At 40.9% G+C, this 63,087-nt stretch overlaps 3 protein-coding genes, 1 long non-coding RNA gene, 2 other non-coding genes and 1 pseudogene across 6 annotated transcripts; 5 read left to right on the top strand and 2 right to left on the bottom strand.

Moving 5' to 3' along the window:
* Positions 1-20,969: 20,969 nt before the first annotated feature.
* On the top strand, positions 20,970-24,161 carry LOC140931733 (uncharacterized). Its single transcript, XM_073381488.1, has 2 exons — positions 20,970-21,149; positions 22,312-24,161. The coding sequence occupies exons 1-2, from the start codon at positions 21,116-21,118 to the stop codon at positions 24,159-24,161; spliced, it is 1,884 nt and encodes a 627-aa protein (XP_073237589.1). The 5' UTR covers positions 20,970-21,115.
* A 15-nt stretch (positions 24,162-24,176) lies between these two features.
* On the top strand, positions 24,177-26,535 carry LOC140931732 (uncharacterized). Its single transcript, XM_073381487.1, has 3 exons — positions 24,177-24,317; positions 24,675-25,540; positions 25,794-26,535. Exons 1-3 carry the CDS (start codon positions 24,177-24,179, stop codon positions 26,533-26,535), a joined length of 1,749 nt encoding a protein of 582 aa, XP_073237588.1.
* A 4,454-nt stretch (positions 26,536-30,989) lies between these two features.
* LOC140931731 (uncharacterized protein F54H12.2-like) lies at positions 30,990-32,366 on the bottom strand. Its single transcript, XM_073381485.1, has one exon. The coding sequence runs from the start codon at positions 32,364-32,366 to the stop codon at positions 30,990-30,992; it is 1,377 nt and encodes a 458-aa protein (XP_073237586.1).
* An 8,403-nt stretch (positions 32,367-40,769) lies between these two features.
* Positions 40,770-40,841, top strand: Trnad-guc (transfer RNA aspartic acid (anticodon GUC)). Its single transcript has one exon. It is a non-coding gene; the product is annotated as a tRNA-Asp (tRNA).
* Positions 40,842-40,888: 47 nt separating this feature from the next.
* On the top strand, positions 40,889-40,960 carry Trnah-gug (transfer RNA histidin (anticodon GUG)). The gene has a single exon. It is a non-coding gene; the product is annotated as a tRNA-His (tRNA).
* Positions 40,961-48,839: 7,879 nt separating this feature from the next.
* On the top strand, positions 48,840-50,943 carry LOC140929552 (uncharacterized). The gene is made up of 3 exons (XR_012164742.1): positions 48,840-48,904; positions 49,873-50,194; positions 50,689-50,943. It is a non-coding gene; the product is annotated as an uncharacterized lncRNA (long non-coding RNA).
* A 3,022-nt stretch (positions 50,944-53,965) lies between these two features.
* LOC140929448 (uncharacterized) lies at positions 53,966-55,327 on the bottom strand (annotated as a pseudogene).
* Positions 55,328-63,087: the final 7,760 nt, after the last annotated feature.

Here is a 63,087-nt window from a genome sequence, read left to right as displayed (position 1 = left end):
GCTTCGCATTGTGAAGGCGTATGGTGTCGGCGTGGGTAAACTTATTCCATGGTCGTACTTATCCGTCGCACGCAAGGTCGTACATCAATAAAGGAAGTTCATAATCATGAATTTACCCCTTGGCATCTAGGGCTATTAAGGCGACTCCCAGCGACGATGAAGGCGCTCGTGATAACTCTGTTTTCGTGTGTCCCGAGTCCTGCTGTTCCAGTGAGTTCTCTACAGCAGAGGAACTTCAAGACCATATTCATTTTGGTGAGCACGACATGAAAGTAAGTTCCGAGAGCATGTACGATAGTCTTAAGCGCGATTGGACAGCAAAGTTTCTATCTATAACACTTGAATCAAAATTGTCGTTCACCACTGAAGAAGCAAAAGGGAGCGAGCAATTATAGGAAGAACCTTGTGGTTTGGGTTGGGCGCTACAAAAACCAAGAGGAGGAGGTGCTAGATTTTCTCAAAATGTAAAAAGCTACCTCACAACAAAATTTGACTTTGGCGAGGACACAGGTAGAAAAGCCGATCCCACCAAGGTTGGTGCTGACATGCGGGTAGCAAGAACCACTGATGGAGAGGTTAAGTTTCAAAGGAGTGAATGGTTGTCGAAGAGCCAAATACAAGGGTTTTTTTCACGGCTTGCAGCCAGCAAAAGGCGGATGAACAAACAAGAATTGAAGGATGACGACGATCATGATAACAGCCTTGATGAAGATGAAGTGGCATACCTTGCCGAAAAGGAAAGACATATGGAAGTAGAGGAGGTTGTCAGCAAAATTGGACTTGTTCATCCTATAACACATGACGGCTATGACATCTGCGACCTCGCAAAATCGGATGCACTCTCTAACTTAACCCTACCTAAACTCAAGGCCATCTGTGTGAACCTAGACCTTCCCTTTAAGGCTAGGGACGTTACGACCACTTTAATTAACACATTAAAGGAAGCTGTCAAGGAGTGTGAATGCCACAAGTAGGAAATCGGCGACATGACTGAACACTGGAATTGTAGAAAGTCTTCGTAATGTGGTCGATTGCGCCTAAAAAATATTATGCTACCCGAGAATAGTCGTGCCGTGTTTGTAGCATTTAATTAAACTGCAAGTTGCAGTTACATTCCTGACCAAAAAATTAACATATTTGCCTAGGGAAATTTGTAGTGTTAGCCATACAGAACATTATTGTTAGAGCGAAATTTCATTCTATTTTTTTCAAGGTTGTCGTCTATATAGACTAGAGTTGAACTCACATGTTTCACAATTATGATTATTAACCTGGCTGGGTGGGGTAAAAGGTTGCATGGGTTTTTAATGGTCTTTTACATATCCCTAGAATATACCACTGAAAAGGTCACAGTGTTCACTGAGACAAACATGGGTAGGCCTAAAAGTGCAGCTACACAGATTGTTACAATTTATATGTAGAGTACTTCAACGTGCTATCTTTCGGCCTGCTGATATAAACGATACCATAGCGTCAAAAGTGGCTTAACCTACAACCTTCCAGGGGTTAAAACGAATTTTGTATATTTTAAAGAGGAAAAACGCATTGCGTTAGGCTCTATTTCCTGTGGAAGAAGAGTATATAATTAGTTGATCACAAAGATTTTGGTGTTTTCGGCCCAGGGGGAGAGGTACTTGGGTTAATTTTTGTTGGGTATACCTTATCAATCCTTTAAATGGGTCCGTACCCACTCCCCAACGGGGGTTTTCAGAAACACCACAAGTTACGAAGCGACGTGATCATAACATGACATGACAATGACGATATGATTTGATTGTGATAATAACGTATAACGTAAGGCTAGCTGGTAAGGCGTCAGCAAATTCAATTCAACTGCTGGCTGGCTGAATAAATTTCTTTCATCAAGAACCTAAAGTAAAGGTAAGCTTTTCATTTGCCGAAAAAAGATGAAGCAGTGTATACCGGCTTTGTTTCAAATAATAGTTGGCAGCCTGATTATTACAATTGTTTGCACCGCGGCGAGTTTCACATGAAATGTTTGCAGCGTGCCTCTCAAAATACACCAATTTTGGTCTTTCGATTATCCTTTGAGAGGCCGAGAAGGACTCAATTTGTTTTTGGCTTGTAGCAGCGGTAAGAAAAAAAGAATTTGAAAACAAAAATAGCGATTTTAGTATATACCTACCAAAACCTCTTCACCATCGAAAAATAAAGGAAAACTATTTTTGGTCGCGAAATCGAGTGGACCGCTTTTAGGGAGACTGCCTCTTAAGCTTCACACTAGGGGGAAATTAACCGCATGTTGAAAATCGCCTTCATTACAAACTGAGATAACGTTTACCCGAGCAAACATGTAACAAGTCAATAGTAACATTATTAATCCAAGTAGGGATGATTACCAAAAACGTACGCAATTAATTAAGAACATTAATTGACATAAGTGCAGCAATCACATAAAATAAGTTATGTTGTCTATATAAATGTTGATCAGGTCAAATATAAAACGTATGTACAAGAGCAAATTAATGATTCTTCCCTTGTCCTTAGTAGTATAGGAGGCATGAAATTAACCTCTTTTTTGAGCAGGAATCTCATTAGCGTGAGCAGGAATACATTAACGCCGATGACGTCATAGGCTATAGTCTTGATCTCATGAATAAAATACGCATGAATCTCATAAAGATAAGGTCATGTGCTATTTTTAGATGGATGATGTCATGGTTGGTATAACCGGTTTGACAGGTTTTAGTTATTTTCGGAAGATGATGTCATATGTATTCCGGGGTACTATGATGTCATAGTTGTTTTGAATACTTCAAAAGGAACAATAGGCTTGCCTAGACTTGCCCGGCTTCTTTTAACCCTGATAGTAAACAATCTATTATGTGTTCAACATAAAAGCGCGCTCTCCGTTCAGCATGTTACTCTTGCAATCGCTTTGCTAAGGAAACAATTTCGCTTGCCTAACTAAAAATCCGGTTATAAACAAAACTCAGACGCAAAAAAAATGGAGCTCAAACTCTTTATTTCAATCTATTGCAAACAGTGCTCTCTCTATAAAATTACTTTATCTTGATGTCTTGTTACACGCTCTGTTAACCAGTAGTAATTTGCATCTGACTCATGCCTCTTTTGTGTTCTCGCAAATTAACAATCATACTTAAGTCCTCTAACAAAAAGATAAGGTACCGTTTCATACACAATTGTTGGGTCTATTGAAAAATAAAATATTCCACTGCACAGTGCATCGACAACCGTTTAATTAATTTGTTATTGGTCTATCGAGCATTCGTTTGGTTCTTTTCTAGGAAAGATCTTACGCTGGGATCGTCCTTGTGTAAATAAATCCATTTCGATTTTCCATTGCAATAGTGTCTTATTTTCACAGGCCAGTAATTTCCATACGAGTACGATGGAAGATACGGATCATAAAGATGTCTGGCAATGCGGTACATTTCCGTGATCCCAAAGTCTTTTGGTAGGGTTTGGCATCGGGGCGCTCCTTGCATATAATTTTGTACAACGGGATAGGCTGCTTCAGACCAGACTGCATCAAAAGGAAATGGCCGTGACCTTTTTACAATTGGCGGGGAAGATTTGACTACAGGAGGCGATTTTACTGCTGATCTAGCTTCGCAGGCAATGTTCTCCTTTTAACTGGTCGTTTCGACGGTTTCGACCGATTTTGCGGAGCTGTTAATTGTCGGATATAGACGACAAGAGCCAAAGATGTCGCTCAACACCTGCTTATTTGCCGCCGTGTCCGGTTTATTATCTACAAAGATGTAACCGTAAGGCCTCTCTGTTTCATGATAATAAGCTGTCATGAATCGTTGGCGATTCTTATCAAACATACGCTCAGCAACAATTCCGATTTGTTTCCGATCGCTAGGACTTCGGAAAAGAGCCATGTACTGTGCATTCCGACTGATATCGGTGTTAAATTTTCCCTCGGGGAACATATTCTGAAGGAGCAGTATGACGCTGGCATTTCTATGGCGACCTTGGGTAAACAACCGAGAAACGATGGGGCTTTCGATCGCTTCTGCCATTAGATCATCAAAGATGATAACGTTGTTGTATGTTGGGTCAATTTCTCGCAGATCTTCTTGAAATGTGGGAAGGCCACGAAAAAATTTAATGTCCTTTCCGATCGCTGATTTCAAAGCTTCGTATCTATCTTGCCACTGACTGTAATACCATAAAATGCGACGGGGCTTGTTGGTTTCGTAGACAATACGACCTCTCGTTAGAATCTGTTCTACGAAAACTGTTTTCCCTGATTGACTTGGTCCAACCACAAGGAGTGAGAACTTATGGCGAAACATAAAATCTGGATAAGGCTCGGTTGCCAAGGAAACATCATGGAAAAGCTTTACCTTCTTCGCAGTAGAAGAAGTTTTGGGCGTTTCGTTTACTGGTCTTCTTCTTTTTCTTGGCTCACATATTTTTCTCGTGGAACTAGATGAACAACGAGGTAAGTCGACGCTTGTAGAAATATATTCTCTCTTTGATTCCCAAGAAACCTTAGCCTCTTTTAAGAGTCGTGTTCGTCTTAGCCCGGTTAAGTCATGGACAATTTCAAGATGAGAACTCAAGTTGGACACACCAGGTTTGCCACATAGCGGACAAATTCGAGAAAACGTTCGAGGCATGACTGCTTATGAAAAATGACTCACAGTTAACAGAATCATTTAATATATAGTTATTTTACAATGGTGGGGAGTACTTAAGAGAATTCAGGGGTACAGGAGGGGTACAGGAGGGGTACAGGAAGGGTACAGGAGGGGTACAGGAAGGGTACAGTAGGGGTACAGGAGGGGTACAGGAGGGGTACAATGAAAGTTCATAGAGTTCCGTTGTGATTTGCAGCCGCGCCTCCATCGATAGCTATAAAAGAAGTAAGCCGCTGTTTCTGATTCAGTCAGTTCTTAAACCTCGTGCAGTTCGGATCACAATGTTCAGCAATTATAATCATTTCATTCAAAAAGGATATGGAAATTTTGAAGATGATGACGACGATATTGAAAGCTCACAAGAAAGCGAACAATCATCTCAAAGTTCTCAGTCTAGCGAAGAAATGGACTCTTCCGGAGAGGAGGAGGAGCATGTAGATCCTTGGTCACGCATTCAAAATGAAGTTTGTAATCGCCACGAAGCCCAGCTCGAAGCTCTGATCAACGAGTATGAACAAAACGGAGACTCGCCTGAAGTGGCCCGCATTAAAGCTGAAAATGCTTTGTTTCCAGTATATAGAAAGGAATTGAGAAAAGTTTTCTTAGAGTTTTCACAGTGGATTCATGCAATGAGGAAAGATCCGACATTCCGAAAAGTGATGGAAACCCGCCAAGATCTCAAAGACACAGAAGGATATGACTGGCTGGAATCGACAGAACTTGCCATCGATAAGCGGAAATTCTTACTCAATCGATTGTTTGTCAAACAAACTGTTCCCGAAGACTAAGCTGGAACTCTGTCTATTCATCTATTGTTGTAACACTTGATGGTTTTGTTATCAATAAATGTATTTTTTAACCGAAACAAAGGTGTAGTCTGGTTGTAGCACGCGCGCATTAATCCCACCATTGTTTATATATAATTGAGTTGATTCCCGTGGATAATTTATGCCACAAGCGTTCATGTTGGCTCAGTGTATATTAAATTAGTTTGCGATGAATAATAAAATACAGTTCGCTTGCGTTCGTTTTGTTTCGTATGATACAGGTCTAAAAGGAAAAAGGCCAACCTGTTAATGGTTAACGCTCGATACCACAGTCTAGAAATGTTTGAAGGTTGAATTATATTGACAAAACAGAATCAATGGTTTTGTAGAATAAAAATATTTATCTTTGGTCACAGTGAATAGTTTTAAGTCGAGTACTGTTTTCGTACTGTTGACTAGTATGTTTGGAAGCTATCCGCTCAAAAATATTATTTACTGGAGTTTCTGACAATAATAAAATGCTGAACGGAGAGCGCGCTTTTATGTTGAACACATAATAGATTGTTTACTACCAGGGTTAAAAGAGTCCGGGCAAGTCTAGGCAAGCCTATTGTTCCTATTGAAGTATTCAAAACAACTATGAAATCATAGTACCCCGGAATACATATGACATCATCTTCGGAAAATAACTAAAACCTGTCAAACCGGTTATACCAACCATGACATCATCCATCTAAAAATAGCACATGACCTTATCTTTATGAGATTCCTGCGCATTTTATTCATGAGATCAAGACTATAGTCTATGACGTCATCGGCGTTAATGTATTCCTGCTCACGCTAATGAGATTCCTTCTCAAAAAAGAGGTTAATTTCATCCCTCCTATACTACTGTCCTTGTCGTCATAACAGTAAAGAACAGTTACCGATCCTGCGACTGAACGCTTTCGGGGAAACGATGAATCTCCATCAGTCGCGGCTGAAACCTGCTTCTTTGAAGAAGGGGGGATTGTCAGTTTCGCAGTTGGGGGTTAACTCGCTTCTGGAACCTGTGCTCAGGTGACCTGCAGAATTCCTAAAAAAGTTTCCACTAGGTCCTGTGTTTGGTTGACAAGCATTACTTGCTATGGTGGTTGCCGAGGAAATAAGACATGCTGTAGAATTATGTTTTTCCCTTGCAGCTCTAATCCTTTGTATCAGTTGTGTTTTTTTTCCAGCTTTTACTGTAGGGTTCGCCCATTTCTTCTAGCACTTCTCTCAAAAAATGAACAGTCATAAATTCTGGGTTGCATTCCTTCATCATTTTCCTTTCTTCTCTTTTCTCGATCTCTTCTTTCCTCTCTCTTTCTTTGTCCATCAGCTGCAAACGTGGCAAATTCTTTAAAACATCTCTCAGGTCCACATTGACTGGCCATACTGGTCAATTGTGTTACACTTACTCTTACGACCACTTTTAAAATTGAACGAACATGACACCAACGAAAGTTGTTAATGGCTTCTAACTTCCAAGCAAAAGAATCTTCCTTCAAAAAGTTAAGTATTCGAAAACAAATAGTAACTTTTTCCGATCTCTGTGAATCAGAACGCCACTCAAAAACAGGAAAGTTCGATTTCAAGGAAGGCGATCGAAAATTTGGATGACAAGGCCAATATGCAGTCTCTCTGACGGATAACCACAATGCAACAATATCCCTGAGGTAAGTCCCAGTTTCAACCCGTTGAGGCGCAAAAAGTTTTTCCACTTTTTCGTAAAAATCATTTCGGGCGGATTCCATCGAACGTGCTAATCGTGAAGTGGCTGGACGGTATACTTTGCCCTCCTGTAAGGACAGAAATTCTGTAATGTGGTACAATTGATCCTCATACTCCACGTAATTTGGACGGATACAACAATCAATTGTGCGTGGCATATTCCTAAAGCTTTTCCTTGACTAACTGGACATGATTGAGGTGTTGGTGCACTAGCTAATGCCGGTGTTGATGGAGAGGTACTTTTTCTCGCCTTAGAGAAAAATTCAGTCATTTGGCGACATCCTGAAAAACAAATAGAAACGATTTAGTTACAGGAATCAACTTCGTAAGACGTTGCAGCTGAATCCTGGTTAGCCCACGCAAATGCTTAGAACTAGCAGTTATCGCACATACCCAATTCTCAGTTAACTACTGTTTTTTCGGCCACATATCAGTTAACTACTATTTTTTTGGCCAATTCTCAGTTAACTACTAATTTTGGTTAGCTATTAACTTTCACTTTCCTACAGCGAATATTATTCTGTCGTAACCCGAATTTTCCTTCTTTCTGCAAGTCTATCACTTTTGGGGGTTGGCCTAATAAAATCAAGGTATAAATTTACATGAACTCTGCCACTAGTACAATTTATTAGTAACTGAAGATATAAGTCGTATAACCATCAATATAACACCAGCCTCATAGATCCCGACGCACCAGTCATAATCTCGTACTGATCTTCCCGACATGGTCATGCATAGTCACCTTCCTCGGCACTTTCACTCTCTGATCGGAATCGGTCTTGTAATAATCTGGTTGCTGTATGTCCTGTATCTTGTTGTTGGCCTAAGTTTCAATCCATTTTTAATCCCTGCAATCCACAGATTGCAACAGACGACGAGAAACATTATCAATGCCAAAATATAGTCTTAAACAACAAAACTGAACCATTATTTATGAAATTCAATTGGTGAATTCAATCACTGTTTACTTACGCTTTCTGTTTGTCAGATATTGCCCTGGTGTGCCTTTTGCACATAGTAATATAAGCTAATGTGCCACCTGGTCATAGGCAGGACAGAAAAATGTCAGAAAACAGCATTTCTGTTCGCAAAACTTTGTTGCTTCCATTAACATTAATATAATATCACTTAACTGTTAACTTTTCATTTGTCAGTTAAGTACTAATTTTTTGGCCAATTATCAGTTACCTGTTAACCCCATTTGCACCCTCTTTATTCGCCTTTACGTGTGTTTAGGTCAATTCCTCTACTTTTGTTCGCTGATTTCCTTATTTTCGTCTGAAAATTTCTGATCATCTGAAGGTGAGAAGTTTTTTTTTTTCAACTTTATATTGAATTACGCAAATTCACAGCTCAAATTCAAGATACAGGCGTTCAGATTTTGAAGAATAACATCTTTATTTTCTAGATTACAGTTGAAGTACCGGCCCAAATTTGATCAATTGACTCATTGTTATACACTGTTTACTGTTCTACATGTAGGCGACACTGGTAAAAACGAGGTAGAGCTAAAAGAAGTTGAAGTCTCCCCAGTGTCAATCGCACATGAAAATGACTGAGCGATAGCGCGGTTTCGGTTGCCGTTTTTGCAAAGGAAGTCATCAACCTATCTCAAGGTACTCTGTCTTCGCTTCTCAATGGGCCACCGGAGGCATTTCCCTCAGGCGCTGGACACGAGCCGTGGCAAAAAATGAAGACATTTCTGACGAGAACTGAAGAGCGGCAAAAGCTATCTGCTAAAAAATCATGAAAGATAATATAATTTTTTACTGAGTTTTCATTGAATTTAAAGTAGATCCTTTGCTTTTTTATTATTATCACTATTTTTGTCTTTTCGGGAAGACTATGACAAAACACTGGATAAAAGGGGCAATGTGGTCGCACTTTCCTCAGGATTTAGTGAGGAACTTTCTTTTTTCTTGTTTTACTTTCGTAGAGCAAAAGAAACCAAATGATGATGCCGGCACCAGCCACTCTGAAACTTCTAAAAAACGGAAGGTTTTCCAGAAAGTGGAAAATTCGTGCATGGATCCGGTTTTGAAGGACTCGAACGGCCTGCCGTCTGCCAGCATGACAGAAGGGCTCGCGGAGTCAATGGACTTGACAAAGAGCCAGGTAATAAAAATGATAAAGTTCTCACCTTTCGGTCTTGACATTTTTACGTTGTTTTCCTCGTCTAGTATCCATCCTGCTTTTATTTGGTGGTTCTTTTTCCCAGTGTGACGTTTTAGTAACGAAACGGCTTGAAAAGAATTCTGGAATTTTAACGTTGCTTGACAAGCCTCACAATTAGAGCTACTTTCAAAATTATTTTGCGATGAAATCGCCGAGTATCCCAAAGAATTTAGTTGTTCTTGAATGGCAGTGATACTTGTGTGAGGTGCGCAGTATGTGGGAGAAAAGCTAAACGATAAAGTGACCAGAAGGTGAAGTAAGACAGTGATCGACATCATTGAAAATGGATGAAATCGCCTAGCTTTCCATTAACTTGACTGAGTTGGCACACGGCCTGCACTGCACACGCTAGCAGCGGCTCTGTGTCAATGCCGATTTTTTGTTGTGCTCTCCCGTGTGGCTCGCGGTCATCTTTTTAAAAAAGAGGAGTGACATTTTGCAGGAAAGTGTAAAAAGGAGACAGTTCTTGACTAGTGCTACTACTACGGTTATTTACATTTTTATTTATTCCACAGGTTACCATTTGGTTTTAGAACCATCGCAGGCTGTCAAAAGAGGGAAAATATGTACCGAGACAGTACAGTCAGACAGCTGAGTCACAGTAAATAAACAAAATAAAGATAGCGAATGGTCATAAAATATTATTTCGTGTCATTGCTCTGTTCATATGAAAAAATCATAGCCCATTTTAATGCAGTTTCGGAAGTGCTTCATTTAAGTAGCAATAATATGCACTTTTTGACTGTGTGGGAGGGCCTGATGGGAGAATAAATGCGAAAAAAAAATATTTAAAATAAAGGCGAATGTCTCTAGCTATGATTCCTGGGAACGATAATCACTTCTGAGCTGCTTTGTCACTGTTTACTGTGCTTGTCACCTTTGCCGCCCGCCTGAAATAACTTTTTGCTACTCCATAAATCACTCTCGGGACTTCCACACGGAAGATCGAGGTGGACGTGAGCGTCTGCGCAGACATATAGGGAAAGACGAAGGAAAAGAAATAACAACAAGCTAAATCGTGTTTGAGCTACGACTGCGTCCCAGGTCAGCTGAATCTTTGCAATGAACTCGAAGCTAAATAAAAAAAAACGAGTAACCATGCAGAGCAGCATCATGATTTTCGCGCACTTCATTCCCTTCAAAACTTTGTCTGTTCTCTCCTTGCAGCTTTGTTTAGAACCTTTTTTAGTCATTGTTGACTGGAGCCTTGTTTTTAACCTACGAGCTGCCGAAAAGGACCTTTTCCTGCTGCGATAGTTACAGGGTGTACCATCAGAAGCTTGCAGATCAAAATCAAAATCATGCTCTGCTGAGGTAATTCCTAAAACTTCTTCATGCTATCTATACCATATTATCGAGTTTAATTTGGTTTAAGAAATCGTATCTCCGTGGAGATTTAAGAACCTCGATAAAGAAGACTCCATTGTCGGTGCATACACTACATGAACTGACTGGTGAAAACGCAGAAGTCTATTACCAAGCGCAGTTTTGTAGAGATAATCACCTTATGTTGTTGTTATTTGTATCATGTTGATACCTTTAACAGAGACGTAGCTAGTAATGGGCCGGTGACCCCCCTTTCCAAAACGAAAACAATAATAATAGAGGCAAACCTGTCATCGCGGTAAAAAGAGTCTTACTTTATAGATTTGTACCTCGGACGAGTGATTGAAACTGCACAGGGAGAAAATTCAATTGGCCGTGTTGGCATCAACCGCGCTACAAGATATTGGACAGGCGCCATTGTCATTTTAGAGCCACCATTCTCCATCAACAGAAGTGGCACAATTCGAAAAAGAAAAAGGTAAATTGACGCGAGCAATTTTGTCTCAGTTGTTGCAGTTTCAGTCGCCAATCTATTATGTTCTAACAAAGGAAGCTTGGTTGTGGCGTGGGTGAGGAGCTGGCGGAGGAACCCCTTACCCTCTCCGCGATGAAAAGTCCTGCCTTCACCACTGATTTGTTGCTTGAAAACTGTGATCAGATGGTGTTGTGCACTGAAAACCATACGCAAACTGGCTTTTCCATTTATCACCAAACTAAAAGATGCGTCGTGTTCCTGGATTTACCCCAGGCTATATTTATCGAAGAAAAAATGGGTATTCAGCTATAAGCGTGTGCGTGTTGTGAATGTTGCAAGATATGATAATTACATGCTAAGTAATTCCTATTTAGCTTTTTGCTTTTGGCTTTTTCCTATGACAACCTTATTGCAATTAGGTTTACGCAATATTGCCACACGAGTAAATGATCTCTGTAGAGCGTGCTGTATCAACGAAGTTTAGAAGTGTTGGATTAGCGAACTCGCGCGTGTTGTGAACATCGCTAGTGCACGCGTTACTTCCTAGGAAGACCTTATGGCTCTGCTTCGCACACTGACAATTTTGTGCCTATTGTGGCATACGTCCTTGGTTCTGCGACTGATGGATGTGCACCCCACTTTTCGCATATGCTAGTTAAGAGAAAGCTACTAAGAAAACACACGGAACTTACAAACCCGTGATTGCTTGCAGTTGTCTGATACCATCCTGCAAGCCTCTCTGGCGTTGGTGCTAATCTACCTATCAAACGATGTTCAATTGAATCCTGGGCCTCTGCCCAAGGAAATATGCTACTCGTGTTCAACATCAATAGCTGCAGAGCACCGTGCCATTCCTTGCAACATTTGTTCTCAGATGTCACGGCGAAGTACGCGGGATTGTCGGTGAAGGATTTTGTGAAGTGGAACTAGAGTGCCACCACAAGTGGTAATACGTGGGTCTGTTATAAGTCTCTGTGGCGTCACTTGAGTTACTGAAATGGAGTCTCGATAGGTAAGCTTCTGGTCCTGATGATTTATCCATATCACTGGACACAAACACCGATTAGCCTGGTGACGATACAGTAGAGAATCTGAGACCATCTACAGACAAAGCAACTATCGGTAGCTTGAATATCAACAGTTTGACCGGGAGATCTGATTGGCTGTCGGGAACGCCGGAAGTGAAAGCGCTAAAATCCTCGCGCGGCCTTCTCGATCACCTTCGCGAATGATCCGCCATTAGCAGAGGGGAGAGTAACTGTTTATGAATTTCCATGGACATTTTAAACGATCGCTTATGTCTAGTCCTTGGATTTGCTGGAACGTTGTTGAATGATGTGAATGGATTGCGGACAGAGTTGAAGGGTTTCAACTGGCTTCATAGATCGATCAATGACACCGAGCGAAAGCCGGAAAAGTTCGGTAGTGAAACCTCGATAAAGTGTATGCCTTGCTGCCCTGTTCGTGTGCAGAGTTCCTCGTTACTAACCCTTGATCGATGACTGAAAAATGGAACGAACCTGACTAGCAAAATAAAGAGGACAGCACTTTTCTTCTTGTTTACATATCTGGTTTATTCACGTCAAAAAACGTAAGCAACTTCGTAAGTACACCATTGTACTTTGGTTTTGAGTTTTATTCCTTGCCTTTTCGCTAGATTTTTGGTATACCTCAGCTACGGTTTAGCTTGATAATCTTATAAATAGTACTTCATATAATTTACATTCTCTGGGTCATTTCCTTCAAGGACATCATAAGGTTACATAATGTTTTGTTTTACTGTACGAGTACAACACATTAAGCTTACAGTAACCCCTGTATGTGTTTGGACCCCATAACTTTAGGATTCCACCCCAGATACGGTCCCCGCCTTTGTTCTTGGAATACTGAGATGCCACCATAAATCACCTTAAAATAACTTAAAACCATTTGTTCGTTTGTATTGTATTGCACATTTTACATCACCATAACCTGAAACCACACTCTACTTTCTTTCCACTTCATGAGTAAAATTCTGACAGGAAACGCAAAACAAAAAATATAATTTTTAGTGCGACTACATAAGAGCGGATGTATGAGAGCTAACAAAAATGAAAATTGAACCTGATGTCACGTTATCAACTCTATAGCTCCCTGCAGCTGCTTGGAATTACTCTGCAGGATAAAGTGGGGTCTGACTAGTGTAAACAGCTGAAGAGGACTCTACTCTTTATTTACCCGTTATTAAGCCATCATAGGTTGAATCACTCTCGGGGGGGGGGGGACTTTATGAATTTCTGGGTGGGAATGTGCCGCTGGAACCCTGGAACCCTTAACCTATACCAGAGCTAGTTCAGCTGAATTTTGCTACGCTATGCTAGAGTAAACTCCCCAAGTCCCCCCTATCCTAGAGTAGCTGTTTTCCAGAAACTACTGACGTCACTAGCACAGTCTAGCCAAAAAGACCTTATACCACAATCCCTAGTCTAGATAAAATCTTCAACCAACTGATCAGTTTCCTAAAAAATGGTACTCTATTCTAGACCCAAACACTCTGATTTATATATATATACCCTATCCTAGAGTAACTGCTTGAAAACCATACCCTTCACAGTGGCACATACAAAATAGCCCACATATGGCAGTACCCACCCCCCTGGGAATCACTCATAGTAACTTTCTTTAAAAGGCAGGAACAAGTCATTAGCAAAAATCACAACTTTGATTTCTATTGAGGATGTGTATATTATGAAACATTCAAAGTTCAAGAAGAAAATATGCAATTGTAACATTTCAAACAATCACTTCGTGAAATTTTTGTGAATATAAAACATTAAAGCATGACAAAACTTTAACAGTATTAATTTCATTTCAGCTGGTTTTTAAATCAACAGGGGTAAAGGAAAAAAGCCTTCAGAGAAGCATTTGGACGGCTCAACGAAATGCGCCCCTATCTGGGGAAGGTGCCAGTTTTGTGCATCACTGCAACGGCAGATAGAGGAACCCAACAAAGACAACATACGATTTTCAGTCACACAGACCGATAAAGAGCTATGTTGTCTAAATTGCGTTGTGACAATGTTAAGAAAAGAGGGGAAAGATTGTCCCTACACGATTGTTTTTTGTCAAACGGTGTTTGACATTGCACTGATCCTCAGCTACTTCCTGACAAACCTGGGTGAAGATGCATATGTTGAGGGAGAGGCACCCTTGGCTGAACGCTGCCTAGTTACTGTGTACTACTCAGTGACTCCAGAGAAAATGAAAGAGCGGGTTAAGTCATCATTTGAGAGTGGAGCTGACACAGCCAGAATAGTTATTGCTACGACTTCTTTAAGCGTGGAGTGGACCTTCAATGTGTCACTTATGTTGTTCACTTTGGTCGCTCAGGAGATCTGGTCAGCCATTTGCAGGAAGCAGGGCGTGCAGGCCGTGATGGCAAGTCTCAGGCTCACAATGTCATAGTGTATCTTGGGAAACATAAGGCACTGTGTGACAATGACATGAAAACTGTCCTTAAGTCCGAGGAGTGTGTAAGGAAGCTGCTTCTCTCCCCTTTGATGATGACTCTCATGTAAGCCCGAAGCACAGATGTTGCAATCGCTGCCACAGTGAATGTGATTGTGGCATAGACAGTGGTTGTGCAGAGCCTCTGCCTGTTTTTGACCAGCCGCCTGCAGTAAAAAATCACACTGGTCCAGTAAGAGTTGTCACAGATCAAGACAGGGAATGTCTTCGTCCTGCAATGTTTGAAATAAAAAACAATCTCAAAGTACAAACCAGAGTCTCACTGTTTGATAAAAGTGGGACAATATCACATGGATTCTCGAAAGAAGTTATTGAAACCATAGTTTCCAACTGGGAGAAGTTGTTCACCACTGTGGACATATTCCAGATGTGTTTTGTGCCATCTCCCCAAGTTTGTGCAATCATCTTGGATATCTTGAATGAGGTCTTTAGCGATATCGACCAAAATGACATTCAACATCAAGCATCTGAAGTAGCAGAATTCATGGTATCTCATTTGCTTAGATAAGATTTAGACATACCCTTTGAAGACATGTCAGACTGTGATGATGATGACTGGCTGTAAACAAACAGAATAATGCCTCACTTAAAAAAAGATTTTTTTTATGATGGTGAACACATGACAAGAAAAAGTGACATGCAAGTTATGTAGTTACTAGTTTGACAACCAGTTTTAAAACGATTTTAAAGGTCGGTTTTATTATGATGATGTACACACGACAAGAAAAAGTGACATGCAAGTTATGTAGTTACTAGATACAAGTGGCACAAATAAAACAAAAAACAAAAGAAAAACGGGTTACATGTATTTCAGTCTTCTTTGTCAGAGAAAAAGTACTGTTTTGAGGATTCTTACAATCTTGCTAGGACATTATATCCTTACAATTCAAAGCAGCTTGAAACTGAAACCGTCAATATTTAAGGAGCTGGGCATTCTGTTCGTTTATGCTAAGCCCAAGCTAAATTCTGATATAAGATAAAATAACGAGAAAGATCCAGGGAAGAAGAGTCTTCCAAAAAAGAAATGGCTTCGTCGAAAAAAACGTTCGATCGAGTAGAGTAACGCAAGTGGGAGATAAACCCTTAAGTTTCTCTAAAAGCTATCCAAACACTCACCCGCAATTCGCACCGGCGCCTTTCGTTAACTCCAAAAATATATCGTCTACTGGCATGGTTTGAACGCACAACACATGTATCTCCTTAAACACTTCAACTGGGAAACTTCTTTAAAATGAAAACTAAAATACTCTGAAAAAAGCACACAAGAACGAAGAAATGTGCAGTGAATCGCCGTAAATAAAATGGCGTCTTCCTGCTCTCTAACAGCCGTAAAACACGCGAGAGCTCGCGAGTATCGCGGAACGGAAGTAATTCTGATTGGCTGATTCGGCAAGTGTCAGTCAATCAAAAAAAGTGGGCGGCAGACATTTCGTTAAAGGTTTGTATCAGGCTCTCTTTTCGTTTCGCCTTGCCCGCCGGTATATAATTTTCAAAGCGAAACGAAAATGGAGCCTGATCTCAGGTTAACCTCCGTCCGCAGAGCCAACATCTTTGGAAGCGCCTCCGCGTCCTTCCTCTGTACCGCCTGTCGGTCAAGCAGCACCACCGTTTGCAGTGCCGCCACCATCTACTGCACTGGCACCAATCGTGAATCCTCCAGTAGTGGTTTCAACAACGTCAGAATTCCGAGTTCCATACCCATCATCACTGCCAGGGTAGTTAATTGTTTATCCTCTTAAGTTTAGACCACCTCAAGTGAGTGTGTGTTATGGCTGTTCCAATAGCCTTGAGCCAGGAGGGCAGATTCCACTCCATCCTCACGATATTGTCATAGTTGCTAACATGATGCTAAGCTTTCAACAGGGAAGGCAATTTAAGGGGAAGCAAAGTAATGGCTACCTTTTTTGTAGTCCAGCGTGTATTAGGGCTAAACAACCAGTTTTCACCTTTTGCAGCATACCCTGGTATTATCATACCATACTTACCGAGCAACAGCTTGAGCTTTTTAGGAATACGTTAGTTAACATGACTGTGCCGTATGTATATACTGAGTAAAATGAAAGCAAAACAGTAATCAATTCAAGTTCAACTTAATTCGCATGTAATATTTGTGATTGATACAGTTCTGTAAGAGACTATTTCATACACTATTATTTTTAAGTTCTAAAAATGCTTGCACTGCGTTAAAAAACGAGTCCGGATATTGATGGAACTAAATATTTCATAGTCCTTTCGCATTAACTCGAATGTTGATTCAAAGTCCCCACCTAGAATTTGAGACACGGGAGTGCACATAGGTTATAGCTACTTAACTAAATTAATAAATTAGTTAATTAATTAATAGAGCTAATTAACAAATAAAGGCAAAGTTACATATAACAGTCAGAGGTGAGTTTTTGTTTTAGACTTGACGATGCACGTTTCTAATCGTTGTATTTCAGTTTTATTTCAATCTTTAAACAGTGGAATTAATTTAGTTCCTCCCATTTTCTAATCATAAAACAAAGGAGTCAGAGGATTGTGCACGGTCAGAATACTACCAAAGTCTAGATCATTACCAGAGCCTTCACTGGTTTGAAAACAACTTTTAGTATCTCAGTAACCTTTTTTTTCAAGTCTATTTTATTCCGTAATTGACTTTGTATTATTAAGTGAACAAGTACAACACCATCAAAAGTTAACATTTCAGTCGCTGTTTTTGTCATTGTAGCGTGCGGGGGAATGAGGGTTGGTGATTTACGAGTTATTACAGTGTCAGGCTCTCTTTGTTAGCGCTCAGTTACTACTTATTCAATAAATATAAATTTGTTCTTCACAATTCACGCTAAAAACTGCCACGAGACGTCATGGTTTGTTGGGGCCGGACTGGGCCGTTACTTTCTTCTTTAGTCATCCCTTGGTAGAATGAAAGTAGTGTCGGTCGTCTATTCAGCAACCATTATGATGCAAATGAGGAATGACATCATCGGAAGTCGTCGGGAGTCGTTGGCAGTCGTTGGAAAGGGTCGTCGGAGAGGCTCGGTAGTCGGAAGTCGTCGGAGCAGAAAAGTAATTAAATATTCAAAGACCAGTCAATTGATGTAGTGTGTTTCCTTTCTTGCTGACAATTAGAAGTGAAAAAACAAAAAAAAGGAACAACAACAAAAACAACAACAAAAACAAACAACAAAAACATCCACTGTTGGAACAGTTGTTGTAAAATAAAAAACTATAATATGCTCTTCATTTATTTAAACTTGCATGCTGAAATTATTTGCGTGCAGGCAAAAAAAAAAGTTGTGTAATAGTCACTGACGTCAAACAAGATGGCCGACTAATCCCTTAGACACTGGAAGGATTAATAAGGGAAAAATCAAATTGGCAAAGGGTTTTCCAAGCGAAAAGAATAGTCAGCGCTGGCAAAACAGTCCTTGCTAAATGTGTTTTGTGGCTTAGAAAGAAGGACAACAGAAAAAAGGCAGGGAAATAAGAAAGCATGTATAAGAAAAAGGAAACGAAAATAAAAAAACAGAGTAGAAAAATAAATGTAGGAAGTTTCGCGACTAGGGTAAGATTGCAAAATGCTGTCAAACAAAGGAGAAGAATAATGAACCAGCGTGAGGCATTAAATATACAAAATCAGTCAATTGAAGGAGCCGTGACATCTGTCATGTCCTACCGAAAAGCAACGCAAAGAGAAAAAAAAGGCAGGGAAAGAAAAAATCAAATAGAAAAAAGAGGAAACGAAAATAAAACAAGTGTGTAGAAAGTAAAAACATGAATTTAGGAAGAAAACGTGCTTAGGCTAAGATTGCGAAATGGTCTAAAACAGAAGACTACATGTGCGATATGGAAATGGTAAGGGTGCGGTAGAGGCACATGGAACAAGGCGAACAAATCAGAAAGATGTTGAACCCAAGGGAAAGCGAAAGGAACCAATGATCGAGTAAAGGTGTGTTTTATGTATAGCAAGGTAGCTAAAACGAAGCGTCACTTCGCAGAAGACTTTGCTTGGAGTGAGTTTCAGTTGATCAAATAATTTGTATCTAAAGTTTTACCATGGCCTGCAGGTTCCCGCATCCATACCGAACAGAAAGAGAAAGTCAACCAAGAAGTCCAGACAGCCTAATGCAGTTGGCCCTCGAGGCAGTGCCGCAGCCTGGCGAGACGGCCCGAGCCTTCCTACCGCCCTGGCACACCGTCCGAATCGCGTTCGAGAAGCGCGAATTCGAGGAAAAAAGGGAAAGACACAGACGGGAACACGAAAGAAAATTCAGGTATGTCATGAACGAATTAAAGTATGTGGATGATTTGAATTGGACATGGAGATTGTTTCCCAGCCACGTGCTGCTGTTACAGTCGAACGTTTCTGTTGTTTTATAGAAAGGCGATAAAAGATTTTGAAGAAGATCTCTTAAAATTACTGAGAGTAAAACAGTAACACGGTAAATGTTTTTATTGTGTAGAAAAGCGTTCAGGAATGTAGAGCTACTAAAAGATCTGGACTGGTCTTTATTTCAGATAATGTATTGTGCAAAAAATTGTTGGATTTGCTTTGGAATGGAAATTGGTGGTTGGTGTTAGAACGTCGTTAAAAAGTAGTCGTTTTCAATACTGAAGTTATGTGTTTGTTTGCTCGTAGAACCACGCTTATGAATCTTAGATTGTTAAGAGATTTGGAGTTACCACTATGTATGAAAATATTTCTTGTCAATTATCCACTATAGAATTACGCTAAAATTAATAGAAGCTTACAGAGACACAGATAAAGAAAGATGGCCAGTCGATATTTTTTGTGGCTTTGTGAACAACGCCATGGAAACCTTTGCATCGTGGAAAAAAAAAAACTGAAAACTTTTTCCTTTAAATTCAGTTATATGTAAATTTTTGTAAACGAAGTGTAAGAAGTTGATTTCTTTGTTTTAGACATGTTCTCAGCCTCTTGAAACTGGTTCCTGATGCGTCTTGGTCACCGTCATTTACTGTGTGGTTCCTGAATTTCATTTCATAAAGATATAGACTTTCCTGCAAGGTTAATTGTTTTATGGTGGTCAATGTAGTGTTTCTTTTATTTGTATTGTAGACACGTTGGCCAGGAACTAAGACATTGAAAAAAAATAAATAAACAAATAAACAAATAATAATAAAAAAAAAAAATTGGGTCACAGGAAGTTTAGTGAAGGAACACAGCGAATGAAGGTGTCTTTGTCTTTCTCTTTTCTAGAAACTGTCTTCTCGACATACGAAGCCTCTCGGTCTGTCCATTTACCCAGTGGGTGTTCAATCATGAGCAGTGTCACTGTGACTACCGTTTAGGAATTTTTAAATTATTAATCGATGATTTCGTTAAATTTATGAATTATCGGGAGTTTGATCCCTTGTATGCGAATGAAAATTTTGAACGAGTGTATCGGAATATACCGGATGCGCATTTAATAGTGCCAAATGGCGATGAAGAACCGGAGGAACTCGCAGAAAGAGTATATAGGCGATTCCCTAATGTACACTAAAATTGTAAAACGCTGTTGCTTTTATATATTTCCAGAATTACCTTAGAAGAAATGAGACAAAGACAGTATTGTGAATTCACCTGTTGGATAAATACAACCCGCGATGAGTTATGCACACACTGCATGAGAATTTTAGGCATTAGATTGTGTATAGAAGACATGACTGATCGAAATTTCCGGAAATACATGAACGCAACACCGTTAGAGAGAATTCGTTTGCGTGAAAAATGTGTGGAAATGTATTTTGTATTATTTCAAGAATATACAGCAATGGGCGGGGTACTGTAGGTGCCCTATACGTCCCATATTGTAATTTAAGGTAAAGAATAAAGAAAGAAATGGCACTGAATAATAACAGTGAAAAGTTATTGACTAGGGAGAAAGCAAAAACAACATGAAATAAATGTTGTAGGGAAAAAGCGGGGAAATAGCTTGAAGCGGAAAAAACAGCTACAATGAATATTGAAAAACGTGCAGTTTATCACGAATAAAAAATCCAAGGGCAAACGCCTTGACCTTCTGTGCCCTAGGAAAACGTGCACACTAGCACGACTTCAAATCTAGGAAAAACAAAAGCAACATAGCGGATTAATGACCTGAATAGAAACGAAGATTGCGTTTTAATTGATTTAAACAAGATGGCAGAGTAATTACTTTAAAACAAAAGGAAGAAGAGGTTAAGTGCAAGATTGAAGGAAACGAAACGTGACTTAAAGTAAGAGATTATGTAGAAAAACGTGAGAAAATTGAACACGTGCAGGGTAGCACGTCCGCGAAATGACTAGGCAAGGTAAAAAACGTCATAGAACTTTCCTAGCTCAGCGAAATGAACATCGTTTGACGTCAATGGTATACGCTCGGGTGAGTTTTGTATGCAAATTCTGCTCAAAGATCGAAGCTCTTGTGGACATAAATTGCGCTCAGTGAGCGATAGCTGTTCATTCAGCGAAAAGCAGTTGCGGGTGATAGGTGATCAAATCGACAAGAATGAATCATCAAGCGTTTGACAGCGAGATTGACGGTAAGTAATTGGTTGTAACAAGAGTTATTTGAAAACAGTGATGCCTCATTGCTTTGAGTTAATGTAATTTAATTTATTCCACTTTCACTGCAAAAAGAAAACTTAGCTAAATTACATAAGAGAACAATTAACTACGTACTAGGAAAAACTATTGCAGTGGGGTAGGACTAGAAGGGAACATAAGAACCATTCGAGCTAGTCCACCCAAAAACTACAACAGACACTTAGATAAAGAAAAAGAAAAAGAAAAAGAAAACATTAAAATTATATCTTAAATGTAAAAAACTATAATTGATAATATGTCATATCCTAGATTAATCTAATCAGAAAATAATTGTCACATCGATTACTACATCCAAGTGGCATGCGGGTAGTCAGGGTCGAAGCTCTTCTTTGTTTTTCAAATAATGATAGGCTTAAATTAGAGGTCCTGAGTTTATCAGGCGGGTTGTTCCATAAATATGGTAATCTATTGAAAAAGTGCCTTTGAATAATTCGGTGCTGACGTTGTTGATCTTTAACTTATTACTAGAATATGACCTTAATCTTTTATCTGTGAAAAAGTCAAAATATCTTTCAACTGAATAGGTATAGTAACCACACTTCAGTTTATAAATGTTGTTATGTCTTTAACGTCTCTTTGGTACACCAATGGGAGAAGATTGAGCTGCTGAAGGCGTTCATTGAACTAGATAGGAGAAGACGCGTAGCACGTCGTTGGACACCCTCAATAAGCTTTAAAGAGATAACCACCTCGCCCATAGTAAGTGTTAAAGACTATGCGGAAAATTCAACGGTAGCGAACTGTCTTGAAGGGTGGTGAGCTAAAATAGACGAGACTGAAGGGATAACCACCTCGCCCCATTGGCTGTTACAAAGACTAGTGGGAATATGCAACGGGGGCGAACTGTCTTGAAGGGTGGTGAGCTAAAATAGACGAGACTGAAGGGATAACCACCTCGCCCCATTGGCTGTTACAAAGACTAGTGGGAATATGCAACGGGGCGAACTGTCTTGAAGAGTGGTGAGCTAAAATAAACGAGACTGAAGGAATAACCACTTCGCCCCATGGGCTGTTGTAAAACGAGTAGGAAACATAAGTTGGGGCGAACTGTCTTGAAGGGGTGGTGACATCAACTTTGCGTTAAATTTTGTTTTCTAGGTCTTTTGGAAGAAGACAATGATGTCCTGTTAGCCGCAGCCCGTAGACTCGACCAAAGGGGAGGGAATCCCATCTTCCGTGCCATATTTACAGCGGCGGGAAGAAATCGTTCGTTTCGTGGGGTGGTGCAACAAAATAAATACAGGCTCACCTTCCAACAGCTGAGACCCGCAGACGAACATGAACCCCTGGGAGAAGCCCTCACGGAAGCCATACGTCAGGGGTTAGAACAAGTCGTCCAAGCAGAAAACATAAACCCAGCTCAGTATTCTCTACTTTTGGCCATTCATTCGAATTCCTTTACAAACAGCTGGGCACAGTCCGCACGCCATGTTCCTTTAAATGAGTGGCTGCACAATCAAGAGTATGCACGCAGCTATTTAGAGCAGTTAGCCCGCAGATTAAATTCAGCCCAAGTTGTGGACCCCGAGAGGGATGGGTTCTTTGTGGAACTGACGTTCGTGAAAACGTTTGGACGTGGAGGAAAAAATGGAGGAAAAAAGGGAAATCCAGGAAAAATGGCATGGGAGAAAATGGCGAAAAAGAAAAAATGTGTGATACAAATCAAAAACAAAGACGACCTCTGTTTGGCAAGAGGTATTGTCACCATGAAAGAAAGAGCGGATGAGGTGTCCCATTACCATAATCTGAGACAAGGAAAACCCATTCAAGAACGGTGGGCGCGTCTCCTGCATCAAGAAGCAGGTGTTCCCGAAGGTCCCTGCGGTTTCGAGGAATTGCAAAAATTCCAAGATTTCCTCGGACCACAGGGATACCAGCTCATCGTGGTTGAACCCTCAAAATGTTTAGTAGTCTTTAAAGACCCCACCTATAATGAAGCACCCCATGTGATTGGTCTCGTCAAGTATAATGGGCACTATGATGGATTAACAACTATTCCTGCCCTCATGAACAGATCCTATTATTGCCGCCATTGTGACCGAGGCTATGACAGAGAACAGGCACGTCACCATAATTGCTTTGGCCAAAATTGCTCGGCCTGTTGCCGTCAAAATAAAACCTGTCCAAACTTTGCCACCTGGGTTAAGCCTACCGTTCATTGCCCTGACTGCAATTGTATGTTTTATGGGCAAGATTGTTTTCAAGCGCACAAAACCAAAGGAAATAAAAGAGGAGACGAAAGTATGTGTGACAGATGGAAGAAATGCCCACTCTGCTGCGCTGAATATCAAGTCAATCCCAAAAAAACACACAAATGCTACCATGTAACGTGCAGAAACTGTGGGGAATTTACGCATGTCGCTCACCGTTGCTACATTCAGCCCATTAAGGAAGCCCCTCCACAGCCACAGGATGACTTCTTTGATGACCCAATGAATTTTAATGATGACGACGATGACGAGAGAGGGCCCCCACCCCCTCCTGTCTTGAACTTTGCAGATATAGAATGTGCCTTAACAGAAGACCGAGTATTTGAACCCAACTTCATCTGCTGGTCAAGTGAAGAAGATGAGGACATTCACCACGCCACTACCCTCAATGAATTTTTAGACGCCTGTGACGCCATGACGGAAGTAGAAGATGATGAGAGGGCTCGAAAAGTCATTACCTTCTTTCATAATCTTCGTGGATTTGATGGTAACTTTGTTCTAGAAGCACTCTATGATCAAGGTCGTGCTGTGGAGAATCCGTTGACCCAGGGGGCAAAAATTTTATATTTTGAATGTGGAAACCTGATTTTTAAAGATAGCTTGAATTTCTTTGCCATGCCGTTGGAACGCTTTCCATCCACCTTCAATCTAACAGAGCTTCACAAGGGGTACTTCCCGCATGCCTTCAATCGCCAAGAAAATTTTAATTATTCAGGAAGTTACCCCCCAATGGCATAGTACGACCCAGATGGGATGAATGATAAGAAAAGAAAAGAGTTTATGACGTGGTACCAGCAGAAAGTAGAGAGTAACGCCACCTTCAATTTTCAAGAGGAGTTATTAGCCTACTGTGAAAGTGACGTGAAACTTCTCAAAGAAGGTTGCCTTAAATTCGTGAGAGAATTTAAAGATATCTCTAGCTTTAACCCCCTGATTCAATCCGTGACCATCGCCTCAGCGTGCAACTACTTCTGGCGCAAGGAAAAACTGGAAGAAGACCTCATCGCCCTCTAGCCTCTAGGTGGATGGCATGGAAACCACATTAACCAAAGTAACATCGCTCTGGAATGGCTATACTTCCAGGACCACCAGAGAGGAGGTATGGGGCGTGTCCGCCACGTGCGTAACGGAGGGGAAGTACAAGTCCTCACAGCAGCAGAAAGCTACTAAGTAGACGGTTTTGATGAAGAAACCAACACTGTATTTGAGTTTTATGGATGCTGGTACCGCGGTTGTCCCCATTGTTTCAAGCACTACAGAGATGTGAAAAGAAACTCCCACCAAGACCGCACTGTCAATGAAGTCTACGATGCTACCCTGAGAAAAGCTGCCCTGCTGCGCCAAGCAGGGTATACGGTCGTGGAAAAGTGGGAATGTGTCTTCAAGAAAGAAAAGAAAACCGACCCAGAGTTACAAGCTTTTCTCCAAGAGTTGGAAATGGTCCCTCCCCTCAATCCACGTGACGCCTTCTATGGAGGAAGAACAGGTGCAGTCGTATTGCATTGTAAAGCCGAAGACCCCGATCTCATTAAATATGCAGATGTGACGTCACTTTACCCATGGGTCAACAAGTATATGGAGTACCCCGTCAGGTTCCCCCTCATCTATACGAATCCTAGGGATCAAGATATTCACCACTATTTTGGCGTCGCCAAAGTGGACATCTTGGCCCCCGAGTTTCTGTTCCACCCTGTCCTCCCCTACAGAGCTGGTGGCAAGTTGACCTTCCCTCTCTGTGCTGCTTGTGTGAAAGAAGAACAAGAAAAACCGTGGCTAGAGCGAACCAACATCTGTTGTCACACGGATCAAGAGAGAACCCTGAGAGGAACCTGGGCTACAATAGAATTACAGAAAGCTGTCGAGTTAGGGTATCGTATCCTAAAGATTCACGAAGTGTTTCATTTCCGCGAAGAGGATAGAAAGGTGGGGCTCTTCGCGGATTACGTAAACACTTGGCTTAAGATCAAGCAAGAATCGGCGGGATGGCCTGACGAGTGCAGGAGCCGAGAAGAGAAGCAAGCCTACATTCGCGATTACTACGAGAAAGAGGGGATTCAGTTGGAGCATGTGGCGAAAAATCCAGGAAGGAAACAAGTCGCCAAGATTATGCTGAACAGGTAATAAATGGTTAAAAAACACTGCAAGTAATTAACTTAAAGTGCAGACAAAGGCTGCATTTAAGAAACACCCTTTGGAAGAAAACAGTAGACAACCGTTGGACACAAAATTAGAAGGAAATGTATGGATAAGTTGCAGACAAAGTCTGCATGTTAACCACGTAAAATGCAGACAAAGTCTGCAAGTTAAGAACCCCCATTGATTTGTTTTGTTGTTGTTGTTGTTTTTCTCTTTGTCTCTCTATTTTTCTAGCTTCTGGGGCAAATTCGGAGAAAGAAGCAACAAGCCACAGACTCATGTCATCAGAAGTGCCCACGCCCTCTATGCTCTGCTGAATGACCCCTCCTTCCATATCAGTAACATCCGAATCTGCTCGGAGGATGTTTTAGAGGTCGTCACCACAAGGGCAGAAGAAGAAGTGGAACAAAATGTGAAAACCAATATATTTATAGCAATTTACACCACCGCGCATGCGCGGCTTAAACTTTACTCAGCCTTAGAAACTCTTCAGGAACGTGTCCTTTATTATGACACGGATTCTGTTATTTACAAATGGCGCCCCGGGCAGGTAGAAATTCCCCTAGGTGTTTTTTTAGGAGATTTTACTGACGAAACTGACGGAGATCCCATCATAGAATTTAGGAGTGGAGGGGCGAAAAATTATGGGTATGAAACCAGGGGAGGGAAAGTTGAATGTAAAGTCAGAGGGTTTTCTCTGAACTACAGAAATAAGTTGCTTTTGAATTTTTATGCTTTACGTGATAACATTTTAAAAGAGTTGGATGACCCTCAAGAGGAAAGGAGAAATATCACGTTGGTCGATAAGAAGTTCTTTGACCGTGACCAAACCAACAAGAGAATTCGATTGATTGAAAGGGAGAAAAAGTACGGGTTAGTGTTCGATAAACGAGTTGTCGATAGGGCCACTCGTAAGTCCTATCCGTATGGATACGCTCGCATTCAAAGCGAGGTCGACATGCTATCAGAGCTATAAATAGAGGTTTTCTTTTTGAAGCATTGTACATAGGCTAAGTGTGTTTGGCTTTTGTTTTTTGGGCGCCATTGTTGATGTGTTGTGACATTAAATCGACAGGGAGGTTTAATGTAGAAATAAACTAAGTTCGAGATACAATCTCTGTGTGATGTTATTGTTGTTGTTGGGTCCGGGTATAAATAGAGGGTGGACACCCAAAATGGACCCCCCACTGAGAAGACATTGAAATCACCGTCAAAGAATTGGATGGCAGTCTGGTCAAGTTTCAATCGGAAAGTTAATGTGTGCTCATGTTACAGTTTAGACAATATTAACACGAGACAGAGACAATGTGTGCACACTCTTTGTTTATTGAAATAAAAAAATAATAATAATTATAATAATAAAAAAGAAAAATAATAATAAAAAAAAAAAAACAGACACACACAGATTACAATTTGAGTTTTTTCTTGGCTTGCATGATTTTCTTGACGACTTTCTCGGTCATGGTCTTTTTTCCGGGTAAACGATCAATGGCTTTGATCATGACGTCATCCGCTTTCCATTTATCTTGCAAATTCTTGGCTTTGCTATAGGCGATGTCATGATCCATGGCTATTCGGTCTAATCTGTTTTTTGGCTTGTCCCCGCGTTTCAAACGTTTGGCTAGTTTCGTGCCAGGGCCAGCATAATTATAGCCACCAGGAATGTGAAACTCCATGCCTGTTTTCTCAATGGCTTTTTGAAAATCAAATTTCCCCCCTCGCTGTCTCCTTCTACGGGGTCTTGAACGTTTCCATTTACCAGTCTTTGCCATCGAGTTTGCGTCTAGTTGGAGTACCAAAGGGTTTCCACCCAGGGGCTGGGGCTAACGTTTTCAAAGCTTTTTCGGCGGCCTTTTTCAGCACACTTTGTTTTAAACCTTCTTTTTTTCGTTCCTCACTCTGGGATTTGCGTGTACGTCTTCTTATGGCTCTGAGACTGTCTCTGGCTAATTCACCCGGCGTTTTCCAAGGCGATTCGCCTAACTGGTCTGAAAAGGGTAAGACTTTTCAGGAGTCTTGAAGGTAGACGAAACAGACTTTTTCCTTTTAGGTGTCTTCGGTAACAAACGCTTTCCTTTCGATCCAGTCTTAAAGGACAACTTGGGTTTTTTTCTGCTTTCCGGAGTCTTGGGCGACTGTTTAATAGCCGGTGTCACGGGTGTTTGTGGTACGTTAGGGGTCGTGGCTTTCCTTTTTATACCCTTTTGGATTTTAGCAATGTTACTCATAAATTGTTGCATGGGACCCACCGCTAAATTATTGGCATCGTCATCATACGTGTCGTCATCATCACGCCCTATAGCGCGTACACCCCCAGGCTGACGAATTTTCGTGGTCCATTGTCGTAACTGTCGGTTCACGGATTTCAAACGGGGTTCTTTCCAGGTATCAGGGGCAGGACTTTCTAGCAACAGTTCTTGTTGGGCCGCTAAACCCGCTGCTTTAGTCAGACGACTATCATCTAAGAGGTCTGACTTGTATTTATCCCTTAGCCGTAAAAAGTGAACAGAGTTTTCCACGGGCGTGCTACTAATACCATCCATGGTCAGCAATGAATGAACATCAAAGTCCCAGGGGCATACTTATACGTTTTTGGACCCCCACCTCTTGGGATATTTTTCTTTCATGCGTTGATGAAGGTTTTTCAACAGGGTGACCAACGTCATCAACCCTTCTAGCACACATAGCAGTCGCTGGAACAGGACTTGTTTCATCTTAATAGCGGTAGCGGGTCTTAGCACAATGATAGCAACGTTTTAACTCACTCCAAACACCTGCGCCTAATTGATGAATCATGAGGTGACGTCTTCTTTTTATACTCTGACGGGGACTGGCAATCAGGCAAAGCTGTTTGCTGTAGGGTTTTAATTTGGGCACAGTTTTTCTGCCAGGACGAATCACCCCACGCAAGGTATTCATGACTAATTCACTCACAGCATTAATTTGATCTGCATTGGCATAGCGAAGTTTTTGTTGACGTCTGTTTTGGTTGGCTTCCATTAAGACATCTTTTAAAAAGGCTCCTTGTCGTGTCATACGTCCCGTCATCGTGCTTTAGTCCTCCTTTGGGGTCTGCGTTTCCTTTTATACTTCTGTTTGGATAAGGCATGTAAAGCTTTCATGGTCCCATAATTGGCCGCAGCGCCGAGTCCACCCATGGCTGCCGCTTTCCCTCCAGCCACTAAAGCAAGAATAGCTGCTGCTAAGAAGGGAGCTATCCCTCCACGTTGTCTTCCCACTCCAGGTTTGCGCTTTTTTGCCAACCCTCTCCGTCGTTGTCGTCCTTTGGCCATGGTTAATGAATCTCTCGTGAATGAATCTCCTTTTATATCTTCGTCAAACGTATGAACCTGAGGTTTCCCCTCACGTTGGGTTAAATGACTCCATACGCGAAAACGATCGTCGGAGGCCGGATGTAAATCCAACATAAAATAACCAAAGGGGCGAGCCGTCAACCTCAAAAATAATTGAAGCACTCGTCGCCATTTGTCTGGATACACTTGCAGCAACAAGTTACGGATGCCCGTCTTGTCACGAGGACTTTTGAAGCAAATAGCATAATGCGCATTGCGGTTGATGGTTTTGGCAAATTTGCCGGGAGGAAAGAGATCTTGGGTTAGATACAAGGCGGTAATACCACGATGATGAGAATCTTTGGTAAATAAATCCAGCACGCGTTTATCATTGCCCGATTCCTCCATCAGATCATCGAGAATGAGAATCCCATGATGTTCAGGTTTAAACCATTTGACTAACGCTCCCTCAGGAGGAAGACCTTTGTAAAAGTGAACGTTGGAGTGTTTTTTCATGCGATCAAAACGTGGTTGCCATCGATCATAGCAGTAAACCATATTTTGGGGAGGGGGATAAAACAGTTTTTTCTCTTTCAAGAGGTTTTCGACCAATTCACTCTTGCCAGACCCAGACGGGCCGGCAATAATTACACTAGCAGGTTGACGAATCATGTTTCCCACGGTTTACGAAAGTGAGTGTAATGACCAGTCGCTCCCACTGCACCCATACGTTTATAGCCTTTGTCCTTGCCCAATTTATACCCAATTTTGGCGGCTGTGGATAAGACGGTGCCAAGTCCTTTGCCTCTCTGATAATGACGGACGTTGTCTTTTATACCCTTGAAAGCTTGCTTGGCTAAAAAAGCACCCATTTTAGCAAAACTGGGAGAGGGTCCCGATAAACCCATGGCTACGCCTTCGGTAATTTTATCCACTAAACGGGGTTTTCTTTTAAATCGGGCGCCCCCTTTTTGACGTTGGCGTCGTGTTCGCCTCACAGTTCGTCGTTTTCGCCCCATAGTGTATGATACAAACGCGGAGAAGCTAATTGAACAATCAGTTGCATGTGTTCTCTTAAATAGGTGTCGCCCATCCATTCAATATAGTGTTTCATGGCCTCCCAAGCTTGTTGTTGAGCCAACTGAACCGCCTGCTTCCAATGAGACTCATCCCATTGGTCTTGGTCAAAATTCTGCCAGGGATGTTGACTCATATACAGTACCTTGGCTTTGGCAAAGGCCTCATAGACTCGACGGGAATCCTGACGTGTAATCATGCTGAAAGTACACACGATACAGTCTGGGAGAGACTAAGGCTAGGGTAGTAAACACCACCTTTTTAAGGACTGGTTTGTCCAACAGAAAGGTGTTTAATGCAGACAATTGATGAGATCTGGCAAGGGTCATAATCTCCACCCAGTCTTGTAAAGTACCCAAGGGCCAATGACAATGACAGTACCATTGATACAACAAATAGATATGGGCTTGCGTAAAAGCCAATCCCTCTATGGCGTTTTGCTCATCCCCACGGGTTAACATGTTCAAGAATGAAAGAAACAGAGTTGGGTACACATATTTATTGTAAATCATAAAAATAGCAAAAGGCGCAACGGCTTACATTGGATTGTTGACAACTTAATTCTTTTCTCGACAGCTGTGTCTTAATTAGACGTTGAATCTTTTCACCCGCACGACGATCATTTAATACTAAATTTTGCGAGTTCCATTGCGCTAAAAAATCTTGAAAGGATTCATTCCTGGCTTTGGCTTTTAAAAACAAGAGCGCATAATGTCCACAGGTTTGACTGTCCATGGCTTGCAGGGTATGATCACTGGTAATGACTTCTTTCCATTGCTTGAACCAAGCTTGTAACTGTGGGTTCTTGTAAGTGGATAAGGGCAAACCATAACTATCAAAGACTTCACACACTCGGTTTCGCGTCCAAATAGCTAACCAATGTTCCCCAGGTTGACCTTCGGGGTCTGTGTTGACAATGTAAGCATCACTCAAGACTCTCGTTCTGGGAACGGTCGGTAACTTGTCCGCTGGAAACACCCCTCGAAACACTTTGTTCAAGTCAGGATCTTGTCTGGCTAAGTGGTTCAGGACCGTATCACTCAGAGCTACGAACTCCATCTTAGCTGTTGACAGAATAAAGAATTCCGCCCCACTGGTCTATTTCATAGATATTTTCATACTCACTCCAGATCACCACGGTAATGTTGTGACCCACCGCTGCCCGGAAGTCAATTTCATAGCGGACATTGCCTGTGAGTCTGGGATTTCTGTACTCAGGGTCATCGGCATCGCCTGCAACATTGTTGAACATGAACAGGGTGCAATTTTTGCCTTGTCCCCAATCCCCTGGCCGCATCATAGGTATTTTATGATGTTTGTAGGCCCCAGAGGCAGTAAGGAATCGGTTATACCCTACCAAATCTTCTGCTTTGGTATTGCCTGTGAGTTCCAGGGATCTGTACGGGTACTCTTCGCCGTCAATCGTCTGTCGGACTCGGGTCACCCCAAACTTTTGATAGGCAAAGGGGTAGTGTTGCAGACTTCCATGGTAATTGGTGGAATTCATTAATCCTATAATGACCTTCCCAGGAATTTTGTTCACGAAAACATTGTCTTGTTCCCAACGGGTGCTATTGCCATCAAACGAATAGGTTCTGATTTCACTGCGAACCACAGGATATTGTACTTTCTTGGTTTTACTAAGGCTACGTTCTTTCTGCAGTCTGGTATACACGGAGGCATTGAGAGTGACTTTTTTCATCCAGAGAGTGACAAAGATGTCATTGTCTTCTAGGGTGGGAATCTTTTTGCCTACGGAGGTGGTCGTGTCTGGCGTTCCAAAGAGAAACAGGTTACTGTCGTTCAAATAGAGTTCTAGATCAATTTGAACTCCTGGCACAAGACATTTGCCTGTTCTGAAGACAGCCACATGAGGTTTGATCATAAAGGTATGATACGTTTTGCCTAGCAAACGGCGGGTCAAGGCCTTGAGCCCTGTTTTTCCATCCCAGTCACTGGGATTGGGCTTATCATTAGTACCAGCATTGGTAGGGGTTAATGAAGCACGCACATTCAGTTCATTGACCCATCCTTGAGCAGCCAGGGTGGTTTTTCCTTCTTCACGACTGTAATTCAACATTGTTTCTACGTAGGCTTTGTGGTGATAGGCATTGCTTTGCTCCGTCATCAATACGCCGTTGAAGCTCACATTCATTTGATTAAAGAGGGTATGCCCAAAATTGTTGACACAATACACATATTTTGTGTCATTGCCATCTGAGGCAGCTGTTTCATCATCATCAAGACCTCCTGTGCCTGTCGTATTCATACGTACTTTTACTTCCAACTTGGTTTCATTTAAATCATAGTAATCTTCTGAGGAGGGGACCGTAAAGAGAATAGGTCGTCTCCCCGTATTGGCAGGTTTGAAAGGAATCCAACGATTGGCTTCATACCGATAGTCAATGTCTGGGACGTCGAACAGATTCAATGACATGTTGACAGAGTGATGGCTTAACGTCGTCTGCGACGCCTTTTATACTGTCGACCTTTGGTGGTCCATGGATAAGTGACTTTGTGCACACGTCCTCCTTTCTGTTTAGTGCTTCTATTCGCCTTTTTTCTTAACGGACGTAGCCTCAAAGGGTCTACCCCATAAGGTTTGTAGGAGGTCATGGCCCAGGGATTCATGGGGCTAAAAATAGTACCACCCCGTTGGTAGGGTGAATTGTAACGACCAACGGATCGTTGATGTTTCACACGGGATTGTGATTTTTGTCCATGTTGCATGATTACACGCCTAAAATGTCTTTGACGCGTTGTCGTTTCTTTTTATAGCTTTCTTTAACTTTGGTTTTGGCATAAAGACCTACGGCTGCGGGAATTTTACGTTTCAGACCTCGTTTTAACACTTGGCTTGAGCTTTTAACGGCCTCTGCAGCAGACACCCCTTTTTCATATGCGTCAAGGCCATGTCCAATGGATCGAAGCAATGTGGGTCCAGCTAATTTGACCAACTCTTGTGAAAACCCTTTTCCTTTCAGAGTGGGGGTATGATATCGTGTGAGTGACCCACCCAACATGATGAAAGACTGTGTCATCAGAGAGGAGAGGATTCTTTTATACTCGTCGAAACCCTAGGGTCACGAGTGTTTTGCCTGTAGGTAGGACCAACAAGGATCCACGAGGTGTAGCGAGGGACACTTCAATGATTTCCACTCGTTTGCTACGCAGTCGAATCCATTCGCGATGAAGGGGTTCTACCGTCGCTTGGCCCTGACCCCGACGTTCCAATTCCACTTTTCTCAACAACGAATGTTTTTGGGTCCCAACGATGGTCGATTCGACTACATCGCAATACAACATCACTGTTTGTTTGATGGTTCCCACATGTGTATTAAACAAGGCAGTTAAGTTTAGAAATTGCCAATCAACGTAGCGGGTGAGATACATATACTGCTTTCCTTCCTCGGTCTTGACTTTGAATAACTCATTCCCTCCCATTAAATCGTGTGGTTTAATCCCCACAAAGTGTTGTCCTAACCACTGATACCTTTGATTGGTTCTCGTAGGAAGTGTGGTATCATTGTAGGTATTGGTGGGTAATGCATAGTCTAAATTGGGTCCTAATTGATACTTGTCGTTCTTGTCTTTGGTAAGGAGGCCAAACTTTTGAGCAAAGTCGACATGAAACCCAACGGTTGATAAGGCTTGCACTTTATTGGCCGCATCGCGAGCATAGACATCTTGAGGAGGGACAGCTTTTAAAACCAGCGTGTCTTGTTTCCATTCAAACGTGGGTTTCCAAGTGGATTTCAAGGATACAGTGGCTGCTTCATTGTTGGCTGTTTTCCAAGCGACTGAGGTGGTCGTCACATCTTTCATCATGGTTTGATCCATGTGGGTGATAATATTATGCCATAATTGGATACCTGAGGTGACCGGAAAATCGTTTCCCATCACGTCCTTTAAGGTCACCTCTTTGTCTTTGGCTTTAAAGTCCACCAACCATGAGTTATCCGCTGCTTGGTGACGTTGGGTGAATGTATAACGATATTTGATGAACCCTATATCCTGATTAGAGGAAAGAACGGTGGGACTATGTCCCTCGTCAGCCACGGAGACACTCCATAAACTCGCTTGCCAAGTGTCTCCCGGTAAATTCAAAATGGTGGGTAAACGGACTTTAAAATTGTTGTTTTTGTTGTTGGGAAATTCATCAGTGGGATCACTGATGAGAGTGATACGAAATTCATTCATAGTACTTGCAAGTCTTTTTTCCAAATCCAACTGTTATACTGTTTGGGCCACCCTTTCCACGCAACAAACACTTGATTTCCTTTTCGTTTTAACACTTTTTCCACCCGAAATAATGCCTCATCGGGGAGTAAAACCCTTTGAACATCTTCTTCATAAAATGTGCCTTTTATAGGTGTACCATTCCATTCTGTGAGGATGTAGGTGACAACAGGGCTGATGGTTGAAATCCCATGGACTAAAAAGACTTCTTCTGTCCAACCAGGCAAATACCCTTTTTGAAACACTCGATGTTTTTTGTTTAAGCGTACTTTATCTCCCACACGCAGTTTAGGACGAGCCCGTTTGCGTAACCGTTTTCTATACAATCGATTCCAAATCAAATATTCATTGTCCGGGGTCACATGAGCAGGTTTTTCTTGAATACTGGAATGAACGGTGTGATTGTATTGCTCCACGATGAGGGGAAGGGCTTTCAAGTAGGTGAGGGTATTGGCAGCAGTAAAATAGCGATACAGTTTAGTTTTTAACGTTTTAATCAACACTTCCGCTAAAGCGGCTTTTGTATCCCCTTGGGTGGAAAAATGGTCTACTTGGTGTTTTTTAAAAAAGGCTTGCACCTTAGCGTTCATGAACTCTGTCCCGTCGTCTGATTGCACCCGTTGAGGTTGTCTGGGGCTAGCTTGTTTCCATAACGTCTGTAACGCTTGCACCATCACCGCACCTGTTTTGTTTTTGATGGGAATGGCCCAGGCATATTTGGACAGGACATCCACCACGGTTAAAATGTACCGGTGACCTTTATTCCATTTGGCTAATTTCTGGACGTCCATCAGATCCATCACCCACTGTTGATCGACTTTAAAGACCATGACGGGTAAGGTAGGAAAATGGCGACGTCGGGGCTTGTGTAACGTGTAACTCAACAAAGTTTGTAAGACTTGACGGGCTTTGGATTGAGTGAGTCCATGGGCTTTGGCAAATTTAGTCACACCTCCTAACGAGCCAGGTTGGGAAGGATCGACATAGGCGTTCGACAGTTTTTGCGCCATGATACATGAACCACTGTGCTAACAAATAGGACAATGAATATGTCCTTGACGAATAGTGTGTCTTTAAATAGTGAAAAATCCAAGACCCCTGAGTGGGAAAATGGCGATGCAACCATGTCATGTAAATAGCGTAACGACCCCAACTGCGATGGGTGTCCATCATATACTCAAATAAGGCAACAGGTGCACAGCGCTTTTCTGGAATGGGCCTGTCTTGGGCTAGTTTTTGACAAATCCACATAGTGCATCTATACTCTAAGGTGTTCATGGTGAACAATGATATCTATGAGGAGGTGGCTGTGCTTTATACTTCAAAAAAGTTTTTGGCATACCCTTCCGTTCCAATACATGAAGGACATGGTATGGCCAAAATGGTATCACCGGGTTGTTTTGAATCAAGATATCGTTGACACTTTGGACAGAGCAACTCGTACCGCAATTGAGCATTATCTGTTTGTAATGCAGCTATTTCCCCTTTCATGTCTTCAATTTGTTTATCTCGGACCTGTAAGAGGGCTCGGAGTTGTTTCAATTCCACTTCACAATCATGCCAAGCCTGGGTCATTTCTAACAAGCGCCTAGCTGTCATGATGAACTAACAATGAACGCTGTAGGGTAAAACGTGTGGCTTTATAACCCAAACCCTAACCCCATGGTAGTAGAGGATAATGGGGGTTCTGGGACAAGAATACCCTCATACAATAATATATCCCTAACCTTAACCCTAACCCCAAGGGACTAGGGTTTAACCCTAACCTCATTAGCATTTTAACCCTAACCGTAACCCTAACAAAAGAACAAGCAACAATATGAGGAGTTTAAAGGGTGTTTTATTCTTAAAAATTAACACATCTTATAGTAGGACCTTCGTTGAGGTCTTTTTGGTGCAAATCTACTAAATGTTCAAAAAAACGTTCTTGGGCTGGGGTTAACGGTAACCCTTGTTGTTTTCGTTTACGGCAATACGACGCCAAACTGCACACTTTTTCCGGCAAGTCACCAAAGGGCCAGGGTCTCTTCACAAACTCAGCAATGGCTTTTTCGTTTTGAGGCCAAAATCCTGTGACGGGTTTGCACTGCTGATGACAGGCTTGCAAATACTTTTCATCTGTAGGCGATAGACTTTTGCCTTGATTTTTCCTCTTTTGCAAATAGGACGCTAAACTGGCATCACTAGGAGGTACGCTTCCAAAGGTCTTCGACACAGAGGTTTGAAATTCGTTGTTGGCCATGGCATTGATGTCATCCCATTGGTCTCGTTTCTTGGTTACCTCCGCTATCTCGGGACTCCAATGAAAGGTACTTGGCAGGGATTTTTTCCAAGGATTTACACTTTGTTTGCTCTGCCGCTGCTGCTCTTGTTGTTTGGCGGATTCTGCAAACTGATTGAACCAGGAATGGTCGGTTTGTTGCTTTTTCCATTTCTCTATATTTTGCTCTGCTTGTTGCAACCAGGTCTTGACAGGATCTGGTTTCTTGTCTGTTTGTTTTTGTCGAAACAACGGGGTGTGGATCCACTGAAAAAACTTGCAGCGAGCGTCTTGAGTGGAACCACCACAGGTGAGAAATACTTTGTTGAGATTTTTGGCAGTTTTACTTAACCGCATCTTGGGAATCAATTGGCAATGACACATTAGATTACCCCATTTGGCATGGACTTCAGGATGAATCTCTTGTTGAAGGACCATTTTGACTTTTTTCTTATCTTCGTCTTTCCCATAATACGAGGGACAGAGTTTCTCTTGATCCCCAAATACTAGGAGAAACTCGGTGGTTAATGGTTCATTCCCGTGGAAGTTCATGATGATAACTGATCATGGTTCAACACATGCCGTGTATTTAACAAAACCCCTAAAACGTCAATCCCTCCCTAGGGAGCGGGCAAGTCTGGGTCATGACGTCAATGGACCTCCCCAGGGAAAGGGTAAAACATGACAAACAACATGCACTCACGTAGCAAAAAGAACTTTAATACAATCACACGTTCTACATCAGTTTAAGGAAATTGAAATCCTCCTTCGGTTTTCTGCTTTTTCTCCAGGCTCATCCTGTCACTGACCATGTCCGCCAGTCGTTTCTTCAGGGCTTTTCGGGTGGCTGTCTTGGGTACATAGTTGGGTTTGGGGGGCTCGTGGATCCACTGAAAATACCCACATCTGACTTCTCGAGGTTTGGGACAACCTAGGAAGACTTTGTTCATGTTTCTGGGTGTTTGACTCAACTGCAATTTTGGCACTAATCCACAACGACAGCTAAGGGTTCCCCACTGATCGAGTATTTTGCTGTGTATCTCGTTACACAAGGCTTCCGCTACAATCTGCTTGTTCTGCATACTGCCAAAAAAGACCGGGCAGGTATAGCACAGGGCTCGTCCTTGGTTAGGAAGGACAAAGTTCGTATGCAGTGGTTTGTTTTCATCTTCCAAATACTCCAACATGTTAGCCAGTTGCTCTGGTTCCTCCACAGGCCACCATTCCACGGTTCGATCCTCTTGGGTCACTGCTACTCCCTCTTCCAACACTTTCACAGGCGCTAGGTCAGGTTGTGTTTCCTTAGAGCTTGGACCATTGAACATGTCATCTAGCATCATCTCTTCATAGCTTGGGAGAGACGGTCTAGGATACTCTTCTATGTTTCCTGCTAGTAACGGACCAGGTATGAGAAGGTTGGTGGGCACTGTTGGCTGAGGTGGAATGACTCGTAGTTCATTTCCACCATATGGTGGATCGTCGATCACTTCTTTAGGGTTCACTGTTTTCTTGGTTTTCTTGCCTTTGGGACGTTTGTTGCTTCCTTGAATTAGTACTTGAGATTGAATCATTCGTTTTTCCAACTTCGCCATCTTGGGGTCGTCAGGACGAGTTATGGACTCCTCATCAGGGGAACCAAATATAGCGTTCATGGTATCCTGAAGTTCCGACATTCTGCTTCGTTGCAATTGCTGAACGGTCGGTTCTTGAAATTTGCACATAATGACTTTTTTCACTTGAACACATTACTTTATTGAGCATTTGGGCCCTAAGGGAATTGGGTCATAACGTCAATCCTTCCCTGGGGAGCGGGCAAGTCTAGGCCATGACGTCAAGACGTTGTTTACGCTTGGGTGGATGACGTGAATCTAGTCACGTTCGCGTTCCTTTAAAATAGCATGACGCTACCCAGAGACTTCGTTCACTCTCCAAGTATGGAGACTATTGGAGTTGTTGCTTTCTGTCACGGTTTTAAAATCACCGAAGAGTTTTTTCTCTATCGAGAAATTGGTTTATGTAGTCGAGATGGATATCATCATCTTTTGTTGTCTTATTCTCCTGGACATGACTTGTCTGCTTTTTCCAGTGAGACCCAAATGAGTATTGATGAGCAAATGAAGTACGATCATGGACTAACCTTTGACGACACATCTGGACGAGATCAGAATTTGGTTGCTGCCGATGTCAAACAATGGTACAAGACTCATTGTCCCTCCGATTGCCCCGCTGTAGGTTTGCTAGATGTTACTCCACCGCTGAAAGAGCTATTTCAAGCCATGGATATCCCTACCGTGGACCTTCCCATCGGTTTAAACGAGATCCATGACCTGCCTACAGGTACCACGAATGTCATGTCACCTAGCGATTTTATACATTGGTGTAGAAATCACAGTGGTGCCAAGCTTCCTGTTTGGCATGATTATTGCGCCCGCGTCCTGGTGTGTAAGCTCAGTTGGTGGTTACGCAAAACCTTGCACGTTCAGCCCTCGGTCCAAGAAGTCAATGCTCAGCGTGTTTTGTGGCAAAAGCGTTGTGACGAATTGTTGGAATGGATTCTATGTGACTATTGCATTCAAGAAAAAGATGATGCTTTTGCCAAGGGGTTAGGATTAGATTGGGTACCTGACAATTGCGATGGCAAATGTAAAATAGTGCAGTACATTTTTGAAAGAGAAATAACTGATCCTAGATGGGAGTTTTCTTATGAGGATGAATTACCCGAATGTATGCGAAAATTGGCGATAAAAGGGTGATGTGTAATAAAATTTCATTTGACCACCATGACTCAACCGAGTGACATTGTCTACCCTGTTTTTCAAAAAGAAACTCTAGGCGTCCCAAAGGAAATACATTAGGGTGGACGAGTCAGTGAAGCGTGAACTGTCGATATAAGCAAGTGATGTTGTTGACTCACCACCAGTGATGACTGACAACAAGTGGTTTGCTATTGTGGGAGAAGCCGTGATTTTTTGCGCTAGTTTAGTTCAGAAAATCAAGATGTTAAAGCAGCAACTTCAATCTGCCCAGGAGGAATTGACAAGACTCAAAACCGTTCTCAAAGACCTGGAAGAACGACATGGCTACGACACCGTGCTCTAAGATGGACACGTTGTTGAAAAAACTAGATCCTGGAAACTTTTCCAACTACAAAGAGTTTATTCGCGCTTTGCTCATTGAAGCCTTGGCTAATACAGAGTTTACCTTTGACGAGTTGAATTACAATCTCTATGCTTTGAACAAAGAGATTTTTAATCAACTGAACAAAGAAACGACCGCCTTTTTTAAATTCTTGCATCGAACACCTGATGTGGATTATAAAATGAAGGAGTGACTTGCTTGAGTTCCATTAAACACTGCCTTTTCCTGGAAGGAACATGGACACCCTTTTCAACTCTATCGAACGTTCCAAAGTACAAGGGTATCATGACTTTATGTAAGCCATCATTTTAGAAGCCATCTCGCGTCATAATTTCACCTTTGATGAATTGAACACGTTTTTGTTTAACCATAACAAAGAGATTTTTGAACATGTTTGTGAAAAAGCCATTGCCTATTTTGATGACTATGCTCCTAAAAGCCTCAAGTCCTGTGGGAATTGAACATGTCCGGGCAATGACGTCATTGCATTGTTCATTCTCTGGACATTGACGTCAAGGCATCATTGTTTGGTCTGTTTATATTTCTCTTTGACAATGTGATTCTTTCATTCCATGAAGCAAGATGTCGGATGTGAAACCTTTTACGATTATTAGTGGTGGCGCTAACGGAGTCGATTTAGAAGCAGAACGCTTTGCCAGAGACTTTGGTTTACCTGTACAGATATTCATTCCACCTTGTCACCCAAGAAGCAAATACCTGTCTCCATTAACTCATTCACAATTGGGAGAAGCCATTCCGATCACGAAGCAAGTGTCTGCTCGATTGAACAAACCTTTGAGCAATCCCATCAGCTTACAATACATTCACCGAAATTATCATGTTGTGAAACAAGCAGAAATGGTACTGGCTTTTACAAGCTTTCAACCTGAAAGTAACTTATGCTTTGGAGGTACCGGTTGGGCAGTGGAAATGGCCAAACTTCTCAAGAAAATCCTGTACGTGTACGATGTGCAACGCAACATTTGGTTTTGGTACAGACACGATCAAGATCTATTCTACGCCTGTGATCAGATGTCTGAAGAACAGTTTGCTTTACCCACCTTTCTACCCAAAACGGCCATTGTCGGGATCAGAAACATTTACGATTTTCCAGACGCGTTATTAGAACTTCAAGATACCTTTAAACGTAGTCTCAATATACCTGTATAAAGTTTCTCATGTTTGCACAGATTCTGTCAGTTGGTCTCGGTAGTATAATGGTTAGTATCTCTGCCTGTCACGCAGAAGATCTGGGTTCAATTCCCAGCCGAGACGTTGTTTTTTAATAAAGTGTGATATTTTTACTCTCATTCTTTGTGGTGGTCTCGATTGTATAGTGGTTAGTACGTCTGTTTGTGGCACAGAAAGCTCGGGTTCGAATCCCGATCGGGACCTTCTTTTCGACGTTGATCGTTTATCAATGTCGGAAAGACTTCTTTATTTTTTCTTCTTTCTTTAGGTTCGGAACACGCTAGCACATGCTGTTAACGTTAGTACGGGCTTCCCTCTTTTCCAACATCCCAAGGTTGTAAGTTCGATTCTCCCTTTTTTACATCCTTTTTCTATTTTTGGTACTGCGCATGCGTTCTGGTTTGCGCCTGCGCCCTTTGCAGGGGGCCCTTTTCTCTCCCACATGTCTGACTTGCCTCACTCGTTTACACATATAAGTTCACGTTTGACTATCGTATAATAACAACTCAAATGTCCTTCCTTTATGCCCCGACGACTTCCGACTGCCGAACTTCTCTGACGACTTCCGACTACCGAGCCTCTCCGACGACCCTTTCCAACGACTGCCAACGACTCCCGACGACTTCCGATGACCTCGTACCTCATTTGCATCATAATGGTTGCTGAATAGACGACCGACACTACTAATGAAAATACATCAGTCTCGCGAACACTCCCTTAACGTCGGTGTGCCACTTACGTTAAGCCCTGCAGGGAGGTTACCAGCTGTTTATATTACCCTACTTTATTTTTCATTGCGTATTGCAATGCGTATTTAGCAATTATTCCCCGAGTGCGCGTTGGATATGAGATGCTGGATAGCCAACGAGGCGCGTAGCCGATTTTCAGCTTCTTTTTAATTTTAAGCAGACGCATACAGTTACCATAGCTGGAGAGCATGGTATACTGGCTCACATACCATGATGGCTAAGCCAGTCAGTGCTCCAGAATTGCATTATCCAATAATTCAGTTTTTAATAATAAGGATTATTTCCAATGCCGGGTGTTAGAAGCAAACAAACAAAACAAGCAACACAAAACATGGAAAGTTCGCATGCAACTCGAGTTTATCAACCGGTGAATCTACGGAGCTGAACGTGGTAAAAGGGGAGAACCTTTAAAAGGGGAGAACTCACTCCTATTTTCAAGAAAGGGGACAAGCATAATGTAGAAAATTATCGACCTATCACGACGCTATGTATTATTGACAAGGTTTTTGAATCACTGCTTAGCAAACAAATAACCCATTATTTTGACCCTACTCTATCTCCAAGATTGACAGCATACAGAAAGAATCACAGTTGTGAAACGACAGTAGCAAGACTTACAGAGGACTGGAAACATGCTATCGACAGAAAAGAATTAGTGACCATTCTATCTACAGACATAAGTAAGGCTTTTGACTCTCTATGTCACAATTTAGTCATCAAGAAGCTCAAAGCATATGGGTTCACTAATTAATCATTGGATGTAATTCGATCGTTTCTGAATGACAGATACAGTCGAGTAAAACTAGGCAGTATTAGAAGTGAATGGTCTAAATTGTCACGTGGTTGTCCTCAGGGATCTTCATGTGGTCCATTATTATGGAACTTATTCCAGAATGACATGACCATGTTGGTTAAAGACACAAACCTTTTCATGCATGCTGACGACCATCAGCTATATGTAACAGGGCATCTTCCAGGCTACAATATCAAGGAAAGTTAGCCATGTCATGGTACAGGGATAACTTTCTACTTGCCAACACAGAGAACTCCCGATGAGCCAACGGAACTAGAAAACCTATTGGATATGATCATCGCGTTGGAGGAAAGTGGCGAAGCGGAATTACAGAAAACACAGGGAACAGCTACCAAAAAACGTCCATACGATCGGGCTAAAGGGGAAAATGTTAGACTAAAAGCGATGGAGAAGCTGTCAGAGACGAAGAAAAGAGGTTCATCAGCGGATGAACAGGGATGAAAGCGATGACAAACCGAGGCGTCAACGAAGAAGTGGAGGTGATGCTATCGAACAAAGCACAAACAAAGCATTTCTTGGACTTTCTAAAATGATGCCATAGCTATTTCTGCGAAAGAATTGCCGAAGAATCACACTGATAGAGAGCGGTTTGCAGCCACGTCGTCTTGCATCGCGACGGAGATCTTAACTTTACTTTTCGCGCGCAAACGACGGCGTTCCACAGGTCCAGTCCTTTATCAGCCACCGCGTTCTAGAGGTCGTCGCGTCCCAGATCTTAAAGTCCCTAATGGCTCTTGATCACCGTAGCTTAATTAGGCCTGGAAATAAGTTCGGGCCGAAATTTTTTGCGTTCGACAAGTTTACTTTACAAAATCTTGCCAACAAATCTGGGTGCGTGTAAACCAACCTTATATATCATTTATACATCACATCTGAGGTGAAACAGTACTATGAGGCACTGTTTTTATCATACAGACCTCGGACAACAGAATGCAGTATTTGACAGTTTTGCAATACAAATTGCTATTATTCAATATTCAGGACGATCGAAGCACGCGTGGGCTTTAGCTAAACCGTTAAAAAAATTTCCAAAATCACCTATACGGCCAGCCGGTTCTGACTTTTGCATTGCTAGCTGTGGCGAGTGTTTGAATGAACATTAACACAGTTAAGCTCCAATATAATAAAGAATTCATTATGTTAATTTTCTATTTCAAAATGGTTCAATGCGCGGCATTTTGAGTACTCTGGGAAGCGTTGTCCACTGAACGACTAACAACAATCGGCACAGCGATTAAAATTACAAAAGAGACTACTAATAATCAATAAAAGAAATATAATTCGGTGAAACATATACAGAGACGACAAGTTTCATTCAGGAAGACAAGTATTAAAGTGTCTCTAAAAATCCTGAGTCTTCGAGCTTAAAGCTGAAGTTTTTGTTTTAAGCCGGCTTCCCGGTGTTTGCTTTTTTCAAAGACGAACTCGAGCCAAGAAAATCGCTCAAAGCTTCTTTTACAGCCAGAATTATAACTTAAAATTCTTTGGAACGTGTTCTTTCTACTTGCGGTGAGAAAATGTCTAAAGGCTTTTTAAAGATCTGTAAGCTTATGTAAACCTGATACTCGGTCACATCATTAGGGCCATTTATACGAGGAAAAATAAGACGCGAACTTTCCGTATAAACGGCACATTTCGTCTAAAATAAGACGCGGCTTAGCTAAGACTCGTCTTATTAGATAAGACATGCTCGTATAAATGGTACAGTTCGCGTCTTATTTAAGACGCGTCTTATTTTTCCTCGTATAAATGGCCCTATTGTCTCAAATCTTACAAACGTGCGCAAACAAAATAGCCGCATAAACTACGCTCGACTTCATTAAATTAGAAATAAAAAACAAACATCAAATACAATAATTACTCAGGCTTACCACTCGAGATGCAGCTCCTCAAAGGTATCAAGTAAGGCCAGTATCGCTTCAGACTTTGAAACCTTCTTACGCATTAAGCAAGGTGAAAACGAAAACGATGCCATCCGAAATCGGATTTCCAACTTTGACAAGTGACGTATTTCTCAACCAAAAACCCAAAAACCAAACTAGCCATGAATAACAGAAAACTTCCGATAGCAGCTGAATTTCATTTTGTACCGAGCCCAGTGGAAAAAGACAGTTAAAAACATCACAAGTTGACACAAAACTCTGTCAGCTTCAGCTGTCAAAGTAAACAAGATTCAAGATGCTGCCTAAATTTTCCGCATGAACTCACCTGTCAAATTTTAACCAATCAGAGCATAAAAACTGGACGTAGAACGTGACCAACGCGTGAACATGGTGAGAAAAGTCAAAAGCAACTGTCTTCCCTGCCTGTAGCAACTGACTTAATTTTCGCGTCCGAGGTCAGTTTGAAATCAAAATTTTAAACACATATTTCATGTGAATCATTTTTTAAAAAATTTAACTTGAGCCTGCAATCATTTGAAAACCAGTACCTTGTCAGCGAATAACTTCAAAAAAATACTTGACCTCGAGGAGCCGACACCTGAGCCCGCGATTCGCTCAAGTGATACTGGTCAGCGGATACCTTGTTTTGACAGCTGTCAATTGATCACATTTCCTGTGCTCCGATCCCAAACTAGCTAAAAAGTATGAGATTGAACATAGTTCGTGATCTAGTAAAACGATTAACTGGTCAGCGGACAGCTTCCAAATAAATCACGTCACCTCGATGAGTTGACACATGAGCCCGCGATATGGTCATGGTATACTGGTCAGTGGCTATCCTGTTTTGACAGCTGTCAATTGACCATATTGTGAATGTCATATATGAAAGATGAGGACTTGCCAACACACGCCTGAGTCACCCCTCCCTTCCTTTTGATAGTCTTCCCTACCCTACCCGTACAATCTGTAGACGCGTACGTACGTACGTACGTACGTACACTCGGTCAGTCACGTGACAACCAAGCAAAAAGAGGTTGACCATATTCCATGAGTATGAGGCTCTGTCCCACGCGGGCTTCGCGCGCGCGGGAGCTCCGCTACTATTTCTCATTTGTAAATAATTTTATTTTTGTGTCCCCAATTAGTTGTGAAAACTAACTACATTGACACATTAATAAAGCCTTTACTTACTTACTTTACTTACTGGTCTTTCATCATGATCAACGGGTAAAGCGCCAACAAGTTCGAAAGTTAATTCAAAGGTAGATTTCAGGGAAAAAGCCAGGTTTTTGCGGTACCATTAAGAACTATAACTCACTTCCTGGAGGAGGCAGCGTGGCCGAGTGGTTAGAGCACCGGACTTGCAATGCGGAGGCCCCGAGTTCAAGTACCGTTCTGACCGCTAACTGGATTTCTTCACGGTAGTCCTGAGTTCAAATCCTCGTCCATTCTTGTAAATAGCCAGCTGGTTTGCCCCCACCCAGTAGGGATTCTTAACCCTGTTAAGCTCAATTTGAATTGTTTGTTTCAGGTATTTGCTCGGCCCCAACAGCACAAGTGCTATAAATACTGCCGAGGGTAAATAACGGAATCGTTGAATTATTACTTTCTTCTCACATACTTGTCAGAAGAAAGACATCGTACTGACAAATGTTCCTTCTCCATTTTGGCATTTTAACTTTCCCCTGTAATTCTGTAATAGTTGTTTTCTTTGAGATGCCTTGAAAAGTTACAAATTGTATTTTTAGAACATAAATCTGCAACGAACATTATTTCTTGTGCATTTTACTCTTTTATTAATTGATATTTTATTCAGTTATTATTTATTCATTTTTTATTCATTAACTATTTTTCGCCAATCCGCCGACCGTTTCCTCATTTTACAGACTCTAGAAATTTACGGGTAATTTCAGTGCGGTTTGCGGTTTTCTTATGTTATTCTGTGTGGTGTTTATAGGTATTTCTGTGCGGTTTGCGGTATGCAAACCTTTCTTACGTCCCCCTCTGTCGAGAATTTACCGAAAATTCTGATCAGTAAGCGCTCCGGAAGTTCCGGAAGTCCCCCTTTCCCGAGGCCTGGTTCCTAACATTTTGGCTGTGGTCACGCGTGTCACTTACCACAAATCGATTTCAGCTGTAGTCTTAAACATTCGTTGCAGATTTTGTGCACGTTTGCAACTTGACAAACGCTTTACAGTAAGAGAATAAGTAAGTAAGTATGAGAATAATTTTCGTTAAATTTATTGTACCCTGGAGGGTTTAGAACTATTGACACTCCGAGAAATCTTAACGCGGTCGATCGATCAGGGAAAAAATGAACCAATTAACTTCTAGTGCTTCTAAAAATAGGCTGTTATTTTCACTCTTTAAACCAGTTAAATGAAGCTTATTGTTAAGAGAGAAGAATGGAAATTAACGTATAATTGTAAACAATATGTAAACATTCTTTTCCCACTCGAAGATAGCCTCCCCGCAGACGTCCTTTGGGGTTCGTTCGAGGCTAACTCGAAGCCAAACCTGAAGGACATCCGAAAAATATCTCCGACGTCTGACCGCGCCGTTTAACTTTAACATTTGCTTCATTTTTTGAGCTGGTTAAGTTATTGGCAGGTTATATAGGTCGTAGAATTGTGAATATGAGTTACCATGTTTTTTTTTTTCGGGTAAATGACTGTAATCAGTCTAATCACTCAGGGCAACGTTTTTAGAATTTCAGTTGGGTCAGGGTTATCCACACCCGGCGTAGCTAATCGATAGAAATCGATATCGGAACTCACTCGATATAATTGATATCAACTGATATAATCAATGGATTGTTATTGCTTGACCGACGGCATTGGGAATAAACAGAAATTCATTCAAGTCATAGGAAAAATTATTTAATGTAATAATCAATAGCAATCATTAACAAGCAATGATCTTGGACAGTATTCATTCTCATATTCTAACCATAAAGTTGCTGTTGGGTAAATAACACTGACAAAAATCGGATGCAGCACAATATACAGTTAATGTCATATCCCCAGGGAAACAATTAGTTTTGTTTTCCCAAGAGTCCTATTTCCAGAGAGGAAGTCAAGGGAATCATCAGTACTTGAGAGAAAACAAAACTAATTGGTTTCCCAAGGGACCTGACATTAAGTGTTTTGTTAGTTTTCTAGCTATACTTTAACTTCAATCGAAAAGCAGCAAAAGAATAACCTGAGTGGATCAAAACAGTGGACTCAGTACTTATATGAAAACAAAAATTAATTCTCAAAACCACTGAATGAATGATTTATAAAGTATTTTCCTCACATTATGTGCATCTTTTTCCTCCACCAGCTGCTGTTTCTCTTCTAGGATAACTTTGAAAATCGTTGCTTTTGATTTTAGCCTGAACCTTCATGTTTGTGTTGTTCAGTTGGGTTGTGTTCATTCACGAAATGGAAAACTGGCAGTTCGTTTCCTACCATCTGTCAGGCCACTTTAATCAGTGTGATGACCACATGCTGTAATGTATCCTGAGAGGGGTACAATGGCTCATATGTATCACAATTGTGATACATTTGATTTCAGCCAGGGCTGTGTGACCAAGAATCAACCAATGGCACCTTGACTAGTTGAGTGAAGTCTACGAGTGCATATAAACACATCTTATTTTTGACTTCAACAACTACTCCAGGTGTTTGTTTCTTTGGTTTTACTGATGTTACTGTTGTGATACTGGATATTGAGAATACTTTTTATTTCTTGTTTACTTTACTAGATATTCTTACGTCTCTTTCTTGATGCGACTCATTGAAATATTAAGAATACTGATTTTGTTGTTTACCAATAATAATTTTATTGTGCCCCATTTGTCCATGCTTTGGAGTTGCTGTAGAGAGAAGAGAGGGTTGCACAGTGCCACTTTCCCAGCAGTTTCTTACTTTATCATGAACTGCACTTAAGCTAAAAAACAAATCGAAGAGTAATGATATTTGTTCCTGTTAATGTTTTTGTTATTTTAGTACATACTTTATCAATCAAAAGGACTGTACTCTTTAGTGTGGAATGACTCAGTAATACCATACGGACATCGTGTTAAAAAATATATCTATAATATCTATAGAAATTAATACTAATCGAAGTCACCACTATCTGTCGTTATGAATTTATATCAATTAACATGGGAAATGGATGTCACTCTATGATAGATTAATACTGATTACTAATGATTTTGATGAACTATTTGTTTATTGGTTAACTATGTCTGGTGCACATTATGCTTATCAAATGGCCCACATTATTATGGTAGCCCTTTATACTACCACTTGACGTACAATGTAATATTGCTTTATTGCATCATTTTCCTTGTTTGATTGCTGAGGAGGCAGCTGAAAGTTGGAAATGTTATAAGTCATGCTTCTGTAAATTTGTAACCATGTGTGGTCATAAAATTAATGTGGTATCCGAGCCGGTGCCTCAAATGGAAATCCTTTAATTTTGGCAAAGTATTCACATAAGGCAAAGGGTCAAAGTTGCACTCTTATTTCAGCAAAATACTTTATTCTTCACTTTTCTGCCCAAAATTATTTTGGCACAACATGGAAAACCTTACATGGCTTGGCGCACAGCTTATTAGTCAAATAAAACAACCTTCTTCTTTTTATAGAGTTGATGACAATCTTACAATGCTGTGGAAATTTGTTATCGGGCTTCCCTGTTGCAGTTGGTCAGGTAAGTGAGTACATTTAGTATATTAAGGTGTTTTTGTAGAGCTTAAATAAGAAGACTTTTGAAGTTGTTGGTTGTCATCAGCTGGTATGACAGAGGGACATTTGCTGAAAGTCTAAAAAATAGAAGCTTTTGTTGTACAACAGTAGTGTATATATTGTTACAGGTCAAATTTGATTTCGGGTTAAATTTTTTTAACCTAGATTGATTCTCAATTTCCTTTGTCTCCTAGCACTAATTATTAATGAGTTAGGACTAGGAAACAAAGGAAATTGAATATCCACCTAGGTTAAATCAAATTCAAATTCAAATTCACTCATTTTTAAGCACTGATGAAAATAGCAATATTGATATCGGCACTATATAAGTATTATTATTATTATTATTATTATTATTATTATTATCATTATTATTATTATTATTAATATCTTATGGTATAATGTACTCCATAGGACCAGTTTGCCCAGTTTTCTACAAATATTGCCATGGTAGAAAATGCTTAGTTTCCTGAAATTGTAAGCTCTAATAAAACCATATTTTTAGTGATTTACTTGTTTTTTTGTTTATTTTCGCCCTTTTTGTCTCAAATATCTAGCTGAGATTTCATTAAATCAAAAATGACTCAATAAGTTTGGAGTCCTTGGCTCAATGATTGAGATTTTTTGCAAAAATTGGGGGGGGAGGGGGGGTTGAAAATTTTGTCAACTTGGAGAAAATTGGATTTGGGGGTTAAAAAACTAAAATTTGAAGTGAATAATTAGTAGAAATAATGTTGAGCACTATACTGCAGACAGTTCGTCTTATCAATTTTGCTGTCTCAAAAACGGATTTGTATGGGTAAACAACAGCCTTTCTCAGCACAAATCAGGGCGTTAATCAAGTGATTCAGTTTAGTTCCTGGTTTCAAGAATCCATTTTAGTCACGCACATCACTATAAGCTCTAATACTGAAATACCTAATTCTGCTTCAGATACCACACTTGAATTACAAGATGCTAGAAAGTCTCTGGGCACACAGCCCATTGAAATGGCAGACTAGGAACTGACATACGCCAAAGAAGCTAAGCAAAAACGTGCTGCAAATGTGGTACAACAAGAGTTTGCTCAAAGCAAACATCGCAAAGACCCCCCCAGGAACAAAAAAATAAGCCAGTCAGCGCAGCCAGCCAACAAGCAACAAGTCATCATCATTACAGCCGCCTTGCAGTGGGGAAAACCTGCCTCCTAAAGAAGAGGAATCAGCCAACAGAAAGAAAGGTGAAGAAACCCCACCCTCTTCAACATCAGTGGAAGGTAAGACGCCATCATATAACAACTTGTTCGATGTTCCCCTGTCACCTGAGCTTGGTAAAATCTTGATCTCTGACTTAGGAACTGGCGATGTAAATAATTATTTAAATAGTTTCATCATAGCTTCAAGTAGTGAATCTTCAACAGCAAGTGTAGTGGTTAGCACTACTCCAACATACACCACCCTTGAACCGGCTACTACAGCCCACATGCACTCCAATATGAGTATCCTAAAAGACTCTCCCGGGGGTGCTCACTTAAGAGAAGATTGTCAGGGGTCTCGTGGTTTGTCTTGTGTTCCTCCTCCCCCCCTCAGCCCAGCATGCCTCAACTCACTGGATGTGAATTTCAAACGAATGTTCTCAATACTCTGACATTGGTTCTACCCAATCAACAGTTTATTATAAATGAGTTAAAAGAAATAAAGCAAAATATAGCAGTTCTTCAAGCTGTTTGTCAAGAGGGGGGTAATATTTCCACTCTTGAAAATGTTGTAGGTGCCCAGGTGGAAACGGCCCCAAGTGTACCCCTCCTTACACTGAATCAATTAACAGAGCTTAAGGAAAAACAAGCAAATAACTCCAAAACTGCTAAGGTATACCTAGCTGTACATATCATGAATGCTTTCACTACTAGAGAGCAGCGAATACGAAGGAGCGTTTTTAGATCCAAAACGAAACCAAGCTTAGATAGTAACATAGTACAGCAGATTTGTAATTACTTTTTCATGATGTATCCTTGTACTGGAGACAATGACGAAACTGCAGTCTGGAAATCATGCATTGAAAAACTGACAACAAATAGAAATAGTATGATAAGTCTTAAGTATATATCCATACAACTGTGTAAGATATTTTTTTGTGATAAAGAATAAAAATAGTGAGTATACGTTAAAATACAAATTTCGTTCAGTGGCGACAAAGAATAAGTTCATTGATTAGCTTGTGTGCTGACATCTCCTATCTCCTTTGCTTCTTGTGAGGTAAGCAAAAAAGACATATTAGGAGAAGACTTAGTGCACAGGCTAACTACGTGACTGTATGCAACAAAAGTTGAGCCCGAGGTGAGAGAAAACACGTTAAAACTGAGCACAGACTGTCCAACCATTCCGATCTCCCCCCCTCTCTCCTTCAGTGACTTGCACCTTCAGTGCTCGCGAGAATCGTTCATCTCATTTTTTCAAAAGGTTGGACAGTCTGTGAGCACCACTGATAATACTTAAGAAAACGGTGAGTATGTAAGTAAATTATTTCTCCCCTCTAGGAACAGAAACACCGGTTATACAAAATGCTTACTTATGGTATTACAAAAACTAATAGGACTGAAAAGATCCCGTGGCGTGAGTGTAATTGGTAAAAGACTTAATTTCGCTAAAACCCTGAGCCATGCTTCTTAATTGCATGCAAAAGAAAACCTTTTTATGACAAATTTAAACAGCTATCAGTCTGTGTTGTTCACTTGTTTATCGTGTATATCTTGATAACTGTTGAAATTTGGAATGAATTGGAAAGTTTCCTTTCCTTAATGCTCAAAATATACACATGCTTGTTACGCTTGTTACCACTCAATCCAACAAAAGAAGCAGTGATGTAGACGCAATTTCACAATTTTTACGGTCTCGTATATCCGGAATAAAAAATTCCCTGTACCATGCAAACAATACCAACGGCAAAGAAGTTTAAAAGTTAATTAAAAGTACTTTGCACTAGAACCCATCAAGTGATCCAAGAATGTCTAAGTGCAGTTCCTCAGGTAGCTGAATGACCTCTGTGTTGTTTCTGACCTGACCCCCTTAGTGCTGGGCAGATATAACACGGCAGAAAAAGTGGCATTTTCCCACTGAGAAAACGCGCCGTGAATTAACGAAGGATGCGCAATTTACCCGCATTTTCTGAGATTCACCAAGCGGAAAATCCTTCCTTTTCCAAACGTTTTCACTCCGGTTAATTCGAGTATTTGTTCCATTATCCATGAGTTTTCCGATTCAGTGAACGCCGGTAAACGTGCGTTTGCTGACGTTCACCGATCGGTTAACACTCGGTGAACGTCTTGTATTGCGGCATTTACCCTGAGTTTTCAGACGGGAAAACCTCGAGTTCACCGCAGTTAACGAGTGAAATCCTGCCTTTTGCGGACGTTTTCCGAAACCGTGAATACCGCTGAATCCAGGAAAATCGCACGTATTCCAGCGTTTACCGATCGCTTACCATTAGGAAAACTGCGCGTTATTCCGACTTTTGCAAGCAGTTTTCTTGCGTTTTCTTTCATTTTCCGTGACAGTGAATTAAAGTAAATTCAAGAAAACTTGCGTTTTCCAGCATTCACTGATCAGTTCAGGCATGGAAAACACATTGTATTCCAGCGTTAGCGGTCGTTTTCTACTAGTTTTCTAGCGTTCTCAAGTACAGAAAATTTGTGTGAAGTGAGGAAAACGCAAAATTTTCCCGCGTTTCCCGTTATACCTCCTTTGGAAATTGCTTTTGTTTGAACAATTTGCTTTTTCCTCCCGTGTTTTCAATGGTGTTGTAACGTTCAGTATTAATTTAATTCAGACAGGGAAAATATCTTGTATGTCATAGCTTTTCCGTAATTCCCACCCCGCAATTGAGGTCCTCTGGTTATTACTGTTTGTAAATGCGTGTAAAACTCAAGGTATAGTTATCGTGTAGGGAGTAAAATGTTTCCTTCTGACTTACTTATATATAAAGAGTGCACAGATGAAAAGAACCAATATATGAACTGTTAATTCTGAACATTTATTTACATGGCATTGCATACATATCATACCCTTAGTGTTACAGTGCTCGCAGTCTAATTCTGTAAATGAATTTGTCAGAAGATGTGGTCTTCAAAATTATAACCTAGCTTACACAAAAGAAAAACATTGCTAACATTCTCCATTGAGAACTCTCAGGCTGAACTCTATGCGAGGTGCAAAAACAAAAAAAAACATTCTAAAGTCCAACAAAATCTAGTTCTTTCATTAATACCTTATAATTAAGTGACAATAAAGTGTATTAAAGAACCTTTTAAAGCTATGTGTAAATGTAACTATACAGAAACAAGATGTTTGTGATTTGAACTGATGGTTCTGATGCACATCAATTTTGACACCAAACTGAATACTGGGTAACAAACATTATGCCGTTAATTCCTAAGATGCAAAAAATTATTATTTACATTTAAAGAATAGAAGCTGTTCACAATTCATTTTTTGGAAACAAATTTGCTTAAGGAAATCAAAGATTGCAGATTGAGTAATATAACAATAATTAAAAATCATATTTCTTTTTGAAATAAATTATGCCTACATCAATAAGACTGAGCTGTTACATTTTACTCTTCAGTCTACTTGATATAGTTACTTCAACTTAACCTTTAAAGGCTGCACCAACTTTTTAAGAAACGCTCCCTATTTACTTATTTACTGACTTATGGGGAATTGCACACAGCCCATTTCAAATGTTCTGGGACAGTGTCTGTCCCTCTTTCACTGGCAACACCTTGTCTTCGACTAACTGATTGTCTCCTTTGTTGGGAGGTCATTGCTGCCTTCGCTCTTCCATCCAAAAGTTTAAAAAAGTTGTTCACATTCTCTGTTCTCCAAGACAGAGGCCTGGTTCTCAAGGAATTATCTTCCGTGTCAGACTCATCTGAAGACACAAGGCTTACATGAAGGGCTGAAAACAGGTCACCATCCCTTTCCTCCTCAGTGACGGCTTTCAGTCTTTTATCAAGCTTCTACATACAAAAGAGAGAGAGAGAGAGAGCGGCGTATACAATTGCAGGCTTTCCTTTTTCCAAATGATAGGAATTGCAAAGAGGATGATTCATCTCCCCGTCTTACAAAGAAGTGACCTCTCACTATTTCAGCGCCTCCTGCAAATTGCATGCCCTAATCATCTTTAACTCGTATTTCTGGCCATTTCCAGTGATTTTTAGAAGATAATAATCCTCCCCGGGATCTCCGGAGGCAATGGCCACAACAGCGTCTTTTGTCAGGAGGTCCTTAATAGAGCTAAGATTTCCAACTGCTTCTGATCTAGTCACTCTGGCTTGTTGTAGGATTTCTGATTCCAGTTGCACCATCTGCCAAGCAGAAACGTAATCAGAGTTCTTACTGGCCTCGTACTCCTCTTCAATACAGTTTTCACAATACCAAGACACTTGTCGTGTTTGGATACAGCATGAAGTAGTTCCAGATGGCACACTGTGTATTGCGCGATTCCCTTTTACTTCTTTGAAGTACCTTCTGCAACGATCTCTGTTTACTTGCTCTACATAGAAAAAATTATTCTCTTTAGATGTACACTTTTTGACTGATAACGAGAAGGGGCTGGGGTTTTCAGATTTTTTCAGCAAACTTGAAAAGATCTTTCACCTTCTGAATGACCTCCTGCCTCTTTATAACTGCCAAATCCGCTTTATGCTTTAAATTTGCTCTGACATCATCTCGGGAACCTTTGGCATGCGATGTTTCAAAGTAGTTTCAAATAGTTTTGAAACCAGAGACTGAGAAAGAAACATCTCCCATACAGTGTCTACATTTATACTGTGCAGAGCAGCTATCAGTCCATTCATGCACGACTTCAAAAGAGTCGATTTACTATAAGTACCCAGCGACCAGTTCCCTAACTTGATGGAGAGGGTGGTGGTTATGCTTGGTATCGGGCGAAATGACAAAGATTTGCTCGGTTATGATTGATGGATTGTCCACGGTGCTCTCAACTCCATCTACAGTTTCAAGGGCATCCCAGTGTAAGATGGTAACACGTATGGAGGCCTGCATCTGTGAGTAGTACTGAGATTGTACCTGATCTTGACTTGTGTAGCTCTAGTTCTCTGAATAGTCATAAATGCAGCATACGTGATTCTTAGGAAGATGTTCCACGCACTCTTCCATTTCTTTGCTTTACCAGGTTGCTCGAAACTGGTGGGATAAAAACTCATTGAGGAGCATTTTACAGGTGTTATACATGGCACCAGGAGGAGTTTCTTTTCTGACTAGTTGGAGGTTTCTCTTTTCTCTCCTGCCTTGTGTTTGGCCAACATTAACATACTCAAACTTTTACAAGTTTACTGTGGGAGCTTCAGGGCCTACATCCTCTTCTTCTTTCATCAGATTAAATTTAGTGACTCCACACTCTTCACACTATCTATTCGAACAATTGAATAAATGGTAATCCTGCCCTTCTGGCTTAGCACATAGTGTTTGTTTGATAGAGTCATCTAAATGTCCTAAAACAGAAAAGATAAACGCTTTCTCCTTTTGTAGCCAAGACTTGCTTTCAGAATTCCATGCACGTCTGAAACAACATGCGGTTTTGACGTGGAGTCGACAGCAACAAGTAACTTTGTCTTGGCTCCTTGGGGCAATGACAAAGAACGGCTTACATCTCTTAAAGCTCTCTGTCGCATTTAACCTCTCAATACTTCATTTTGAATTCTAAATACACTTCGGTTTTTGTTTTCTCGAATATTTGCGTCAGGTGGTTAACATATGTTCTAATAGTGGGGCGTTTTCGAAACATATCCTTCTTGTTACCTGTCACTCTGGAGATTCCTGGGCTCGACCAAAAGTCATGAGCAGGCTTACGGTGCTCTGCTGGCGGTCATGTTGAAACGCAGACCATGTAGACTGCAGACTGCAGACTGTGCAGACCGTGCAGACTGAGTACTTTTTTTACTTGTACCTAATTTTCTTGTTGAACATTTATTGTAGTAAATATTTTCACTCGTTTCCCGCTTCTCCTTATCATGTGCACCGGCCGACCACCGGCCATGATGAATAAATGAGAAAATCTATGCCGTAGTAAAAGTTGTTAAAGGGTGATTGAATTGTGGAAAACTTTCGACTCGGTTTAGTTACACCAGCTCTGCTTTTAAGTGAGCCAAGGAATGTTATCACACTCCTCCTCCTCTGCCATTGTATGGCAACCTCCCGCCAAATCAGTGACACCGATGTTTATTAAAAAGGATGCCAGTATAGCTTCATTTAATAACTGGTACCATAAATTGCTTTTAGACAAGTGCCTTTTCCTGCTAGCTTTCAAATGAACAATAGCAAGAACCAATGAAGACAGTGTCATGTCTACTTCTCTTTTTTCATCTCGTATAAGAAACAGTGTGTAGTATAGTACTACATGAGTTAATTAAAGAATGGGTTAATTTGTTGGGGTTGGTCGGGTTCAAAGACGATGAAACCTTTCACTTAAATTTTTGTAGGCTTGACCTTTTCTACAAAAAGATATCAGTTTCACTTTAAATAATGGTTTTTTTCGATCATGTGACCTATCGTGTCCCTATTTTTGCTATCCATTTTGATCCAAATCTACAACACGTACTTTAGTGTAATTTCAGTTTTTTTGTATTTATGACTGTAGTACAAGGTTTTTGGAACTGATTGGTGCTGTTCGAAAGTAATTGTTTTCTGTGAACTGTTCAGTTTTCATGTTAGAGAGAGAGTCTGGCGCGAGTATTAAACATTACCAAGCAATAATATGTTTTAAAATTTCCCAATGAATCTAACATGTTTAGCATTAATAAACCTAAATAAATTTAAAAGGAAAATTGAGAACTAGGTTTGTTGATGTAAAATTTTGCATAATTATCGGGGTGGTTGATCATGTGACTTTAAAAGTTGCAATATAAGCAGTAAAAATAGCTTCTATCACTATCTGGCGACAGTTACAATCAAAGATAAAACACACTCTTGTAGGTGTAAGTGTGTTATTTGAAACACGATATCAACAACAATTTAAAAAATAAGAAAGGCATCAGCCTGTTGATCAGATATTTAACAACAACGTGAACAAAAACCAAACGATACAAAAATCTCAACCGTTAACTAAAGACCGTATCATCAAGGATCACAAGATATAATGGTTATCGATTTGCATGCACAAAGTAAGGGTACTTTTTTTACACTATGAAAATGTTCATGTTCGTCTCCCTCGTCTTTGTCATATTCCTTGAATCATTGACTAATCCCTCCTTACAACTTGAACGTATCTACATTACTCTTACTAGGTAATCTATCACTGTGAATCAAAATGATGTGATTCAGCCTTAAAAATGAAACGTTTTGGTGAGTTGAACGAGTACCATTTTCAAGGGGTCTAGTCTGCCTCTATTTGTTCAATTACCTGGGGATGATTTGGTCCCACGGCCGGGATGGAAATGAGTCCCAGCGTGGGCTGGAAGAGGGCTGTACTGACTTAAACTGTGTTCAAATGGTTGCACGGGAAGCTAAATCAGACTATGACGTGCCAGTCTAAATTAGCACTTTGGGGCTGAAACAGATCCTCTATTCTTAAGTTACAATACTTATGACACTTGTTTAAAGTACGAGAGTGACGATGTTGATATAAGGTAACTCCTTATGTCAAAAGCAAAATGCACACGGAAGTAGGCTCAACAATATTACTACCCTCTTTACTAATAAGAGAGACACAATGGGTATACAAGTATAATTATTATACTTGTATATCCATTGTGCCTCTTAACAGACGTTTGTGGCTATCCTTGAGGTTTGCCTTTACAGATTCTTGGATGGCTATGTCCCCAGGTTTGAAACTTGGATGGCCCCTTTGCACACAACTTAAGTCAAGATGGTAGTAAAAGTTTTTTTCACTTGCGCTTTCCCTGATGTCTTGAAAGTCCCCTTGAAAAGGATAATAGAACCTCTCTTTACGTGACAGACACAGGTTGTACGGTGCATTGCCTCCTTTGTTAAATGTGTTTTGCAGGTGACGCATTTTTTTTTATTTGTTGTGAGGAACATCAACTGGAAGGGATTATCATTCTGCGATATTTTCTCATTGGGGGCTCCTGAATTGTTACTGGCACCGAGAACATCATTTCTGGATGGAGGACTTCTGCTGCGGTTTCTTGGCCTTTTGGACCCAGGCTTTTGCCCTTAAACTGATGGACCTCCCCGCACAGCCAGTGAGGAAAGATTTGGTTGAAATTCAGTTTTCTTGAACCACAGAATATGTGATTCAAGTGTTCCAGTTCTTTCTGAAACAGCGATTGAATGGCTACATAAACGAGTTTCTTTAAACTTATCACAATCGCATACGACACCACTGTTTGGTTTGATAACATCGTGGTTTGGTTTTGATGGCCCTCCACTTGCACTTTCCACGAAAAACGCTTGGTTGTTTTGTGTCCCAGGGACCGGGTACATTGCATTTTCTTTGGCAACCAATTCATTTGCTTTTTGCCATAATCCTGCATACACAAGTCTTGATAAGCGAGACTCTTCGAATCACATTGATAGGTGGAGAATGGCATCAGTTGATTTAGGGCGGCTTTCAGTTGGTTTAGGGCCTGCACCTGCATCATCTTGAAGTTGTGACTCTGGTAGCTTAACTTCTGTGGACATAAGCTTATCGAGGTTTTGCTGACGTTGTAGTGGTGTCATCTGATGGAACCAGACATCAGGATCAACCTCCAGCTCCTTTGCGTAATTATTGCGCAAATGATAAGGTCCCTCCCCTATCACAGCACCTTCAACATTTCTTTGTTGAATGTCTTTGATTTCTCTCACTTTTTCGGTGAATTCCACGATTTCTTTACAACGTTCGTAGTCCTTTTTTCATTTCACCGAGTTATTGATCGACTCATTTGCATTGTTGTAATTGAAGTCGTAGCCAAGACCAACATCCCTTCGAACAGGATAAAGGAGTTTCTCCTTGATCTTATCAGCCTTGTATCGCACAAACCAGGAGTAAAACTGGGCTTCTTTAACATTGCGTATGCTGCGTTCCTTTTGATCCCAGCGATCTTTGGCAGCTTTAAGTCGCTTGCCAAATTGCATTCCTGCAACACTATCTGATAAGCCACTTTTTCGCTGTTGTATATCGCCAAAAATGTCACCAATGAATAATTGCTGATCATTGCCAGTAATACCAATGCTGGTCAAATAGCGTCTTAGGTTGTCCTCTACATGCTTCTGACAGAGCACCCACGTAGAAGCGGGAAATTGCTGCTTCATACCGTTGAAAATCTTGCTGTCACCATTGCTTCCAACGGCCAGGACATTCCTCAATGCTGGCTTAGCCCTGGTCAGCGACGCTGCTAGGTAATCGTAACACTCAGTGTTTAACCGTTTGTGAACAGTAACTAGGCCTAACATTGTCGGAGATTTCAAAGTGGTCTTATCAATCAGTAGAAGATGGGGATATGTCGTCGGTGTTGCATAAAAATTGCCACAGTTGAAAACAGTGTCCACGCCGAGTACTCCAAAATGCTGTGGATTTGTACAGAAACGTTGCAGGTCGTCTAGTTGTCTATCATCTGCGAGAAACACATTGCCGGTACAACAGTCTATGTACCTTACAAAAGGAGTGCCATTGCTCACTTCCTTTTTGGCCAAATTTGCAATCGCCCAAAGCTCATCCTTCTGAGAATCTTCTTTCTGTGCGCTTTTAAAATTAGCGGCCTGAGAGTGGAGAGGAAGCGAGGACAGAGATTCTGCTTTCATCAAGCCACCTTTTTCTTCCAGAACTGTATCATAGATCTCTGACGGTCTTTTTCCATCTTTAACCAAGGATTTCACCCTATCTTTGGTGCTTTTTTCAGTGCGAAGAAATGGCTTGTCATTTTTGGAGCTGCGATGCGGCAAAGAAGCAATGGCACGTTCTTCACCTTTGAAGGAATATTCCAGCATTACGTACTTTATAGCCTTGCCCTTCCGGTCAAAAAGTCTCCATAGGCGTCTTCGAAAATCTTGGTGTTCGGAATGCATCCAATATGCCTTCTCCAATACGTGAACACCTTCTTCCTTGGTGAAACCTACTTCTACTTCCTTGAAACCGTCTTCTTCCGCAACAAAGTACCAACGTTTGTGTCCGTTGTGTCTGGAGGACCCCAAGTCGTCACTCAACCAGTCATCTGGATCATCTAAAAAGTTAACGTTGACGATAAAGGCAGCATTTCTTTGGCATCTTCTGGGTTTTGCACTGGACGCCTTTTAAACTGGTGGACTTCTCAAGGTTTCTGCGTCCAATTTTGGAGCGCGTTTCTTCTCATCCCTTTTTCCAAGATGGAAGAATGGAGTACGTTGGTCATCATTCAAGTACTCTTCGTCACTGTAAATGTACAAAGTTAATATATATATTTTAAATTGTTGCGTACCACTCACGAAACACTTGTTTTACAAGAGCAGTGACTAGGATCCAGTCCCCATTCTATATATCATAAATATAGCCCACTTTTTGAAAACGTTACCAGCAAATGAATCTTTTGCGTCCAACAGTTTTTTTTTCTCCTGCAAAGTAGCCATCGTAAAAAACTAAGAGTACAACCATTGCTTTTTTCTCTTTCCCTCCTTTATTCCCCCTTGCTCTTCTTTTGTCTCCTTTCTTTCTCCTTCGTTAGCTTGTGATTTCGGAGCTTATCGGACCCAAAAAACCTGCCTTTTCACTCCTTTTCACTCAAATAACTGTAAATTTCATTAGGTTGGTTTTCCAAATATCGGCTACAAAAAAGAACCTATTAAAAACCGAGTGTTGTGAACAAAATGAAAAAATGTTGATGTTTGTCTTCCCGTTTTCTTTGTTGAATGGATTGTTGGTGGCTGCATGTTGGTTCAAGAATTTCTCATTTAAAAAAGGAAATGAGGGGTCGCATTCTGGATATCCCTTTACGAAAATGAAAACAGAAGAATGTACAGCGTACATTTGCCATAAACTTGTAAAGAAAGCCAAGAACAACATGAATCCAGTACATCTGGCATGGTACCTGGAGAAAATGTAATAATCCCAGCTCATTTAATTGAATTAGTCGAAAAGAATATCGTTGACAAGTTACTGACCTTTCTCTGTCATTAAACAATACTTTCCGGCACCTGAATAACAAGAACGTTAAAAGGGCTCCAGTAAGTCCAAGTTTCAAATAATCTTTTAGCAGAAGTACAATGACACCCCGCATGTGAGAACCTTCATATCAACCAGTCGAGCCTAAAATCCTATATTTATCTCTTAAAATTGAAAATTTGGGAAATACAGGCTAAACTTTACTTTGTTTGCTACAAACGTACAGGAAACTATCAGGGACCTATAAATACATAACCACTATTCTCAATAGGTGCACACAAAAGACCTTTTTAGGATAAGCAGCAAAGCATTTATTAGTTTAACCTGGATTTTAGGAAAAGCTAAATCGCATTGGTTGGTTGGCTGAATCGTTTCGGTCTGTGCTCCACGGCTGCAGGGATTTTAGTACAGCTTTAAGGGAACAATTGCCTGTTTTGCCCTTCAAATATATTGGGCAGGCTTCAAACATTTCTGGATTATCTCCTTTCAATGATCTTTTCATTCATAAAAAATATAAGAGAAACGTCTCAAAAAAAACAACATTTCAGTCTTAAAAGGAAGGAAGAAGCATTGCAAACAAACCTTGCCACATCTGAATCTTCGTCTCTTCTACTGTAAATAAAAAAAAAGAAAATGCTGTCAATGCCAGTTGTACTAAGTAGCAAAGCTGCTATGGCCAAAAAGTAGTAGTCGGCAAGACATTGATAACAATTTAACAACTAAGACAACACACCAACCTGATGTCTTTATACTTTTCTTCGTCTTGTTTTAAGCTGGGAAATGAACAATTTTTAAAGGTCACCACCTTGTACAACAACCCTTATCCATGCCTGCACTGTTTTAGGTTTGGCTGGACGTACATCAAATATCACCCGACAAAAACTGCCTATTTTAGGTACGAAGATGAGACAGTTTTCAATGCAAAAGAGTGCAATTATCGATTATTTATCATAATCGGCACTCAAAGAAAACTTTCCTCACAAATGCATCTAAAACTACACCTGTACAGTACAAGGCCTTAAATGTTTCCAACTTCACAGACGTTTCAGTCAGTTTCATACCGACTGCCCAGCGGTCGGTATTGGTTTTAATTTATTGAAACTTTGCCACTCTACATAAGCAAGATTTCTTTGTCAGATAGTTAAGGGCATGAAATGGGAGTAAATGAAAGGAATCCTCACAAGCCGCCCAACCTCAGTTAGGGAGAACCACATGTCAAGTTGCAAACAAAGGGATCATAATAGTAATAAAAAAGTAGAAATAAAAGGAACGAGGGACCATAATATTGCTGTGGAAGGATCTGCTAATCCTTTGAGGAAATAAAATTGACCCAGGCAGTGACATATCCATTTACGATGGCTTGCTTCAGTTTTTAGAGGATAAATGTTAAAACTGTTTATATCTAAGCAACAAAAATGTCACTGCAACTGCTATAAATATATGTTAATTTTACCTTCAGTTTCTCATTAGATGCTGGCACAGACACCTTTTCCAATGGGTGTCCAAATCCCAAGTCAGCAAAGAGAAATATTATTGAAGCCCTTTATTCACTGAGTACTTGTCACCTCTAAAGCCATTTTTGTACGAGATCAACAAATGTACAAGGGCAGACTTCTTCTTTACTACCAGGGGCCCGTTTTTAGAAAGTCCAGATAACTATTTGGGCCGGAAGCCAAATTAGGTCAAAATCCTGAAAATTGGATGACTAAAAACGGGGGACCTACTTTATTCTCACTTAATTTCGCGAGTATTAAATTTTGCAAAAAATCACGAGCTATATTTCGCGAGTATTTAATATTTTGCGAGTTTTTGGGAAAGGTGGAATTGGAGTGTATTAAATTTCGCGATTTTTACATTTTTTGATATGTAAAGGTAACTTTGACCTCAGAACAGTAACAAAAGAATAAATAATTTTGTCGTAAACAACAGCAAACACCCACAACAGGTCTTAGGCAAACGTGTGAGAAATTACAGTGTTTGTATGAGAAATTTCCGTAAATGGGCTGTTCTGAAAAAATATCAATTGTAAACTAAAGCTACAAAGCAAAGGATTGTCCTAAAAAAATTTTGTGCGTA

This window comes from Porites lutea, chromosome 3, assembly GCF_958299795.1.
Source record: "Porites lutea chromosome 3, jaPorLute2.1, whole genome shotgun sequence".
NCBI classification, from domain to species: Eukaryota; Metazoa; Cnidaria; class Anthozoa; order Scleractinia; family Poritidae; genus Porites; species Porites lutea.
The sequence above is the reverse complement of the archived record's forward strand: the minus strand, read 5'-3'. Positions and strand labels throughout refer to the sequence as shown.

Excerpts from the sequence above, each read along its gene's own strand:
- LOC140931732 (XM_073381487.1), top strand. The coding sequence starts at position 24,177 with ATGAATGATAAGAAAAGAAAAGAGTTTATGACGTGGTACCAGCAGAAA. Across the intron at positions 24,318-24,674 it reads AAGAAGGTTGCCTTAAATTC|CACTACAGAGATGTGAAAAG; the intron begins GTGAGAGAATTT and ends CATTGTTTCAAG. Across the intron at positions 25,541-25,793 it reads GCCAAGATTATGCTGAACAG|CTTCTGGGGCAAATTCGGAG; the intron begins GTAATAAATGGT and ends CTATTTTTCTAG.
- LOC140931731 (XM_073381485.1), bottom strand. The coding sequence starts at position 32,366 with ATGTCATTGAATCTGTTCGACGTCCCAGACATTGACTATCGGTATGAA.
- LOC140931733 (XM_073381488.1), top strand. The coding sequence starts at position 21,116 with ATGAATCATCAAGCGTTTGACAGCGAGATTGACG. Across the intron at positions 21,150-22,311 it reads GTTTGACAGCGAGATTGACG|GTCTTTTGGAAGAAGACAAT; the intron begins GTAAGTAATTGG and ends TTTGTTTTCTAG.